We start from the raw sequence: 72,089 nt of genomic DNA, 5'->3' as shown, positions 1-72,089 counted from the left end.
TTTCCTTGACTTTTATATCTTTAGTGAACATTTGATTTATGCTTCTATAAATTCTCTTTTCATATATCACCCCTATATTAATTGGATTCAATCTTTTTTATTATATTGACAGAAATTACATTTTAAACTTTTTACTCCAACAATACACTATCAGGAATTCATTCCAAAAAAAAATGTTCTCATATATATAAAGATATATTTACAAGGAGTTCACAATAGCATAATTTTTAAAAATTAATGAAAATAAAAAGTGGCAAGATGGCAATGGAGTAGGTGGAATACCAACTTCCAGAACCAAAGTAGATTACAAATTAATTATAAGAACCATCATTTGGAAAAACCAATTTTGGACTAAACTAAGAGGACACTTTAACCAAGGAACACTGAAGGAGCCACACTGAGACTGGTAGGAAAAGTGGAAATGCGGAGAGGGCTGCCCAGCTCCCGGGCACAAACGGCAGCCCAGAAGGACTCGTGTGGCGGGAAGTGAGTTTACCAGAGAGGGGCCCTAGGACCAAAGCCCCAGCCTGCAGCTCCAGAGACTAGAAGAGGAGTATGGACAGTATTTAGCTGCAAAACAAGCCAGGATACTGTTTGTGAGAAAGATAGAGATTTCTTAGACCCAGGATTCTTCTTAAAGGGACCACATAGAAAACCTCTTTCACAACCACTCATCCAGGACTCTGAGGGACAAGGAGAGATGAGAGCACCAGAGTAGCAGGAAGAGAGTAATCTAGGAGACACAGGGAGAAACACTTCGAGGGACAGCCACCCTAACCCCTGGGTTGAGTCACTCTCCAAATATAAAGTGAATATTTCATTTGGAACCAGCAATACCAGCAAAGGGAAACAGGACAGCAGCCAAACAAGCTCTCCTGCAGCACTCAGAGCAGAGTCACTTATAAGAAGGGAGCCTTAAGGAATACAGTATTGAGTGCTGAAGTCTGAGCTGCAGCGGCCCCACCCACACTGTTGAGGGCTCAACAGAGGGCAGGTGGGCAGCAGGAGGCAGAAGTGCGGTACTGTCGGTGGGGGCAGAAGCAGGCCGGTAAAGACTGAGGCCCAGCATGAGCTCAGTCCCACCCAACAGGGGCAGAGAAGCACACAAAAGCAGAATGACCAGGATGCAGGCCAGGTGAGTAAGAGCGGTTTTGGCTGCAATCCCACCTGCAAGGGCAAGGAGAAAGCCAGGCAAAAGCTGGAGAACCAGCAAAAAGCCGCAGCTGAGCAGGGGCACGCAGACCCACCCAGAAGCAGGGGCATGTGGACCAGTGCACAAGCACAGCCCCACCATCGGGGATGGGATGAAAACTAGGGAACAGGAGGAGAGCCAGGCTGAGCGAGGGTGTGCAGCCCCACCCCTGGAGCTGGGTCTTGAGAATGTCGTGAGCACAGCCCAGTCTGCAGGGCCAGGGCAAAAGCCGGGAATGGGAAGACATCTGTGGCTGATCATAGGTGTGCAGCCGCGCCAGCGATGCTAAGGCTTATAGGCCCAGCGCAGAGTGCAACCCCACCCAATGGGTCGAGGTGAATGCCGAGGCCTGACAGGGCTTTTACTCCAGGCACGTGAACTGAGCACTGCCCATGGAGGAGAAGTGGAAACCGCAGTGCCTGCTGCAGCAGACCGGCGCCGGCAACACCCATACCTGAATACCTGAGGCAGAGGCAGAGGGGGTGGTGGGCCTGCAGACAGACCACACTTAGAGAACACAGAGGCCACACCCATTGGACTCCTGTGGGCACACCCTTCTTATACACAGAAAGAATGGGAAGGCAGAGAAATGCAACCCAAATGAATCAAGAGAAATCCCCAGAAAAGGACATAAATGAGTCAGATAAAAAAAAATTACCAGATGCACAGTTTAAAATAATGATTGTTAGGAGGCTCAAAGATCTTAGAACAGCAATGAATGGATATAATGAGCACCTAAATAAAGAGATAGCAAGAACAAAAAAAGGACATTGAAATAATAAAAAAAGAATCAGTCAGAAATGACAAATACAATATTGGAAATGAAGACCACAATGGAAGGAATTAAAAGCAGGAAGGATGAAGCTGAGGATTGAATCAGCAAGAGGACAAGATAAACAAAGGCTGGGGAGCAGAGTAGCAAAAAGAAAAGAGACTCAAAAAGTCTGAGGAAACTCTAAGACAGCTCTGAGACAACATGAAGAAAAATAACATCTGCATCATTGGGGTTCCTGAAGAAGAAGAGAAAAAACAAGGGATAGAAACCTTGTTCAATCAAATCATAGCTGAAAATTTTCTTAAATTGATGCAGGAAAAAGTTACACAAGTTCAAGAAGCACAGAGAATGGCATTAAAGAGAAACTCAAAGAAATTCACACCAAGAGACATCATAAGTAAAATACGAAAGCTAAGAGATAAAGAGAAAATATTAAAAGCTTATAGAGAAAAAAGACTATCACCTACAAAGATCCCATAAGGATGACATCAGACTTCTCAAAAGAAACACTTGAGGCCAGAAGGGAATGGCAAGAAAAATTCAAAGTAATGCAGAACAAGAGCCTACAAACAAGACTACTTTATCCAGCAAGGCCATTGTTTAAAATTGAAGGAGAAATGAAAAGCTTCCCAGACAAAAAAAAAAACAACTCAAGGAATTCATTAGAATCAAACCAATGCTGCAAGAGATGTTAAGAGGCCTGTTGTAAACAGAACAAAGGGGGGAAAATATAGTAAAAGAGGAAGATAGATTTAAAGAATAAAATGGCAATAGACAACTACATATCAATAATAACTTTAAGTGTAAATGGATTAAATGATCCAATCAAAAGACAGGGTAACTGCACAGATAAGAAAACAGAACCCATACATAAGCTGTCTACAAGAGACACACTTCAAAACAAAAGATACACATAGACTAAAGGTAAAAGAATGGAAAAAGATATTTCATGCAAATGAAAATAAAAAAAAATCTGAAGTAGCAATACTTATATCAGAAAAAATAGACTTTAAAACAAAGGCTATAGTAAGGATAAGGAAGGTCACTATGTAATGATAAAGTGAGCAAACCAACAGGAAGATATAACCATTATAAAAATCTACGCACATAATATAGGAGCACCTAAATATATAAAGCAGACTTTGATAGATATAAAGGGTGAGATGAACAGCAATACTATAATAGTAGGGGATTTCAATACCCAACTAACATCACTAGATAGATCCTCAAGAAAGAAAATTAACAAAGAAATAGCAGACTTAAAAGACACACTAGACCAATTCGATTTAATAGATATCTTCAGAACCCTTCTCCCTAAAGCAGCAGAATATACATTCTTTTCAAGTGCTCATGGTACATTCTCTAGAATAGACCACAGGTTAGGGCACAAAAGCGGTCTCAACAAATTTAAGAAAATTGAAATTATACCAACCACTTTCTCTGATCACAGTGGCATGAAATTAGAAATCAACAACAGAAAAACTAAAACATACTCAAATACTTGGAAACTAAATCACATGTTATTAAATAACAAATGGGTTAACAATAAAATCAAAGAAAAAATTAAAAAATTTCTAGAAACAAATGATAACGAGCATACAACAACTCAAAATTTATGGGACACAGCAAAAACAGTACTGAGAGGGAAGTTCATAGCATTACAGGCATATCTTAAGAAGCTAGATAAAGATCAAATAAACAACCTAACAATGCAACTAAAAGAACTACAAAAATAATAGCAAGTAAAGCACAGAGGTAGTAGAAGGGAGGAAATAATAAAGATCAGAGTGGAAATAAATGACATAGAGGTTAAAGAAATAATACAGAGAATCAATGAAACCAAGAGCTCGTTCTTTGAAAGGGTAAACAAGATTGATGAACATTTAACCAGACTCACCAAGAAAAAAAGAGAGAGGACTCAAATAAAATTAGAAATGAAAGTGGAGAAATAACAACTGACACTACAGAAATTCAAAATATTGTAAGAAAATACTATGAAGAACTGAGTGCCAAAAAATTATACAACCTAAGTGAAATGGACATATTCCTTAAAACATATAATCTTTCAAAAACCATCCTGGAAGAATCAGAAAGCCTAAACAGACCAATTACAACAAATGACCTCAAAACAGTTATCAAAAAACTCCTAACAAACAAAAGCCCTGGGCCAGATGGCTTTACTGGTGAATTCTACCAAAGAATCAAAGAACTAACTCCTATCCTTGTCAAACTATTTCAAAAAATTCAAGAGGAAGGAAGACTTCCAAGCTCCTTTTATGAGGCAGCATAATTCTGATTTCAAAACCAGGCAAAGACAACACAAAGAAAGAATGTTATTGGCCAATTTTCCTGTTAAATTTAGATGTTATAATCCTCAACAAAATATAATATTAGCAAACTGGATCCAGCAATACACGAAAAAAATCATACATCATGATCAAGTGGGATTTATTCTGGGGAGGCAAAGATGGTACAGTATTTATAAATCAATCAATGTTATTCATCACATAAACAAAAGGAAGAAAAACCACATGATAGCCTGACCAGGCAGAGGCACAGAGGATAGAGCATTGGACTGGGACACAGATGACCCAGGTTTGAGACTCTGAGGTCACCAGCTTGAGTGCAGGCTCATCTGGTTTGAGAAACACTCACCAGCTTGAGCCCAAGGTTGCTGGTTCGAGCAAGGAGTCACTCGGTCTGCTGTAGCCCCCCGATCAAGGTACATATGAGAAAATAATCCATGGACAACTAAGGTGCCACAATGAAGAATTGATGTTTCTCATCTATCTTCCTTCATGGCTGTCCCTGTCTGTCCCTATGTCTGACTCTGTCTGTCACAATAAAAAAAAGAAAACACCACATGATAATTTCAATAGATGCAGAAAAAGCATTTGAAAAATCCAGCACCCATTTATGATAAAAAATCTCAGCAATGTGGAAATAGAAGGGACAAATATCAACATGATAAAGGCCATCTATAACAAACTTACAGCAAATATCATAATCAATGGGCAAAAATTAATAGCAATCCTCCTAAGATCAGAAAAAAGGAAGGGTTGCCGCCTTTCACCACTCTTATTCAACATAGTACTGGAAGTCCTAGCTATAGCAATTAGACAAGAAGAAAAAATAAAAGGCATCCAAATTGGAAAAGAAGAAGTAAAACTATCATTATTTGCAGATGATATTGTATATAAAAAACCTTAAAGTCCCAGTCAAAAAACTACTGGATGGACCTGATAAATGAATTCAGTAAGGTGGCAGGGTATAAAATTAATACACAGAAATCAGAGGCATTTTTATACACCAACAATGAACTGTCAGAAAGAGAAATTAAGGAAACAATCCCCTTCACTACTGCAACAACAACAAAAGAATTACTTAGGAGTAAATTTAACCAAAGAGGTTAAAGACATATAATCGAAAAATTTAAAAATACTGATAGAAGAAATCAAGGAAGATACAAACAAGTGGAAGCATATACCGAGTTCATGGTTAGGAAGAATAAATATCATTAAAATGTCTATATTACCCAAAGCAATTTATAAATTCAATGCAATACCAATTAAAATACCTCTGACATACTTCAAAGATTTAGAACACATATTCCAAAAATTTATATGGAACCTAAAAGGAACACGAATAGCCTCAGCAATCTTGAAAAAGAAGAATAAAATGGGAAGTATCACACTTCCTGGTATCAAGTTATACTACAAGGCCATTGTATTCAAAACAGCTTGGTACTGGCATAAGAACAGGCATATAGATCAATGGAACAGAACCTACAACACAGAAATAAACCCACACCTTTATGGACAATTGATATTTGACAAAGGAGGTAAGAACATACAGTGTAGTAAAGACAGTCTCTTTAACAAATGGTGTTGGGAAAATTGGACAGCTACCTGCAAAAAAATGAAACTAGACCACCAACTTCCACCAGTTACAAAAATAAACTCAAAATGGATAAAAGACTTAGATGTAAGTTGTAAAACCATAAATATCTGAGAGGAAAACATAGACAGTAAGCTCTCTGACATCTCTCACAGAAATATATTTGCTGATCTATCTCCACGGGCAAGTGAAATAAAAGACAGGATAAACAAATGGGACTATATCAAACTAAAAAGCTTTTGCACAGCTAAAGACAAGATGAACAGAATATAAAGACAAACCACACAATGGGAGAACATATTCGACAATATGCCTGATAAGGGGTTAATAACCAAAATTTATAAAGAACTTGTAAAACTCAACACCAGGAAGACAAACAATTCAATCCAAAAATGGGCAAAAGAAATGAACAGATAACTCTTCTAACAGGATATAAAGATGGCCAATAGAAAAAAAAATGTTCAACATCACTAATCATTAGAGAAATGCAAATTAAAACCACAATGAGATACCACCTCACACCAGTCAGAATGGCGCTCATTAACAAAACAACACATGATAGGTGCTGGTGAGGATATGGAGAAAGGGGAACCCTCCTGCACTGCTGGTGGGAATGCAGACTGGTGCAGCCACTGTGGAAAACAGTATGGAAATTTCTTCAAAAATTAAAAATGGAACTACCTTTGACCCAGCCATCCCACTTTAGGAATATATCCCAAGAACACCGTAGCACTGATTCAAAAAAGAAATGCACCCCCATGTTTATGGCAGCATTGTTCACAATAGCAAAGATCTGGAAACAGCCCAAGGGTCTGTCAGTGAACAAGTGAATTAAAAAGCTGTGGTACATATATACAATGGAATACTATGGGGCCATGAAAAAGAAGGAACTATTATCTTTTGTAACAACATGATGGACTTGAAAACCATTATGTTAAGTGAAATAAGCCACGGAGAGAAAGAAAAACATCATATGACCTCACTCATTTTAGGAATCCAAGGAACAATATGAACTGAGGAGCAGAATAAAGCCTGAAGGGAAAGGGGAAGGGAGCTGTTGGCAGTGGGAAAAGGCATATGTTGAGGGGAATACTGGGTAGGTGGGATGCAATCGGGGCAACACTAGAATCTGTGCAAACTAACTAACTAACTAACTAACTAAATAAATAAATAAATAAATAAATCATTAATAAAAATGTCTCTGGGAGTTGAAAGTAAAAAAGTCCTATTTTTTTTTTCTTGTAACTATAAAAAGTATTCTGGTCCTAGGCAGCTGGCTCAGCGGTAGAGCGTTGGCCCAGTGTGTGGAGGTTTCAGGTTCTATCCACGGCCAGGGTACACAGAAGCGCCCATCTGCTTCTCCACCCTTCCTCATCTCCCTTCTCTCTATTTCTTCCCCTCCTGCAGCCAAGGCTCCATTTGAGCAAAGTTGACCCAGGCACTGAGGATGGCTCCATGGCCTCCATCTCAGGTGCTAGAATGGCTCCGGCTGCAACAGAGCAATGCCCAGATGGGCAGAGCATTGTCCCTTGGGGGCATGCCAGTTGGATCTTGGTCGGGCACATGTGGGAATCTGTCTGACTGCCTCCCCGTTTCTAACTTAGGAAAAATACAAAAAAAAAAAAAAAAGAATAAAAGGTATCCTTTAATATTTTTTAGACCTCAAAAGAAGAAATGTAAGATAACATACGAAATCAGAAAAAAAGCACTATTAGCAATTCCATTGTTGAATACCTTTCTATTATATAACATAAAAGTATAGTGTGAATTTTTATACTGTCATTTTGTAACAACATATAATGATAATTTTTTCAATGTTAATAAATATTCTTCTACAACACCTTTTTAATAGCAATAAAACTTTCCTTGTATCGTACATACATTTAGTTAATCCTTTCATTTTGGCATTTCTGTTTTCCACTTTTTCTTTATAATACATAATGCTTTAATCAATATTTACATTGCCATATATCTTCATGTACTTTTTTAATTCTTATTTTTACTAACCTTTATTTTCAAATGTACAGTGTGTCCGTAAAGTCATGGTGCACTTTTGACCGGTCACAGGAAAGAAACAAAAGATGATAGAAATGTGAGATCTGCAACAAATAAAAGGAAAACCCTCCCAGTTTCTGTTGGATGATGTGGCAGCATGTGCGCATGCACAGATGATGACGTAACATCGTGTATACAGTAGAGCAGCCCACGGCCATGCCAGTCGAGATGTGGATGGTACAGAGGAAAGTTTAGTGTGTTCTATGGCTCGCTAAATTTGAATCTGGGACCAAAGTGCAACGTGAATAACGGCGCGTTTATAACAAAGCGCCACCACATAGGAATAACATTACTCGGTGGGATAAGCAGTTGAAGGAAACCGGCAGTTTGGTGGAGAAACCCCGTTCTGGTAGGCCATCAGTCAGTGACCAGTCTGTAGAGTCTATACGGGATAGCTACCTAAGGAGCCCTAAAAAACCTGTGTGTGAGCCCACATCAAACTGCACTGAATAGGTATGAAACTGGGAGAGTTTTCCTTTTATTTGGTGCAGATTTCACATTTTTATCGTCTTTTGTTGCTTTCCTGTGACCGGTCAAAAGTGCACCATGACTTTATGGACACACTGTATTACTGTCAATAAAAGAATCATACTATTTATCTATACATAGTAATGGTGTCCCTAGTATTTTGTGTACAAAACTAACATCAACAGAATGATTTTGGGTTACCAGCTCGCTAAAGAAAAAGAATAACAATAAAGGAAAAAAATAATGTAAATATCCCAGGACTGTTATACAAATTATCCTAAAAAGCACCTTTCCATATTTGGCAAGTGATATTATCATTAAATAAAAGTTGAAAATAATGTTTATTTTGACTAAATTCATAACCTACCAAATTTCTCTTTTTGTGAGCTTTATGTATGTTATATATAAGAGATTAAACCATAGAAAATCGCCGTTATTTGACAATTCAAGACCTACAAGATGAGAATATATTGCTGGTCCTTGTATACACTATTATAATCTATTTTTTTCTAAAAATAAAAGTCAACTACTAAATATTTATAGTGATGGCTAGTTATCCCTATTTTTATGATATGTTTGGGTCATGAGTATGATTTATAGATTACTAAAATCTGGATAAGAAATATGATTTCCAACTCTAATATTGATTATGAGAAAATGTTTCACAGCACTATTGATTTCTAGGAATACATTCCATCAAAATGGTCATTTCTAGAAATTATTTTTAAAAAAGCCATTTTGTAGGTAGAAATAAAAAAGGTACAGTTGCTGAATCCCACGTGCACCAGGTCATTTTCCTGGTCTTGTGGAATTCTTTTTTGAAAAAATGAGAAAAAATATAGGGCAATTTGTGCTATCATTGTATAATCTTCATTCATTCAAATCTTTAGTTGTTCACTAAGAATCAGAATTAGATAGTTCTTTTGAAATGCACCTGATCGATATTTACATGTTATTTATTCATCAAAAGATTATTCATTAACAGAGGCCATGATCATAATCCAAATAACCTCTAGGAAAGCAAGGGGTTGGAAGGTCATATCATTGCTAAACTAAAATTGTTCATAAGTCAGTTTTTAATATAAAAAAATCTTTAAGAATATTTTTTTAAAAATCAATAAAACATAAAGTAGTAAAATTTCAAAGCTGCAAGAGCCTTAATGTCAGAAAAGGAAAAATGTGAAAGCACTTAGTAAACTGTAAAGTGCCATACAAATCTATAAAATGTGTATTATCCCCATCTATGTAAAGCCCCTTATTTTACAAGTAACAGAATAGAGAGATAGGGAGATTTGAAAGATTTTTCAAAAGTCTGTTCAATGCTTTCCAAAAATCATTAGGACTATCAACACCCACCCCCAGGCAAATTCCCATTAACTTCAGTCCACAATTCTAGGTCAGGCTTCAGCAGTTCTGTAGCCATTCTCATTTAACTCAACAGTTGCATGTACCACTAAACCAGCCCAGAGAATATAAGAACGCCATGTGCAATAGGCATTTCCCAAATTCCCCACAGCTGCGTATTTTCTCAAAAGAAATAGAAGAAAATACAAAGACAAAGTTCATTTTTCTTAATCTGACTGATCAAATTGTTTTAGGTTGTAATATATTATTTTCTTGTATAACTGATAGCATTTAGCTGTTTAAACATATATTAGATTAACCCTCACTCCACAAAGAAAAGAAGCTGGTCAAGGACAAAAAAGCAGCAGCAAATTTGACCATAATGGCTCAATAAAAGATGATACTTCAGTAAGGAATAAAATCATTACACTACTCTCCGGAGCAATCATTTTCAAAGAAAATAAATGAACAGAAGCTTCTCAGATTGAAATATGAGTGAGAAGTCCTAACAAAACTCTTACCAGTTGGAGTACCTGAGAGGGGCCCCAGTGAGTACAGTTTACAATTCATATGAGAGCAGCATTTTCAACCAATGTGCCACCAGAATTTTTAAAACATGCAATACCTGACTGTTTTGTCAAGGGCACTGACCTCTTTTCCCTTAGATTGTCATATAAAGATATGACAACAGCCAACACAACAATAGCCATTTGGTGTGAATGAATAAAAATTATACCTATTTTCTTTTGTCAGATTAACAAAAAAATATATTATTTTTGTGTACCACAGAATTTTAGTCATCAGTTTATGTATGCCATGAGACAAAAACTGTTGAAAATCGCTGCTCAAGCCCAGACCCCTAAAGCAATATTTTTGGCCCTCTCTAATCTAACTGCAGGCTTTATTTTCAGCCCTGAGGTTTAATAGAGTGCTCTCTAATTAGGATATGACAGCAAGCTTTACAATCTCTATGCAGGAAAATTAGCATATTAGAAACATGCAAATGCAATTGCGTGGCAACAAGGAGTGGAAGAAAGAGAACAGATTAGGGAATAAAAAACTTTGTTTCTAGTTTATTCTATGTGACCTAGAGTGAGTCAATAATTTCTAGACCTTGGGTGACCCATTTGTCAAATATAAAAATGGTATTATACTTTTATCAGAGTGCTGGGCAAAATTATTTCTTAGTCTTTCTTCATCCCCCTATAAAACAAATATTTTTGGGTGATTGACATGCTAAAGCACAAAGAGATATAAATGGTAAACAAGACAGCTGAAGTCCTTACATTCAAAGACAATAAAGTCTAATGAAAGAGACATAAGTGCTATTACTTTGTTTTGCTTTTTCCCTAACAACCGATACTTGGTAATTCATTTGTGTTAGAATTGCTCATTCTAGTAACAATCTGAAATCAGACCCCTGCTTAGTACCAGGCCTTCCCCCCCTACCTTGTAGGCCTACTTGGGAGAACCTGAATTTCCATATAGTATGTTAGTCCTGGTGCTTGACCCAGAGAACAATATCTAATCCAGAAGAACAAATATCTATGTTCTTAGATATTTAAGTAGTCACAAAGCCACCGTTGCAGTGGGAATGAATCAATTAAGGGCACTGCAATGAACCAGCCCACCAGGGAATACGGATGCTAGGCAGTCAGAGCAATGTATATAATCCACAAGCAGCTAATAAAGACTAGGAAGCTTACCTGGAAGAAGTGATTTATAAACTGAAACCTAAAGTATGAGAAGAAGGTAGCCAAATAGGGGTTGGGGGAAGCAACAGTGGGCAAGGAGAAGAGCCCTTAGACTGGAGATGAGAAACAGTCTCAGCAAAGACCCAAAAGAGAGGGGAGAGGAAGCATGTGGTAAGAGATGAGGTGAACGAAGAAAGCAGAGGCAAGATTATTCAGACTTGTGAATACCCCCTTTTTTAAAGACAGTGGAGAGATAATGAGGAGAAAGAAAAGGTTTTAAGCAGGGATGATATTCAGTACTATTTGCCTTTTTAAAATATAGTTTTGCATTTACTGCAGAGTAAGAATGAAGAAGGTATTGCAGGCGATGAAGCTCTAGCTAGGTGGCTATTGTAGTAATACAGGATTATGCAGTGGCACTGGGGTGAGAGAAAAGAGGTGAGATTCAAAAGATGTGTAGGAAGTAGTATCCATAGGACTCAGTTTTTTATGCCAGGGAGGGAGTCAGGGAGGAATTGAGAATGATGCTCAAGTGTCTAGCTTGAGCCACAAGGTGAATGTCGTACCATTTGCAAAGTTAGAGAACACCAAGGAAATAATTTTTAAATACTTTTTATATATATTTTAAATAATTTTTAAATAATTTTAATAACTTTTAAAAATGATGAAAATAATATTAACACAGTATTTACTGTGTGAAGGCACACAAATAAACTCATTCATTCTCACCTACTCTGTGAGCTAGTACTTACCTTTACCACTTTTATACATGAGGAAACAGAGACAGAGTGACCTGCCCAAGTCCTACACCAGCAAATTGCCAACTCTGGACTAGAACAATTTGGGAATAGGGGTGGAGAAAGTAGATAATAATCTCAGTGTTAGTCATGCTGAGTTTGAGTGATCTACAGGACAGCCCAGTTGGCATTTGAACATGTAAGTTTGAAGTTCTGGAGAGATATTTGCAAGATTTGGAAATAACTAAGACTGTGGTAATGGACAATACAGCTCTCTGCAAAAAGACCAAGAATAGCTTATTTCAGTTGAATAAAAAATTAAGAGTAAGCATTTTGTAGAGGTTAATGAAAGTTACATAGTAATAAAATTAATCAAATAAACCTTGAGCCCACACATAGCAGAAAATAAAACCAAGGACTTTGAAATAAGAGTTCAACCCAGAATGGCTAGAGCATAAGCCCTGGGGCAGTATCCCCATATGTTCACAGAATCAGATCTAAAGGTCATTCTCTCTGCAATACTTGGAGAGAACAAAGAGGACTAACATCCTCTCCAAGTTGGTAGAAAGCAGAAAGCTGGCAGGAAGCTTACATCAAGTCTATATATATCAGCAATACTGTGTACGAATGATAGCTTAAGTTCATTATGTTCATTATGTACTATTGTCATTTCCTCACAACTAATGCACACTCAACTAATTGTTTTTCCTGCCCCCCTAAAATTCTAATTAAAGAAATTGTGGTATCTTGATAGGGAGACTAACACAGACAAGATTCTTGTCCCCAGAATGAAAAAAATCTAGATTAGTAGTACCCATTACAGAACACTGCTTAGTGCTTCTACAATGCCGATTTTGTTTGCATATTCCATGCACTAATTAGCACTGTTCTGTGCACTAAATAACTTTTCAACAATGGCTTGGTAGCAACAGAACAACTAGTAACTGCTACTGTAGGATTAGCCAGTCAGAATGCTAAGCATTTTGCTATCTAAATTTGCAAAGATTGAGACCCTGTAAGGACAAAAAAAGAAAAATGTTTTAAAAAAATTGTAAACAGAAGGAGTCAAACTAATCAGCTATATCTGCCTTACATTTTCATATCCTTTTGTACCTCTAAAGTCTGTTAGAGTTCACTCCCCACAGAAAATGTCATTATAAATCAAAGTTAGATAAGGAATTGAAAAGGTGTCATGTGAAGAGAACATAAAAGAGAAAGAAACTTGGCTTTGCTGTGGCTACAACAACTCCTGCTGGACTTTGTCTCCCTGAACCCCCAGCTGTCAAATGAATTGATCCCTGACATTTCTGAGCAGAGGCACTGCATGGGTGATGCACATTTACAGAAAAGGATGATTCCTACCGCCCGCACACCAGCAGCGCAGAGAAAAGCAAATCGCACTTATTGAGTTCCTCCCCTGTGTGTTCATTGACAGTATCTCAGGTGATCTTCCAATTAATCAATTAATCAACACATCTTTGCAGAGGATCAGGTGGCAGACCCTTGCTCTGCACTCGGGATCCTGCAGTGAACAGAAAGACGTGCCCCCTCTGATAACAATCTGAGTTTCTCCCAGCCATTAAGGGAAGGAAGGACCAGTCAAACTCAAGTATTTGGCCCTGAAATCCCTCCCTTTCTATTATTTCGCCTTTCCTCTTGGACATTTCTATTCATGCTGGGTTCCACAGCCACAAACAGCTTAGGTCCTTAAATAGGGGTTAAGAATCAAAGAGAGAAATAAGAATAATATTATCATAGTAGTTCTTGATTACACTTTAAGGCATCTTGTTGTGAGAAAGTAAATGTATTGAAATAGGCCCCTTGTCGGGTTGCCATGGTGCAGGGAGCAATGGATAAGGAGTCTCTGAAGATAGCTCTAGGGAATAGTATGAGGTACACAGAAGGCATGTCTCCTACAGGCTGGGTGGCAGACCTGGCACTGCCGAACCAGGCAGAGAGTTCTGTGACCCATTTGCCTATGACTGCTGCACATTCCATAAATGCAAAAGACTACCTAATGCTACATCAGAAAATAAGACAGTTCCTCTTACATTCTTATTTTTTCTTTTGTTCAAAAAGTGGTCACATGAGGAGTAAGTCAGCAATGAGTTGTCACAAAATGTTGTAACAGGTCAGTCTACCCCCTTGATAAAAATTATTGTAATGTGATATGATCACAGTCCAAGTGACTAAAATGGGAAGATTGCCGAGTATAATTTGCTGAATCACTGCTTCAGAAAATTAAGGTGTTTCTTCATGTGGATAAAATCACTAGTGATCTTCCAATTTGACTAAAGAGTTTGGGAGGCTTACTCCTCTGAAAATCACATTGTGAAGTTTCACAGAGGATGACCCCCACCACCACCACCAGCCCTGGCTGTGAAGTCAGCATCCCCTCCTGAGGCTGCTACTTCCTTTAACTCTCCCCAGCGCATAACCAGCCACTTGCATACGAGATTCCTTTTTGTGCTGAACACTAACACACAATCAGCTCAATCCCACAGATAGGAATCTGACCCCCCCACAACTTTACTTATATAATATTAAAAGTGTGTTCAAGGTTTACTAATTGGCCAACCACAATTTTTATCTTTGTTACAAAATTCTTTTAAAAAAAGAAGAAAAGGAAAGGAAAGGAAAGGAGGGGAGGGGAGGGGAGGGGAGGGGAGGGGAGGGGAGGGGAGGGGAGGGGAGGGGAGGGAAGGAAACACTGCCTGTTGAGATTGTATTTATTATTTTCAAGGCAAATAGGCAAGATGGCATAATGGGCATTATTCTCTCAGTTATCAGATTAGGCCTTCTCTTTTGGGAAGGAACCATCTTCCAGAAGTGTTATCTTCTAACACTCCCCAGCTTGAAATAAATGTCCTCTCGCCTATGAGAAAGTAAGAGGAAAGAACAGGGTAGGGAAAAACAAGAATTACTTAAAAGACATAAGAATAGCATCCTTGGCCAAAAGTGCTTTATTATGGAAAGCAGCAGTTTCACTTAAGCACGGTTCCATTTGAAAGAACAGATGAAGGGCCGAGGCAACAAGGAGGTGTCTGTGTGACAGGGCTATGCCCTCAGAATGGAGAAGGCCTTCTCCAAGGTGCTGAATTTAAATAGTAGAGGAGAAATCTCATCCTGAAACTGATACTATTGTAGATTCTAATGTTGTTGGACAAGCCAGAAAGAGGGCAACCCAGAGCATGCTGCAAGGTTCAGTGCTCGGACTGAACACAAAGGTAAAGAACTCCCCTACCAGAAGAGTTTCCTCCCAACTTCCTTTATCTCTTCCTAGATTTGGGAAAGGTAGCCTGTAACAAAGACCTGCTTGCTCTCAGTTAGTTCAGATGTCACTTACAAAAGTTCTACTAATATGGCCTTAAGGACAGTCTGATCTAGGGCCATAATTTATAGCCCCTTTCAGTTATAAACTAAAACACCTTCAGTAAACTGTCTACTCCATCAGCATGTCTTGAAAGTTACTTTAATACGAGACCCATTAAATGAAATAAAGATTCATGCTTGGATTGTTCTTTAATAAAGTTTCATTATTTCTTTATATTTATGGGGACCATAGTTAGAGGGAGGGCTGACAGCTCTGGGGTTTTAACAAACTATTGCTCCATTCTTGAGGTAAATGAGGAGCTCAGAGTCCTTTTCCCAGTCTCAGAGTGAGTTATGAATCTGCTGACCTACACTGGTACAGCCTTCAATTTGAAAAAAAAAAGAAGAAGAAGAGGAAAATTAAAAAGGCAGGACAACTTGGGAATAAATCAGCTGTTCCCTGAGGACACAGGACAGAGATGAAAACTTGCTGACTTCTTTGAGTGCTCCCTGTGTAACAACTAGGATGAGGAAGCTGAAAAGGACAAAGGCTATGTGAGGTAATAAAAATGTCTGCTCAAAACTTTAGGCTGTCACGCCACAAAGCAAAGCTGAGATCTGAAAGTTCTCTGGAGTGATTTTTGTCATCCCAAAAGTTCTGAGTTGCTGGGCAAGCCCCATAGAGCAATGGCTTTTAACCAGTGGTGTGCATCCGAGTCACCTTTGGCTCTTTTTTCAAAGTAATTTCCCACCTTTGTATTGTTGTATTGTTCAGTGGCCCTGATGTGTAACTAAGCTAATTTTCCAGAGCTCCTTAGAGGACATGGAGGCAGTCCATTGGTTAAGAAACACTGTTCTGGAGGCTGATTAACTTCCAGGAGGACAGAACTTCTCAAACTCTAATGTGCTTGGGAATCATCCTACTGTCACCCCCAACCTTTGGACTTCACTAAAAGTGCAGATTCTGACACACTGGGTCTGGGAAAGGGCTGAGTACATTTCTAAAAAGCTCTTGGGTGATGTCTATGTTGTTCATTTGGAGACCTACTCCATGGGGAAAGTCAGCAGGCTTTATCACCTGAATTCTTAAGGCCGCCTTCAGCTGAGTGTGCACGAGATGGAGGCAGAGACTGGTGCTGGCTTGTGTGTTTTGTGGATTAACCCGCACAAATCACCCAAAGTACTTATTAAGATTCTAGGGTCTCCCCCCAAACACACCCAATTAGAGCCCATTAAACAAGTTCCCTTGGTAATGCTTTTATACACTAAAATCAGAGAACTTCTAAAAGTGAGAAAATCATCAGGAATAGATAATTAAAAGAATTAGGAGTCCCATAAACATGTGATGATGAATTATATATTTAAACATTATTAATTTAACACATTGTGAGCCTTCTCTATTTTTTATTTAAAATTGTGAGATGTAAGATTTTGAAGACAATATAGTTACCCTGATATATAACTTCAAAAAATAAATATAGGTTCTGGCCAGTTAGCTCAGTCACAGTATCATACTAAAACACCAAGGTTGCAGGTTCAATCCCCAGTCAGGGCACATATAGAAAGCAACCAATGAACACACAACTAAGTGGCACAACAAATAAATGTCTCTCTCTCTCTTTTTCTTTTACTCTCTCTGCATCTCTAAAATCAATAAAATTTTTAAAAGTTTAAGACAATAGAAAAATAAATACAAAGGAATGAACAAAACCTCAAACATCATTAAGCTTACTCATCACTACATTGACTAGGCTCTCACCCAAGAGGCTGTCCCCACAATTCTTTTTTTTTTTTTCATTTTTGCTTTTATTTATTTATTTATATCAGAGGCTGGAAAATGGGGGAAAAGACAGACAGATAGTCAGAAACATGTATCTATTTCAGTGTGTGCCTTGACCCAGGAGCAAACCTCTCTGTCCCCACAATTCTTAATCTTTGGGGTGACTTATTTAGTCCAGTCTGTTTTCCCAGCTGCTTTTCTTTTACCGCATACTGTTCATATACACACCGTCTTTGTCTTGGTAGAATACATTTCTTAAACTAAAGCTTTATACATTTTAAAACAGAATTTAAGTCATTTAAACTATAAATGACATGGGAATAGTTCCTAGGGGCTTATAACAGTAACAGGCTTGGTGGTGAATAATGGAAGACTTAGAAAATAGAGAATCAAACAAGACAGAAGCTGCTCTCTCAAGTAAAAGCTGTCCACATCTGGGTAGACCAGAGCTGGTGCTTTGGTTCCTCACTGCTATCAGGACCCTGGCTCTTACCTTTCTGCCTCATCTGGATGGTCCCCATATCTCCAGCAATCAGGTCTAAGATCCAGCCAGTGGGCAGAAGAAAGGGAGCAAAGACAAAGAGGGCACCCCTCTCCTTTATAAAGGGTATTTCTGGAGAACTCATCCAATACTTTTGCTTAAATCTCTGTGGCCAGACCTTAGATATGTGCCTACAATCTAAGTACTAGACATACTGGGAAATGTGGCCATCTGGCTGCACACATCACCACCAACATATCAGAATTCCACTCATTAGGGAGTTAGGAGAGAACAAAGGTTGGGGTAGGCAACTGGCAGTCTCTGCTTGAGAGTCCAATTCAAAACATCTGACTTGTAAAAGAACCTATATTTACAAGTGACCTGTTCTATAATCTGCGTAGGCACTGTAAAATCTAATGCTTTGAAGAAATCTATGGGGTACGCTGTGAAAAAAAGCAAGAGAATGTATAATAGAGTTACCTTAGTCAGAACCACTGGGTGGCTCAGATCCAGGGGCACCTTCTACATGGTGGTACTATCTATAAAACAAAGAGCATATCTTGCATCCTTTGCAGTGGTCCTAACCCAAAAACCCACTTATTAGCTCATCTGTGCCAAATACATCCCTGAGATTGCTTCTTTTTTCCTTTTTTTTTTTTTTTGCAACAGTGTTTAAAATTCTCCAGTTAGCAATTCAAGCATCCTCTTTTAAAAATATTAATAGTTGTAGAATGGTTACAGGTCATCAGTCATTCACTAGTGTAAATTGGTTTAATTATATTGATTTTCTAATGGCTGACAAAGATCAGCCGCTTTATGGAAAGGAAATTGTACTTTGGGGCCAGGGGAGGTCAGTAAATCACTTTAGAAGACCAAACCTTTGTTCTGCCCCTCAGTTGAAATGCGACAAAGGTATAACCTGAAGAGGCCAGAGGAGAGAGGCATGAGGGGGTTAGAGAGAAGTGTAGAAAGAAAGGCTGATAGACAGAAAATTAAAACTTAACTATTTCCAGAGTTTTCCTGAAAGTAGAGTACCAGAAATTGGTAAAATAAAAACTTTCTCTTCTCTCTTTGGCAGCACATTACTCTTTGCCACCAGGACAGACAGCATGCACTGCTCAAGTTAGTATTATAATCATGTAATGCGGATCTATTGTTGGTTTGGTGTATTTTGAAGCTTTGCATAAAGATGAGCTAACATGTATTGTGTTTGACACAGATGCACTGAGGGAAAATAAAATTTTGCTTCAAAGCATGTGCTGAAATTAAGGATTGCCAAATACAGGATATTTCTAAGCCACTTTTTCATAGTTGTTATGGTGGAACCCTTTTAAATATACAACCATCTGTAGAAGAACAAATATAAAACACAAAGATGGAAGCAGTGCTGGTTGAGTAAGAATACAGCAGGCCTGACCGCCAGCCCCCCCTCTTCTGGACCACAAAACACAGGGCAGATTTTTGGAACCACCATCTGGACCAAAAGAAAACAGTATCTCAGAATAACGGAAGAGCTCAGCTTTCCTTAGCAGGGGACGTAAGTTCTGCCCTGACCCCTGCAATGTTCCTACAGCACGTTGAATGTGGATCAAAGGCATGGCTACTGCTGCTGTCGGTGCTGACTGAAGAATGAACTGCTAATATACAGGCAGTACTGAATTTCACATTTTCAAAGAATTTTCACATACATGAATTTTGCATAATTCATCAGGTCTATGAGCAAGACTATGCAGATATTATTCTGATCATTTCTTCGATAACTAGATTGAGGTTCAAATTATTTAAGTAACTTTAAAATGTGACAATGCCAGAAAGTGATGGAAGTAGAACAAGGATCAGAGCTCCTAACTTCTCAACCCTGGCTGTACTTGGTAATCACCAGAGTAACTTGGTAATAAGAAATATCAAGAATTTGGGGAGAATGGTAACAGGATACTTATTTTGTTTGTTTTGTTTTTGAGAGGTAGATAGACAAGAATAGATAGACGGGAAGAGAGAGAGAGAGAGATGAGAAGCATCAACTCATAGTTGTGGCACTTTAGTTGCTCATTGATTGCTTTCTCATACATGTCTTGACAGGGAGGGATGAAGCCAATGACCCCTTGCTCAAACCAGAAACATTGGGCTCAAGCTGGTGACCCCACCCTCAAGCTAACGGAGTTAGGGTTTTGAACCTGGGTCCTCAGTACCCCAGGCCAACACTCTATCGACTGTGCCACCACCTGGTGAGGAGAAACTTGATTTTTAAATAGCGAGAAACACTCTTCTTCCAATCAAATCCGATAGAACAAGTTCAAACACCCACAAGCAACAATTATAACAAACCTAGTAGCTTACATGAACCCCAAAATATGAACAGGAAGGTAGGGAAACCAGCAGCAGCACATACACACATACACCCACCCCCGTGAGGGAGAAAGAGCAAGAAAGCCAGGCATCTTCAAGCACTCTGAGAAGCAGCAAGCCCCAAAGGACCAAAACACTCACTGCAAAGTGCGACACCCATCTGGAAACTGCAGAAACTAGAGGGTTTTACTGGCATCGTACAAATGAGGGGGGTGGGGCCATTATAAGATCAGATATGTTATGGGACACCTGAGCCCTGTGAACTTATAAAATGAATAAAAGCAAAGCCCCCACACAAGACAATGCTGCACCCTGAGGAGAACAGCAACAGAGCAGGACAGGAGCAACAGAGCAGAGGGAAAAGAGCACTCAGACGAAAGTGGGGAATGGTGCAGAGGAGTTGGACTTCAGAAACCACTTTGCAGGGAGCCAAGATGGCCATGGAGTAGGCAGACGCATCAACTCCCACTTCCCAGAGCCAAGGTGGACTGCAACTTAAATCTGAGAACACTCATTGTGAAAGACAAATTTTGGACTGAACTAGGAGGATTCTACAACCAAGGACCACCAGAGAACCCACGCTGAATCTGGTAGGAGGGGTGGAGACACGGAGAAGGCCCCAGAAGAATTTACACAAAGGGGAGGGCTGTCCAGCAAGTTGCAGGTCCTTATCCCCAAAACTGGAATCCCAACGTAGAGCTCTGGAGCCGGGAAGGGGCTGACGACTATATTAGGCTGAGAAAAAAAGCCTGGATACGGTCTGAGAGAAAGAGGCAGGAGGCCCTGGCCAGTTGGCTCAGCAGTAGAGCGTAGGCCTGGCGTGCGGGGGACCCGGGTTCAATTCCCGGCCAGGGCACATAGGAGAGGTGCCCATTTGCTTCTCCACACCACCCCCCCTCCTTCCTCTCTGTCTCTCTCTTCCCCTCCCGCAGGCAAGGCTCCATTGGAGCGGAGATGGCCCGGGCGCTGGGAATGACTCCTTGGCCTCTGCCCGGGGCGCTGGGGTGGCTCTGGTCACAGCAGAGCAACGCCCCGGAGGGGCAGAGCATCGCCCCTGGTGGGCGTGCCAGGTGGATCCCGGTCAGGCACATGCGGGAGTCTGTCTGACTGTCTCTCCCCGTTTCCAGCTTCAGAAAAATACAAAAAAAAAAAAAAAAAGAAAAGAAAGAGGCAGGACTCTTAGACCCAGGCTCCATATTAAAGTCACTGCACAGAGAGCCTCGCTCACAGCCACTTTTCCAGAGCCCCAGGAGGACACCCTAACCCAGGGGTCCTCAAACTTTTTACACAGGGGGCCAGTTCACTGTCCCTCAGACAATTGGAGGGCCGGACCATAAAAAAAACTATAAACAAATCCCTATGCATACTGCACATCTTATTTTAAAGTAAAAAAACAAAACGGGAACAAATACAATATTTAAAATAAAGAACAAGTAAATTTAAATCAACAAACTGACCAGTATTTCTATGAGAACTATGCTCCTCTCACTGACAACCAATGAAAGAGGTGCCCCTTCCAGAAGTGCAGTGGGCGGGATAAATGGCCTCAGGGGGCCGCATGCGCCCATGGGCCATAGTTTGGGGACCCTTGCCCTAACCCCTGGGCTGAGTCACTCCCCCAAATTTAAAGTGAACCAATATCACCAGCAAAGGGGAGAAAGTGCCCCATCCACCAGAGGCTCCCCTACCCTAGTTAAACAAAGGCACTTAGAGTCAGGCGCCATATTAGAGACACAAATAGGGAGTACAGAGGTCTAAGCTAAGCCACCCACACACTGCTGAGTGCACCCCTGGGCAGACAGGCCCAAGGCGGCAGGACATGGCTGCGGTTTAGCAAGCAAACGCAAGCCAGCCCACGGAGTTCCAGACTGCCACAGCTATTGGGGAAGCCTGGGCTTGCACACATTCCTGCGCCTTGAGTGGCCCGCCTTGCGTGGCCTGCCCCAGACGGACATGGAGGCCGGAGAATCAATGGAGGGGTGGTGCACGGGCATGCGCGAGCCCACCAGCAAGGGCGGAGCTCGCCTGGAGCTGCAAGGAGCCGGGTGGACAGGCAGGCAAGCCGGCCCTGGGCTGGGTGCACCCTTGGCCGTGATCCCAGCAGAGGCGGAGCCTCAGTGACAACTGAGTGGGGAAGCGTGAGTGCTGGAGCAAGTCCACCAGCGATGGCGGAAGTTGCGCCAGCTACTGCAGGAATCCGGGTGGCGTGCTAACCTGCTTAGGGTACTGACACGCCCTTAGCAGTAACGTCAGCATGGGTGACCTCGGCAGAGATCCGAGAGGATGTGCGCAATCCCCTAAACGGCAGCTGAGAGATGAGCCAACCGAGGCAGTTTTGGAGACAGTCCAGGCCGACACGTGGGCACGTGCGGGCCGACCAGAGCAGTGGCGGTCACAGAGATGGGCAGGAGCCAGCAGCAACAGCAGTGGTGGATGGGTAGAGAGACCACAAAACAGGAACTAACATGTCTGGATAGAAAAACACCTGAGGCGAAGAAGTAGGCCACATCTAATACCGTACCTAATCACTGAATTACAGTAATGAGCCCAACAAGTAGCCAGCAATAAAAGACAACAGAAAGCTGAGTTTAGGAAATGATTTTTTATTTTTTTTGTATTTTTCTGAAGTTGGAAACGGGGAGGCAGTCAGACAGACTCCTGCATGCGCTCGACCAGGATCTACCCGGCATGCCCACAAGGGGGTGATATTCTGCCCATCTGGGGCGTTGCTCTGTTGCAACCAGGGCATTCTAGTGCCTGAGGCAGAGGCCATGGAGCCATCCCCAGCGCCTGGGCCAACTTTGCTCTAATGGAGCCTCAGCTGCAGGAGAGGAAGAGAGAGACAGAGAAGAAAGAGAGGGGGAGAGGTGGAGAAGCAGATGGGCACTTCTCCTGTGTGCCCGGAAATCGAACCCAGGACTCCTGCATGCCAGGCCGATGCTCTACCACTGAGCCAACTGGCCGCGGAAACTTGAACTTTTAAAGTAACTTCTCCCAGGCCAAGAGTAGATAAAAGCAAGCCTAGGAGTGCAGCTGATATTTACAATGGCACATGGACCCAGCAGAGATAGCCACAAGATCTGGATAACCTGCAGCTCCCAAATAGTGATAAGAATCAGTCACAGGCAGTAACCCTCACCATCTCCCCAGGCCCCAGGCAGAGAAGTCCAGGGCAACACAGACAAAGAAGTGCAATCCAAATGACTCAACAAGAGAAACCCTCAGAAAAAGAGCTAAGTGAGACAGATATAAGCAAACTACCAGAGGCAGAGTTTACAATAATGATTATTAGAATGCTGAAAGATCTTAGAACAACAATGGAAGGTCACAGTGAGCACATAAATAAAGAAATAACAAGTATTAAAAGGTCATTGAAATAATAAAAAAGAACCAATCAGAAATGACACATACAATATCTGAAATGAAGACAAAACTAGAAGCAATTAAAAGCAGGCTGGATGAAGCAGAGGATCAAATCAGCGATTTAGAAAACAAGATAATTGGAAACACAGAAGTGAAGCAACAAAAAGAAAAAAGAATGAAAATCTGAGGAAACTCTCAGAGAACTGTGTGACAATATAAAGAGAGACAACATCTGCATCATAGGAGTTCCTGAAGAACGGAAAGAACAAGGATTAGAAAACTTGTTCACTCAAATCATAGAAGAAAACATCCCTAAGTTGAGGCAGGAAAATGTCACACAAATTCAAGAAGCACAGAGAACTATATTAAAGAGAAACACAAAGAAATCCACACCAAGACACATCACAATTAAAATAGCAAAGCTAAGAGATAAAAAGAAAATATTAAAAGCTTCTAGAGAAAAAAAAGATATCACCTACAAAGGAGCTGCCATAAGAATGACATCCAACTTCTCAACAGAAACACCTGAAGCCAGAAGGGAATGGCAGAAAATATTCAAAGCAATGCAGAAGAAGAACCTACAAACAAGACTACTTTATCCAACAAAACTATCGCTTAAAATTGAAGGAGAAATAAAAAGCTTCCCAGACAAAAAAAGAACTCAAGGAATTTATTACAAGCAAACCAAGGCTGCAAGAAATGTTAAGGGACCTGTTGTAAATAGAACAAAGGTAGGAAAGAACACAGCAAAAGAGGAAGATAGCTTTAAAGAACAAAATGGCAATAAACAACTACATATCAATAATAACCTTAAATATAAATGGATTAAATGATCCAATCCAAAGACATAAGGTAGCTACATGGATAAGAAAACAGGACCCATACATATGCTGTCTACAAGAGACACATCTCAAAACAAAAGATACAGATAGACTAAAGTTTGTAAAAGGATGAAAAAAAAATATTTAATGCAAATGGAAATGAAAAGAAAGCTGGGGTACCAATACTTATATCAGACAAAATGGACTTTAAAACAAAGGCTATACTAGGGGATAAAGAAGGTCACTACATAATGATAAAGGGAGCTATCCAACAGGATGATATAACCATCATAAACATCTATGCACCTAATATAGGAGCTCCTAATAATATAAAGCAGACTTTGATGGATATAAAGGGAGAGATCAACAGCAATATTATAATAGTAAGAGATTTCAATATCCCACTAACATCACTAGATAGATCCTCAAGAAAGAAAATTAACAAAGAAAAGCAAATTTAAAGGACACATTAGATCAACTCAATTTAATAGATATCTTCAGAATCTTTCATCCTTAAGCAGCAGAATATACATTCTTTTCTAGTACTCATGGAACATGCTCTAAGATAGATCATATGTTGGGGCACAAAAGTGGGCTCAATATATTTAAGAAGATTGAAATCATATCGAGCATTTTCTCTGACCACAATAGCATGAAACTAGAAATAAACCACAACAGAAAAACTGAAAAACACTCAAACACATGGAAACTAAATAGCATGTTATTAAATAGCGAATGGGTTAACAATGAAATCTAAGAAGAAATAAAAAAATTCCTAGAAATGAATGTAATGAACATACAACAACTCAAAATTTATGGGACACAGCAAAAGTAGTCCTGAGAGGGAAGTTCGTAGCACTACAGGCATTCCTTAAGAAGCTAGAAAAAGCTCAAATAAAGAACCTAACACTACATCTAAGAGAATTAGAAAAAGAAAAGCAAGTAAGGCCCAGAGGTAGTAGAAGGAAGGAAATAATAAAGATCAGAGTGTAAATAAATGACATAGAGGCTAAAGAAATAATACAGAAGATCAATGAAACCAAGAGCTGGTTCTTTAAAAAGGTAAACAAGATCGATGAACCTTTACCAAGACTCACCAAGAAGAGAGGACTCAAATAAATAAAATTAAAAATGAAAGTGGAGAAATAAAAACTGACACAACAGAAATACAAAATATTGTAAGAAAATACTATGAAGAACTGTACACCAAAAAATTAAATAACCTAGGTGAAATGGACAAATTCCTTGAAACATATAATCTTCCAAAAATCAATCTCGAAGAATCAGAAAACCTAAACAGACCAATTACAACAAATGAGATTGAAACAGTTATCAAAAAGCTCCCAAAAAACAGAACCCTGGGACCCAATGGCTTCACTGGTGAATTCTACCAAATATTCAAAGAAGAACTAACTCCTATCCTTCTCAAGCTATTTCATGAAATTCAAGAGGAAAAACACTTCCAAATTCCTCTTATGAGGCGAGCATAATTCTGATTCCAAAACCAGGCAAAGACAACACAAAGAAAGAAAATTATAGGCCAATATCCCTGATGAATTTAGATGCTAAAATCCTCAACAAAATATTAGCAAACTGAAAACAGCAATACATGAAAAAAATCATACATCATGATCAAGTGGGATTTATTCAGGGGAGGCAAGGATAGTACAATATTCATAAATCAATCAATGTATTTCACCACATAAAAAAAAGGAAGGAGAAAAACCACATGATAATTTCAATAGATGCAGAAAAAGCATTTGATAAGATCTAGCACTCATTTATGATCAAAACTCTTAGCAAAGTGGGAATACAGGGAACATACCTCAACATGATAAAGGCCATCTATGACAAACCCACAGCCAACATCATAATTAATAAACAAAAATTAAAAGCAATTCCCCTAAAATCAGGAACAAGGCAGGGGTGCCCCCTTTCAGTACTCTTACTCAACATAGTACTAGAAGTCCTAGCTACAGCAATCAGACAAGAAGAAAAAATAAAAGGCTTCCAAATTGGAAAAGAAGAAGTGAAACTATCATTATTTGCAGATAATATAATACTGTATATAGAAAACCCTAAAGCCTGACCTGTGGTGGCGCAGTGGATAAAGCATCGACCTGGAAATGCTGAGGTCGCCGGTTCGAAACCCTGGGCTTGCCTGGTCAAGGCACATATGGGAGTTGATGCTTCCAGCTCCTCCCCCTTCTCTCTCTCTGTCTCTCCTCTCTCTCTCTCTCTCTCTCTCTCTCTCTCCTCTCTAAAATGAATAAATAAAAAAAAAAATTAAAAAAAAAAAAAAAGAAAACCCTAAAGTCTCAGTCAAAAAACTACTGGAATTGATAAACAAATGTAGCAAGGTGGCAGGATATAAAATTAATGCACAGAAATTAGAGGCATTTTTATACACGAACAATAAAATGTCAGAAAGAGAAATCAAGGAAACACTCCCCTTCACTATTGCAAGAAAAAAAGTAAATTTAACCAAGGAGCTTAAAGACTTGTACTCAGAAAATTATAAAACAGTGATTAAAAAAAATCAAGGAAGACACAAACAAGTGGAAGCATACACCATGTTCATGGTTAGAAAGTAGAAACATCATTAAGATGTCTACATTACCCAAAGCAATTAATAAATTCAATGCAATACCAATTAAAATATCAATGACATTCTTCAAAGATATAGAACACATATTCCAAAAATTTATATAAAACCAAAAAAGAACATGAAGAGCCTCAACAATCTTGAAAAAGAAGAATAAGGTGGGAGGTATCACACTTCCTGACATAAAGTTATACTACAAGGCCATTGTACTCAAAACAGCCTGGTACTGGCATAAGAACAGGCATATAGATCAATGGAACAGAACAGAGAACCCAGAAATAAACCCACACCTTTATGGACAATGATATTTGACAAAGCAGGTAAGAGCATACAATAGAGTAAAGATAGCCTCTTTAACAAATGGTGTTGGGAAAATTGGACAGCTATCTGCAAAAGAATAAAACTAGAACATCAACTTATACCATTCACAAAAATAAACTCAAAATGGATAAAGGACTTAAATGTAAGTCGTGATACCATAAACATCTTAGAAGAAAACATAAGCAGTAAGCTCACCAACATCTATCGCAGCAATATATTAGCTGATTAATCTCCACCGGCAAATGAAATAAAAGACAGGATAAACAAATGGGACTGTATCAAACTAAAAAGATTTTGCACAGCTAAAGACAATAAGAACAGAATAAAAAAACAAACTGCACAACGGAAGAACATATTCGACATACATCTGATAAGGGGTTAATAACTAAAATTTATAAAGAACTTGTAAAACTCAACACCAGGAAGACAAACAATCCAATCAAAAAGTGGGCAAAAGAAATGAATAGACACTTCTCCAAAGAGGACATATAGATAGCCAATAGAGAGATGAAAAAATGTTCAATATCACTAATCATTAGAGAAATGCAAATTAAAACCACAATGAAATACCACCTCACACTAGTCAGAATGGTGCTCATTTACAAAATAACACACAATAGGTGCTGGCGAAGATGTGGAGAAAAGAGAACCCTCCTGCACTGCTGGTGGAAATGTAGACTGGTACAGCCACTGTGGAAAACAGTATGGAGATTTCTCAAAAAATTAGAAATGGATCTGCCTTTTGACCCAGCCATCCCACTTTTAGGAATATATCCCAAGGATACCATATCACCGACTGAAAAAAAGAAATTCACCCCCATGTTTATGGCAGCATTTTTTACAAGTGTCCGTCAGTGGATGAGTGGATTAAAAAGCTGTGGTTCATATATACGATGGGATACTATGAGGCTATGCGGAGGAAAAAAGTATTACCTTTTGCAGCAAGATGGATGGACCTGGAAACTATTATGTTGAGTGAAATGATCCAAGCAGAGAAAGAAATATCATATGACCTCACTCATTTGAGGAATCCAAGGAACAATGTGAACTGAGGAATGGAATTAAACCTGAACAGGAGGGGGGAGAAAGCTGTTGAAAGGGGGTAGAGGAGATGTTTGGGGGAATATGGGGGTGGGAGGATGCTTTTGGGAAGACACTAGAATCTATGTAAACACAATAAATTAATTAATTAAAAAAGAAAAGAAACCACTTTGCATTTTTTCAAAATCATTTTATGGAAACAACAGAAAGAGTCATTCTAAAGCCCTGAATCTAGAAGAGCTATCCTGGCTGACACTTCTTATCTAAAATATAGGGTAAATTATTTCTCTTAAACATTTGCAAAACAGGAGTATGAGTTAATTCTATATAAAGTTATTGTTAAAAATAAATAAGAAGCAGAATATAATGGAGGCTCTCTAAAAATATATATCCACAGAACTCTGCTCTGATAAATTCAGGAGGGAGAAAATATTTATAAGAAAATGATAAAAGCTCTGAAAGAAAAGCATAAAACAGAATTAGAAACACATAGAAATGGGGTTATTGAAAAATGAAACTATATATGAAATGACAGGGGACAAAACTCAGGAATAAACATGAATAGAAGAGAAAATCATTTTAGAAATGAAGTCTAAACTAGAAATCAATCAAAAGCAAATGGGCAGAACAGATAATGTCTTAAGAATATCATCAAAAGGAGGAAAGGGTTAAAATAAAAAAGAACAATAGGAAGGGGAGGTTCCACAATAGCCACAGAGTCGGCAGACACTCCAACTCCCACTTCCCAGAACCAAGGTGGATTACAAATTAAATCTGAGAACACATCATGAAAGACAAACTTTGGACTAAACTAAGATAATTGTACAGCCAAGGACCACCAAAGAACCCACATTGAGACTGGCAAAAAAGGTGGAGATGTGGAAAAGACTGCCTCATTCCTGGGAGCGAGTGGCCGGGAGGGACTTTCACAATGGGGAGGGCTATCCAGCAAGTTATAAGTCCTTATCCCCAAAACTGGAATCCTATCCTAGAGCCCTGGAGCCTGGAAGGGGCTTATGGACTATATTTGGTTGAGTAAAAAGCCTGGACATGATTTGAGAGAAGAAGGCAAGACTCTCAGACCCAGGCTCTGTATTAAAGAAACTGTACAGAGAGCCTTGCTCACAGCCACTTTCCTAGAGCTCCAGGAGGACACCCTAACCCCTGGGATGTGTCACTCTGCAAATTTAAAGTGAACTTTGTTCCTGGAAACAGCATCAATAGCAAAGGAAAAAAAGTGCCTCATCCACCAAATGCTTCCCTACCCTATCTAGAACAAAGGCACTTAGAGCCAGGCACCATATTAGGGACACAAATAGGGAGTGCAGATGTCTTAGCTACACCACCCCTCCCGCACTGCTGAGTGCTTGCCCAAGGCAGGCAGGCCAGAGGCAGCATGGCGTGGCTGTGGAAGTTCAAGCAAGCATGCACAAGCCGGCCTGCAAAGCTGGGAACCGCTGCTGCTGCTGTGGAAGTCTGGGCTCACACACAGTCCTGCTTGCTGAGTGGCCTGCCCTTGGCAGGGGTGGAGGTCCAAAGGTCAGTGGAGGGGGAATGCATGGGCATGTGCGAGCCCACCAGCGAGGGCAGAAGTCACACCAACAGCTGAGGATTCTGGCCAGCATGCAAACCTGCTTGGGGCGCAAGCATGCCCTCAGTGGCAGCAAAAGCACGAGGGACCCCAGGCAGCAATAGTGGTGGTGACCTGGTAGACAGACCACACAATGGGAGCACAAAAGCCACACCCACTGGAACCCTATGACTACACCCTACTGAGTGCTGAAAAAGAACAAAAAACAAGATAAAAGAAAATAAAATAAGTAAATAAAATGTCTGGATAGAATGATACCTGAGGCTAAGGAGTAGGCTACATCTAATACTGTACTGAATCACTAAATTACAGTACTGAGCCCAACAAGTGGCCAGCAATAACAGACAAAAGGAAGTGGAATTTAGGGAAACTTGAACTTTTAAAGGAACTTCTCCAAGGCCAAGAATAGATAAAAGCAAGCTGGGGAGTGTAGCTTATATATACAATGGAAACTGGACCCAGCAAAAGCAGCCACAAGATCTGGATAACCTGTAGCTCCCAAAAGGTGGATAAGAACCAGTCATAGGAAGTGACCCCCACTGATCTGTGCCAGGCCCCAGCCAGGGAAGTCCAGGGCAACACAGACAAAATGGGAAGACAGAGAAGTGCAATCCAAATGAATCAACAAAAGAAACCCCCAGAAAATGAACTGAGTGAGATGGAAATAAGCAAACAATCAGATGCAGAGTTTTAAATAATAATTATTAGAATGTTGAAAGTTCTTAGAACAACAATGGATGGACATAATGAGCACATGAATAAAGAGATAGCAAGCATCAAAAAGGACATTGAAATAATAAAGAAGAACCAATCAGAAATGACAAATACAATATCAGAAATGAAGACTGAACTAGAAGCAATTAATAGTGGCTAAATGAAGCAGAGGATCAAATCAGTGATTTAGAAGACAAGATAAAAGAAAACACAAATGCAGAACAGCAAAAAGAAGAGACTGAAAAAATCTACAGAAACTCTAAAAGAGCTCTGTGACAACCTAAAGAGAAACAACATCCAAATCATAGGAGTTCCTGAAGAAGAAGAGAAAGAACAAAGGATAGAGACCTTGTTCAATGAAACCATAGCTCAGCGGTTCTCAACCTGTGGGTAGCAACCTGGAGGGGGTCGAACGACCAAAACACAGGGGTCGCCTAAAGCCATCAGAAAATACATATTTATTATACAATACATTTTTAAATAAAATATGTATTTCCGATGGCTTTAGGAGACCCCTGTGTTTTGGTCATTCGACCTCCACCAGGGTCGCAACCCACAGGTTGAGAACCACTGCCATAGCTGAAAACTTCCCTAAATTAATGCAAAAAAAGTCACACAAGTTCAAGAAGCATAGCCTGACCAGGCGGTGGCGCAGTGTATAAAGTGTCAGACTGGGATGCGGAAGGACCCAGGTTCGAGACCCTGGGGTTGCCAGCTTGAGCGCGGGCTCATCTGGCTTGAGCAAAAAGCTCACTAGCATGGACCCAAGGTCACTGGCTCGAGCGGGGGGGTTACTCGGTCTGCTGAAGGCCTGCAGTCATGGCACATATGAGAAAGCAATCAGTGAACAACTATGGTGTCGCAATGAAAAACTGATGATTGATGCTTCTCATCTCTCTCTGTTCCTATCTTGTCTGTCCCTATCTATCTGACTCTCTCTCTGTCCCTTTAAAAAAAAAAAAAAAGAAGAAGCACAGAGAATTCCATTAAAGAAAAAACACAAAAAAATCCACACCAAGAAACATCATAATTAAGATACCAAAGCTAAGAGATAAAGAGAAAATATTAAATTCCACTAGAGAAATAAGGTTATCATCTACAAAGGAGCCCCCATAAGGATAACATCCTACTTCTCAACAGAAACACTTGAGGCTAGAAGGAAATGGCAAGAAATATTCAAAGTAATGCAGAACAAGAGCCTACAACCTATACGAATTTATCCAGCAAGGCTACCATTTAAAATTGAAGGAGAAATAAAAAGCTTCCCAGACAAAAAAAACTCAAGGAATTTATTACAACCAAACCAATGCTGCAATAAATGTTAATGGGTCTGTTGTAAACAGAACAAAGGGGAAAAAAATATAGTAAAAGAGGACTATAGCTTTAAAGAAAAAAATTGGCAATAAACAATTACATATCAATAATAACCTTAAATGTAAATGGATTAAATAATTCAATCCAAAGACATAGGTAGCTGCACGGATAAGAAAACAGGACTCATACATATGCTGTCTACAAGAGACACACCTCAAAACAAAAGATACACATAGACTAAAGGTAAAAGGATGGAAAAAATATTTCATGCAAATGAAAATGAAAAAAGAAGCTGGGGTAGCAATACTTAAATCAGACAAAATTCACTTTAAAACAAAGGCTATAGTAAGAGATAAAGAAGGTCATTACATAATGATAAAGTGAGCAATCCAACAGGAAGATATAACCATTATAAATATCTATGCACCTAATATAGGAGCTCCTAAATATATAAAGCAGACTTTGATGAATATAAAGGGCGAGATCAACAGCTATACTATAATAGCAGAAGATTTCAATACCCCACTAACATCACTAGGTAGATCCTCAAGAAAGAAAATTAACTAAGAATCAGCAGACTTAAAGGACACAATAGATAAACTGGATTTAATAAATATCTTCAGAACCTTTCACCCTAAAGCAACAGAATATACATTCTTTTCAAGTGCTCATGGTACATTCTCTAGGATAGACCACATGTTAGGGCACAAGAGTGGTCTCGACAAATATAAGAAGATTAAAATCATATCAAGCATTTTCTCTGACCACATTGGCATGAAAGTCAACCACTACAGAAAAACTGAAAAATACTCAAACATATGAAAACTAAATAGCACGTTATATAAATAACAAATGGGTTAACAATGAGATCTAAGAAGAAATAAAAAAGTTCCTAAAAAGGAATAATAATGAGCATACAACAAATAAAAATTTATGAGAAACAGCAAAAGTAGTACAGAGAGGGAAGTTCATAGCATTACAGGCAAACCTTAAGAAGCTAGAAAAAGCTCAAATAAACAACTTAACCCTATATCTAAAAGAACTAGAAAAAGAACAAGTAAAACACAGAGGTAGTAAAAGGAAGGAAATAATAAAGATCAGAGTGTAAATAAATGACATAGAGGCTAAAGAAACAATAAAGAGATGAATGAAACCAAGAGCTGGTTCTTTGAAAGGGTAACAAGATCGATGAACTTTTAACAGACTTACCAAGAAAAACAGAAGACTCAAATAAATAAAATTAGAAATGAAAGTGGAGAAATAACAACTGACACAACAGAAATACAAAATATTGTACGAAAATACTATGAAGAACTGTACACCAAAAAATTAAACAACCTAGCTGAAATGAAAAAATTCCTTGAAACTATAATCTTTCAAAAATCACTCTGGAAGAATCAGAAAACCTAAACAGACCGACTACACCAAATGAGATCAAAACAGTTATCAAGAAACTCCCAACAAACAAAAGCCCTGGGCCAGATGGCTTTACTGGTGAATTCTACCAAAGATTCAAAGAAGAACTAACTCCTATCCTTATCAAGCTAATTCAAAATTTTCAAGAGGAAGGAAGATTTCCAAGCTCCTTTAATGAGGCAAGCATAATTCTTATTCCATACCAGGCAAAGACAACACAAAGAAAGAAAATTATAGGCCAATTTCCCTGATGAATTTGATGCTAAAATCCTCAACAAAATATTAGCAAACTGAAAACAGCAATACATGAAAAAAATCGTACTTCATGATCAAGAGGAATTTATTCTGGAGAGGCAAGGATGGCACAATATTCCTAAATTAATCAATGTGATTCATTACATAAACAAAAGGAAGGAGAAAAACCACATAATAATTTCAATAGATGCAGAAAAAGCATTTGATAAATTCAAGCACTTATTTATGATCAAAACTCTCAGCAAAATGGGATTACAAGAAACATATCTCAACATAATAAAGGCCATCTATGACAAACCCACAGCCAACATCATAATTAATGAACAAAAATTAAAAGCAATCCCCTTAAGATCAGGAACAAAGCAGGGGTGCCCCCTTTCACCTCTCTTACTCAACATAGTACTGGAAGTCCTCGCTACAGCAATCAGACAAGAAGAAAAAATAAAAGGCATCCAAATTGGAAAAGAAGTAAAACTGTCATTATTTGCAGATGATATGATACTGTATATAGAAAACCCTAAAGTCCCAGTCAAAAAACTACTGGACCTGATAAATAAATTCAGCAAGGTGGCAGGGTATAAAATTTATACACATAAATCAGAGGCATTTTTATATACGAACAATGAACTATCAGAAAGAGAAATTAGGAAACAATCTCCTTCACTACTGCAATAAAAAATAAATAAATTACATAGGAATAAATTTAGCCAAGGAGTTTAAAGACCTGTACTTGGAAATTATAAAACATTGATAAAAGAAATCAAGGAAGACACAAACAAGTGGAAGCATATACTATGTTCATGGTAAGGAAGAATAAACATCATTAAAATGTCTATTTTATCCAAAGCAATTTATAAATTCAATGCAATACCAATTAAAATACCAATGACATACTTCAAAGATATAGAATGCATATTCCAAAAATTTATATGGAACCAAAAAGAACATGAATAACCTCAGCAATCTTGAAAAAGAAGAATAAAATGGGAGGTATCACAGTTCTGGATATCAAGTTATATTAGTAGGCCATTGTACTCGAAACAGCGTGGTACTGGCATAAGAACAGGCATATAGATCAATGGAATTGAACAGAGAACCCAAAAATAAACCCATACCCTATGGGCAACTGATATTTAACAAAGGCGGTAAGAGCATACAATGAAGTAAAGACAGCCTCTTCAACAAATGGTGTTGCGAAAATTGGACAGCTACCTGCGTAAAAATGAAACTAGACCACCAACTTACACCATTCATAAAAATAAACTCAAAATGGATAAGAGACTTAAATGTAAGTCGTGAAACCATAAGAAAACATAGGCAGTAAGCTCACCTACATCTCTCGCAGCAATATATTTGTTGATTTATCTCCATGTGCAAGTGAAATAAAAGACAGGATAAACAAATGGGACTATATCAAACTAAAAAGCTTTTGTACAACTAAAGGTAAGATGACAAGAATAAAAAGACAAACCACACAATGGGAGAACATATTCGACAATATGCCTGATAAGGGGTTAATAACCAAAATTTATAAAGAACTTGTAAAACTCAACACCAGGAAGACAAACAATCCAATCAAAAAATGGGCAAAAGAAATGAATAGACAGTTCTCAAAAGAGGACATACAGATGGCCAATAGGTAGATTTAAAAATATTTAACATCACTAATCATTAGAGAAATGCAAATTAAAACCACAATGAGATACCACCTCACATCAATCAGAATGGTGCTCATTAAAAAAACAACATGTGATAGGTGCTGGCTAGGATGTGGAGAATGAGGAACCCTCCTGCACTGCTGGTGGGAATGCAGACTGGTACAGCCACTGTGGAAAACAGTATGGAGATTTGTCAAAAAATTAAAAATGAAACTGCCTTTTGATCCAGCCATCCCACTTTTAGGAATATATCCCAAGAACACCATAGCACTGATTCAAAAAAAAAAGAAATTCATCCTTATGTTTATGTCAGCATTGTTCACAATAACAAAGATCTGGAAACACCCAAGTGTCCATCACTGGACAAGAGGATTAAAAAGCAGTTGTATATATATATAGATATAGATATATATATAGATATATATATATATATATATAGATAGATATAGATAGATATAGATAGATAGATAGATAGATAGATAGATAGATAGATAGATAGATAGATATAATGAAATACTATGGGGCCATGAAAAAGGAAATCTTACCTTTTGCAACAACATGAATGGACCTGGAAACTATTATGTTAAGTGAAATAATCCAGACAGAGAAAGAAAAACGTCATATGACATCACTCATTTGAGGAATCCAAGGAACAATGTGAACTGAGGAATGGAACTAAACCTGAAAGAAAGTGGGGAGGGAGCTGTTGGGAGGGTGGAAAGGCAGATTTTGAGAGGAATACAGGGGAGGGAGTATGCATTCGAGGGAACACTATAATCTATGTAAACACAATAAATTAAATTTAAAAAAGGAATTATAGGATAAAGTTTAAAATATTTTTGATAAGGAGATAGCTAGGAAAGCAATGAAAATTTAACTTACTGTTATAGGAGTCCATGGAGAAAACCAAAGCAAAGACAGACAGCAAATAATGGTAGTGACTATCAAGCAAGAAAATTTGCCTAAAACTTAAAATAAAAAGACTTGAAAATTCATATTGAAAGTGTATGTTGCATAAATGTAAAAATCACCAAAAAGAAGTGATGTCATAGTCTAGTAAAATAATTGAACTTTAAAGAAAAATAATTTTCTATAGCTATCAATCAGCACCCCCTTTCCCAAAGTCTCTTGTAAATAAAAGAAAATCAAATCGTCATCAGATGTTATGACTCTACGGCATAAGAAAATGATGCAACATGTGTGAGATACTTGAGGAAAAGGAAATGTGAGCCACCCTGTATTATCCAACCAAACATAACTCAAAGTTAAAAGGGTACAACTCTTATTAATCTGCCAAACAAGCAAACAACAGCTACAACAACCCTCAAAAAACCTGAGAATATCCTTTCTTTACTAAAGAAAGCTTCAGACAACCAAATGACTAGAGAAACATCAGAGTAAAATATAGCAGTGAATATTAAATGTTTTCATCTAAGAAAAATGATTGTCATAGAAAAAGTACAGTATGTGATGGTTCGAGTCTCTGATTGAAATTAAATTGAGAACGAGCTCACTGATTGCTTTTTGCTACTATCTAGGAATAAACAAGATATTTTAAATAGATGCTGGAGAAGAGGAATGAGAAAGGCAAGAAATTGCTGGTAAATTTCACAATTTCTGGTAGTAGGGAACAAGTAGAAAGTAGTCAGTGAGAATGGAATAAGAAGAAATAAATTATTGGTAGATATTACAATATGGATGAATCTCAAAATAATATTGAGGGAAAGAAATCAGAAAAAAGAATACAGAATGTGCAACTCAATTAAAAAAATTCAATTGCTGTATAGTAACAGGTAGCCAATCAGAGATTGCCTGGAGACAGAGGGGGTTGGGGGCTAGAAGGAGCATTTGGTAAGGATTATATAGATCACAAAATAACAGGAGGAAAGTGTTTGAATGATAGATCCATTCTATTGATTATGCTGATGGGTTCACATCATATTAAATGGCATATGTCAAAACATACTGAGTTGAACACTTTAAATTATACAATTTATATGTCAATTATACCTCCATCAAGCTATTTTAAAAAGGTAAGATAAAGGATTGTACTTAAAAGTAATAACAACAAAATGACCTTTATTTTGCTCCTGAATTGAACATTGGGACAGCTTTAGATGAGAAAAACTTATCTCTGCTCCAATCCATATCACTTGGGGAAATGGAACAGTCTGCTGGCTCCTTCATTCACAGGACTGGTGGGGGATACTGTCTATCAACTGAGACCATAGCTGATGCTATTGGCCAGACACCTACAGGTGACCTCTCTCTTGAATCTGATTCTTTACAATTTGGTGGCTGATCCCAAAGGTGAGCATCCTGAAATAAAGTTCAGCAGAAGCTTTTAGGATTCCTTAGGACCTGCCTTCCAGAAGGCATGCAATGTCATTTCAGTCTCATTCTATTCATTGAGGTGGACACAAAATCCTGCCCAATTTTGGTGGAAGGAACAGACTCTTCAGGATGAAAAGCAGCAATGTTCTGGATGCACACTTGGGATTAGAAACATTTTTGAGGCCTTGTGGCCATATTTGAAAAATGCAATGTGCCATATGTGATAAATAAAGGGCTACTTACATTACCGTAATTAGAACTGAGATTTTTGGCAAGGAAGAAAGAAAATTCGGCTGCAAAAGCTTGAAATTAAAGAAAAGCACTGTACTTCTGAATATTAAAATATAGATGTATTTCCCAGCTCTATCTATTGGAAAGGCCTAGGAAATGAGCAATTCAGTAACAATGAGCAAGCCTGGCAATCAGATGTGTGTCTCTATGTGCATTACTCTGTAAAGAAACTAGGACTCTGGAGAAATAGCTGTTCCCAAGAATGTTCATGATGAGCTTTTATAACAAAAAGTAAGAATGCTATCAGAGAATGACAGGACTGTGTTCAAGGGTCTCTGAATGCAAAATGAAGAGGCTGCTCTGGCCATTATCAAGACAATTAAAAAAATGATTTCAAGGTATTAAAATACATCAAAAATGTTTAAATTCATGCATTCATAGTAATGCCATAAATATGCACCTCATTATAATAAATCAGGGAACCACATCATTATCTGAAAACATAAATAAAGGGAAATAATCAAACATTTTTCTTCATGGTACAAACTGTATTTCAGTATAATCAAATAGCTGATGATGAAAAGCTTCTCATTATAAAACTTATTTCAGCTAGGAAGTAAGAAAGAATAATTAAATTCAAATATCACCATTTTGAAAACAATGTTAAAAAAATGAATCTAAACATCAATCATCAAAGACTCTTAATATCACAAAAATAAAAACAAAAAGTGTTTTGCCTAATGATGGATATGCTCAACAACATCAACATATTAGTCTTTCCAAAGTGAGCCAATCTAAGTTCTATCAGTCTCAAAGCTTTAACTACTAATGTAAAGGAAATACAGGGAACAGAGTAATGTGTTAAATAATGTCACAGAAATTCAATCACTCATAACCATTTGGAAACTCCACAATGCAAATGCGTGAGTCTCTCTTTTAAATTGTAAGAAAGAAAAAGAAATAAAGGCGATATTTATATTGAAAGCAGTAGTAAGAGATATATTAATGAATCTCAATGAATATCCCTTATTTGAATCTTGATGTGAGCCAAAAACTACAAAAAATATGAGACAATTGGGGAACTGTGATCACTGACAGGATATGTGATTATTTAACGCAAGTGAAGTTTTTAGTGTTCTAAGGGTATTATAATTGCTCTTTTAATGTCTTCCTTTAGTCACACATATAGACATACTAAAATATGTACAATTAAAATTATAAGATATCGGGACTTGTGTGCAAATAACCCAAGAGAAAGAGGCAGTGAACTTGAGGTTGACTGGGGTACAGATAAAAGAACTTAGAAATTAGCTGGTAGCTGGGTAATGGCTCATTATCTTTTGAGTTCATTATATTCAGCAAATTCAGAAAAATTGAAATTATACCAAGCATATTTTCTGACCATAAAGCCTTGAAACTAGAATTCAACGGCAAAAAAGAGGGAAAAAACCCACAAAAATATGGAAACTAAACAACATACTTTTAAAAAATGAATGGGTCAAAGAATAAATAAGCACAGAGATCAAAAGATATATACAGACAAATGAAAATGACAATATGACTTACCAGAATCTCTGGGATGCAGCAAAAGCAGTAATAAGAGGGAAGTTCATATCACTCTCTTGTTTGTTCGTGAACAAACAAGAGAGAGCCTAAGTAAACCACTCAACTTCACACCTTAAGGAACTAGAAAAAGAAAAAGAAAGACAACCTAAAATCAGCTAAAGAAAAAAAATAATAAAATCAGAGCAGAAATAAATGAAATAGAGAACAGAAAAATTATAAAAAAATTTAATAAAACAAGGAGCTGGTTCTTTGAAAAGGTCAACAAAATTGACAAACCCTTGGCAAGAGTCACCAAGGAAAAAAGAGAAAGGACTTATATAAACAAAATCCAAAATAAAAGAAGAGAAATCACCACAGACATCATAGATATACAAAGAATTGTTGTAAAATACTATGAAACACTATATGCCACCAATTTTAACAATCTAGAAGAAATGGATAAATTCCTAGAACAATACAACCTTCCTAGACTGAGTCATGAAGAAGCAGAAAGCCTAAACAGACCAATTAGCAGGGAGGAAATAGAAACAACTATTAAAAACCTTCCCAAAAATAAAAGTCCAGGCCCAGATGGTTATACTAGTGAATTCTATCAAACATTCAAAGAAGACTTGGTTCCTATTCTACTCAAAGTCTTCCAAAAAATTGAAGAAGAAGCAATACTTCCAAACACATTTTATGAGGCCAACATAACCCTCATACCGAAACCTGGCAAGGACGGCACAGAAAAAGAAAACTACAGACCAATATCTCTAATGAATACAGATGCTAAAATACTAAACAAAATACTGGCAAATCAAATACAATAACATATTAAAAAATAGTACATCATGATCAAGTGGGATTCATCCCAGAATCTCAAGGATGGTTCAACATACGTAAAACAGTTAATGCAATACACCATATCAACAAAACAAAGAACAAAAACCACATGATCTTATCAATAGATGCAGAAAAGGCACAACTTTATGTTTAAGACACTCAACAAAATGGGTATAGAAGAAAAATATCTCAACATGATAAAGGCCATATATGATAAACCATCAGCCAACATCATATTAAATGGCATAAAACTGAGGACTTTCCACCTTAAATCAGGAACAAGACAGAGTTGTCCACTCTCTCCACTCTTATTTAACGTGGTGCTAGAAGTTCTGGCCAGAGCAATCAGACAAGAGAAAGAAATAAAAGGCATCCATATCGGAAAAGAAGAAGTAAAGGTATCACTTTTTGCAGATGATATGATCCTATACATCGAAAACCCCAAAGACTCCACAAAAAGATTACTAGAAACAATAAACCAATACAGTAAGGTCGCAGGATACAAAATTAATATACAAAAGTCCATAGCCTTTCTATATACCAACAATGAAACATTAGAAAATGAACTCAAAAAAATAATCCCCTTCATGATTGCAACAAAAAAATAAAATACCTAGAAATAAACATAACAAGAATGTAAAGGACCTATATAATGAAAACTACAAAGCATTGCTAAGGGAAATCGAAAAAGATACAATGAAATGGAAAAATATTCCTTGTTCTTGGATAGGAAGAATAAATATAATCAAAATGGCCATATTACCCAAAGCAATATACAAATTTAATGCAATTCCCATCAAAATACCAATGACATTTTTTAAAGAAATGGAACAAAAAATCATCAGATTTATATGGAACTATAAAAAACCCTGAATAGTCAAAGCAATCCTAAGGAAAAAGAACAAAGCTGGGGCATAACAATACCTGACTTCAAACTATATTATAGGGCCACAACAATCAAAACAGCATGGTATTGGCAGAAAAATAGACACTCAGACCAATGGAACAGAATAGAAAGTCCAGAAATAAAACCACATATATATGGTCAAATAATTTTTGATAAAGGGGCCAACAATACACAATGGAGAAAATAAAGCCTCTTCAACAAATGGTCCTGGGAAAGCTACACGCAAAAGAATGAAACTTGACTACAGTTTGTCCCTTTGCACTAAAATTAATTCAAAAAGGATCCAAGACCTAAATATAAGACCTGAAACAATAAAGTACATACAAGAAAACATAGGTACTAAACTCATGGACCTTGGGTTTTTTTGTTGTTTTGGGGGGAGTTTTTTGGGGTTTGTTTTTTTTTTTTGTATTTTTCTGAAGCTGGAAATGGGGAGAGACAGTCAGACAGACTCCCACATGCGCCCGACCGGGATCCACCCGGCACGCCCACCAGGGGCAACGCTGCCCACCAGGGGGCGATGCTCTGCCCCTCCAGGGCGTCGCTCTGCCGCGACCAGAGCCACTCTAGCGCCTGGGGCAGAGGCGGACCTTGGTTTTAAAGAGCATTTTATGAATTTGACTCCAAAGGCAAGGGAAGTGAAGGCAAAGATAAATGAACGGGACTACATCAGACTAAGAAGTTTTTGCTCAGCAAGAGAAACTGACAACAAAATAAACAGACAGCCAACTAAATGGGAAATGATATTTTCAAACAACAGCTTAGATAAGGGCCTAATATCCAAAATATACAAAGAACTCATAAAACTCAACAACAAATAAACAATCCAATAAAAAAATGGGAAGAGGACATGAACAGACACTTCTCCCAGGAAGAAATACAAATGGCCAACAGATATATGAAAAGATGCTCATCTTTATTAGTTATTAGAGAAATGCAAATCAAAAGTACAATGCGATTCCACCTCACACCTGTTCGATTAGCTATTATCAATAAGACAGGTAATAGCAAGTGTTGGGGAGGCTGTGGAGAAGAAGGAACCCTCATTCACTGTTGGTGGGAATGTAAAGTAGTACAACCATTATGGAAGAAAGTATGGTGGTTCCTCAAAAAACTGAAAATAGAACTACTTTATGACCCAGCAATCCCTCTACTAGGTATATACCCTCAAAACTCAGAAACATTGATATGTAAAGACACATGTAGCCCCATGTTCATTGCAGCATTGTTCACAGTGGCCAAGACATGGAAACAATCAAAAAACCCTTCAATAGATGACTGGATAAAGAAGATGTGGCACATATACACTATGGAATACTACTCAGCCATAAGAAATAATGATATCAGATCATTTACAACAAAATGGTGGGACCTTGATAACATTATAGAGAGTGAAATACGTAAATCAGAAAAAACTAAGAACTGCATGATTCCATAAATAGGTGTAACATAAAAACAAGACTAAGAGACATGGATAAGAGTGTAGTGGTGGTGGGAGGGGCACAAAGAAAACTAGATAGAATGTGACGAAAATCAATCTGACTTTGGGTGATGGGTATGCAACATAATTGAATGACAAGATAACCTGGACATGTTTTCTTTGAACATATGTACCCTGATTTATTGATGTCACCCCATCAAAATTGATAATAAAAAAAGAATTTAGAAATGAGTTGGTAGCTGGGTAATGGCTCATTATATTTTGAGTTCATTATATTATTTTCCACTATTCATATATGTAAAAATTTTTTCCATAATAAAAATTTAAAAATAAATAGAGAAGTAAATAACTACACTCTCACCCCACCTCCACTCCAGACATTCTGACTTAACTGTTCCGTTAATACCAGGATTCTTTTTTTTTTTTCACATTCCCTGATAATTTTAATGAGCGGTCATAAATGTAAACCACTTCACTGAACCATACACATAGATATACTCATACCTCATCATAACCTGGATGAAGACCATATAGTCTGTCACCTAGGTGACCAACTGACTTCAGAAGCCACAAATATTTTTTTTAATTTTTTATTAATTTTAATTTATTGTGTTAACATGAATTCTAGTGGTCCACTTAATATAACTCCCTCATCCCCACCCTTTTGTCCCCCCTTCCCTCTAGGATTTGCTGTCCTGTTATCTGTATCTGTGTTCTGTATATATAATTTCACTAATCCCTGCCCCTTCTCTGATCCCACCCCCTCATCCCCCTTCCCTCTGACAGCTGTCCCTCTGGTCCCTGTGACCCCACCTCTGCCTCTATTCCATTCCTCAGTTCACTTTGTTCATTAGATCCACCTATAAGTGAGATCATATGATATTTGTCTTTCTCTGCTGGCTTATTTCACTTAGCATAATAGTCTCCAGGTCCATCCATGCCACAAATCTTAATAAAAACTAATTAGCCTTGCCTGACCAGGCAGTGGCGCAGTGGATAGAGCGTCAGACTGGAATGCGGAAGGACACAGGTTCGAGACCCCGGGTTTGCCAGCTTGAGCACAGGCTCATCTGGCTTGAGCAAAAAGCTCACTAGCATGGACCCAAGGTCACTGGCTCGAGCAGGGGGTTGCTCAGTCTGCTGAAGGCCCACGGTCATGGCACATATGAGAAAGCAATCAATGAACAACTACGGTGTCGCAACGAAAAGCTGATGATTGATGCTTCTCATCTCTCTCCGTTCCTGTCTGTCTGTCCCTATCTATCCCTCTATCTGACTCTCTCTCTGTCCCTGTAAAAAAACAACAACAACTAATTAGCCTTTATGGATATGATTACAGTATATACACAAATGTAAATATCCTAAAATAGTATGCATACCTGCTTGATGGAAAGAATGACCAGAGTGCAACAAAGTGTTTTCTGTGGGATTTTCACTTCTGTGATTGGCTGTTCACAGAGCTGGCTGTAGCAGGATGGACTAGTGTGGAGTTAAGGTGCAAAGTCATTCTATGACAAGGTAACTGAGGCATTTGCCTAAAGAAAGTGGGCAGGAAGCTTGTATCTGGGGCATTTTTGATTACAAATAATTCAGCTAAAGTACTCTTCATCACTTTCTATGGTAATAATATTTTTTTAATGCCAGCATATGACTTTAAAGTTCATCTTGAAATGTCTTGCATGGTGGTTGAAACTGAACAATACTTGAGGTGACAGCCAACTCAATACATCACATTCATGGAAAACATAAACATACCCTGATTTTCTTCCTGTGCGATTTTTACACATATTAATATTGCTCTCCTTATTCATCAAAATGAATAAAATCCTGTCTCTCAACAAGCCACCTTTTATTAACACCATTATTCAAAATCGTTCCAGCAGGTTATAATACCAGAACAATTTTTCCAAAAAAGGTCTAAGATACAGAACTGAGAAGACAGTCCTCAAAATCTAGACTACCATTACACATGGGAGTCTTCAGTCAGCTGGCTATAAGGGTTTTCCCCCTAAACACTTGTTTTTATGAATTGTTCTATGTACAGTACACTTCAGGGAAATAAAATCCTTAAAGTATTTATTATCTATTGCTGATGCATGTGGCAAAGACTGATTACTTACTTTTCCTTTATAGTGAAAATTCAAGTTGGCACAAATTCAATCAAAATGTTACAAGAAGGCACATATTCAGCCAAGATTTAAGTGATAGAGTCTGAGCACTGACAACACCTGAGACCTATTTCTTTTCAGAAACTTAAAGTGGTCATCTCATCCCAGGAGGCTGAGGGTACTCAGGTCTGACATCTGCTTCAAATGGTGCTCTTCAACCCGACCTCGGTGTCCCTGGCTAATAAAAACTTTTATGTGTCTCTGCCCACATAAGATATTTAAAATCTCATAAACAGACTTAATTTTCTAACAAGAACCTCTCCAGTACCCTTTTAAGGAAGTTTTACTTTTTAAATAAAAAATACAAACGTGTTGTATGTGGCTCTGCTTTTCAGGGTTTTGTACAGGAGGGTGCATATTAATGCTTTCACAGACCCCAGGTCTGACAGGCTAGTAGGTGTCTGTGAATATTACTTCCTTGAACTCCAAATTTCACCATCTGTATAACAGCTGTCAGATTACCTGTTTTATAGGAGTAATTAAAGATTAAAGAGAGATGTTATACAGTGTTTATTCCCCAATTTACCCACTCCAGTTAGAAGGACTGTGTCTAGAGGAAGTGAATACAACTCTTGCTATCAAGTGCATTGTTGATCTAAATAGATAGCATTCCCTCAAGTGCATTCCAGGAACACTATTTTCTTGGATACTCATAGGTGATTCATAGCATCACTGAGGGAAAAAAAATAGTGTATCTGGTCAAATAAGTTCAGAAAAGGTTGGATTAAGTGCCTGGCTTCATGAATATTTAGAGTGTTTCAACTGCTAATGTAAACTGTGATTCTTCCAAGGGAAGGCAAAATGTGTTCATTTCCCAGTTTGGGGCAGTAGAAACCTTTTAGTCAGGAACAGTCATTAACCAGAAAGAATAGTCTGTGAAACACAGCATAGTAAACATGGGTCCTGGGATGTGAGCTGAAAGAGTAGTGAGCAATCGTTGTAGTTTCAAAGGATAACGCATGAGATTACTCATATGCACCATAAGAATTAAACACCCTCAATAATTCACTGCAGAGCTACTAAATGATTGGGGGGGAGGGGTTGGCAGGGGGTCCCTGGATGACTAAAAGCTCACCTTTGTGAATTATATAGTGAATAATTGTAGGATTTGCTTCTTAACAGGACCATACATGATTTCCAACGGTGCAGGGGTCATTTTAGTCAAAATATAATTAGTGGGCAAAAAGGAACGTGATGTTTTCATATTTTTAATAAACTGTTTAAAAGCAGGTTTGGGAAAACTCAAGGTCATGGAAATTCAAATTTTGTATTTTTCAGAGACAATAAATAACCATTTTGAAAATTTAATGAATATTTGCTGCATACCTGCCATATATATATATACACACACAAAAAATTATATATATAAAGAATTATATATATACAAAGAATTATATATATATAATTATATAATTCTTTGTATATATATATAATGTGTGTGTATATGTGTGTGTGTGTGTGTGTGTGTGTATATATATATATATATATATATATATATATATAAAGAATTGATTAGTAACCAGTAATGGTGATTGAAGGGATGCATACCTTTGAACAATAAATTACAATGAGTCTATACTGTGAATTTACATTTAGTACAAAGACTTGTGCTAGCTCTTCAGATAATCACTGGTTCTGGGCTTCTGCCATGTCTGGGATTTTGACATGCTGCACATTTTTGTTTCAACTCTACTTAGCAATACCATTGCAAAAACCACTTTGACCACTGCTCAAATGGGACAGAATATGTGTTGGTTGCCAAAGCAACTGCTCAGTGTGTGGTCTTATAGTTCAGTTCCAGAGCAGCTGTGGTCTACTTTGGAGGAAGGTGAAGAGAAGGTCATTTGGATTGGTATAGCTTTAATCTAAATATCAAATAAGAGACATTCAAATTAACTGTGCCCAGGTGATCCCATCCCAAGTACACTCAGAGGCTGAAGCTATCCCAGCTCAGTAAGTAACTCCTGTCTTAGGGCAGGCAGAATTCTAAGTCATTGCCCAAGATTCCCACCCTTTTATACTCCCTCGATAATAATCTCCTTCCCTCGAATATTGGCTGTGAATATGATCAATTTGACTCCCATGATTAAGTTACATTATATAACAAAGATGAAAGGATTTTGCAGATGTAATTACAGTCCTAAATAAGTAGACACTGAATTCATCAAAAGAGATTTTTCTGGGTAGGGTGACCTAACCAGGTGAGCCCATAAAAGTGTCTCAATCTTTTCTGCAGGAAGAGATTGGAAGTGCGAGAAATTTTCCTGTCATGAAAGAACCAATTAGTCATGTTGTGGAGAGGGTCATGGTGGATGGCTTCTTGGATCTGAGAATGACAGTCAGCCTGAAAGTGGGACCTTAGTCCAAGAGCTGCAAGGAATTGGATGCTGCCAACAACCGGTGTGAGCTTGGAAGAGGACTTTGAGTGTCAGAAGAGACACTAATAGCAGTTGACACCTTGACTGTGACCTGGAGTGTTCCTGACCAAACCAGAGGGCACAGCCAACCATGCCTGGACTCCTGACCCAAGAAACTGAGCAGTCATAAATAGGAATTGTTTTTATGATGGTTTGTTACACAGCAATGGAAAACTAATACAGTCTCATCAACAACTATCTTCTCAAACATACTTCTTAAATACTTTCTGCAAATACTGAGAAATAAATCATACAATGTTAGACCTGTAGGAAACCATCAAAGTTTTCTTCTCACACCTTTTACACCAGGGGTAGTCAACTTTTATATACCTACCACCCACTTTTGTATCTCTGTTAGTAAAATTTTCTAACCGCCCACCAGTTCCACAGTAATGGTGATTTATAAAGTAGGGAAGTAACTTTACTTTATAAAATTTATAAAGCAGAGTTACAGCAAGTTAAAGCATATAATAATAATTACTTATGGATTTTCGCTAAGTTTGGCAGAATAAATCTTTATAAAACAACTTAACTATAGTTAAACCTATCTTTCTATTTATACTTTGGTTGCTCTGCTACCACCCACCATGAAAGCTGAAACGCCCACTAGTGGGCGGTAGGGACCAGGTTGACTACCATTGTTTTACACCAATGAAAAGGAATCTGAGATGTAAAAACTTAACAGAAACTGTTAAGGTTCACATGTCTAGCTAACAGAACCAAGACTAAAACAAAAGTCACCTGGCTTTCAGTCTACTGTTTTGTAAGCAGATGTCACCTAAGAAGTACAAAGCAGCACAAAGAGAAAAACATGTATAAACATCTCTTTTAAATAGTTTTTATTGTCTATATTTTCAGGTGGAAAATAATCCCTCCAATGGGTTTGCTCAGGACAGGAAGCTTGATTCTGTGGTGCACAGATTAATACAGGTGTGTTGGATATATCAAACAGGAAGTGAAATATGGGTTTACAACAATGGTATTCCTGAAATTGCATACACAGCATTTCTGGCAGTTCCTCCCTGCCCTTGAGTTTCACATGTTCTTGTAAACAAACATCAGGGTCCAGGTATCTGAACAGGGGGATTTAATGCAATGACATGTTAACAAGATAAATAGCTATTAGCTAGGCAACAGACAGGACAAGAAAAGATTTCTATAGGATAATAGGGGTACTACTTGTGATAGGTAACTATCGTTACAACAGTCAGGGAACAAAGACAAAGTTAAAACTTACCAAGGAGTACTGTGAAGGTGAAATTCAGACATCTGAGGAAGGACTGCTAAGAAGGAGGGCAGAGGGAGCAGAGCTAAGCTTGGAAAAAGTCCCATAAAACTAAAACAGAACCCAGAGTTTAAGGCATGGGCTTTGGCTCAATGGGACAAAGAAGCTTATTCCCCAAGGGCTAGAAAATTTTGAACTGGATCCAGCTGCTGCTATAGGAAGGTCCTGCTGTTGCTGAGATGAAAAGTAAGCCTGGGGCAGTACCTCCAAGAACAGCAAGCAGACAGGGAATTTGCAGGAAACACACATAAAGCAACAAGTTTCTACTCTCCATACACTTTGCAGTCTCCCTCTAGCATCTCTTATCAGCAGAACATAACATGGTGCCAGCCAGAAGCGAACATGTGGTTTGAGTGCTTCCATCTATAGCATCACAGTATAGAAGGATAAATTTGGAAACAAACAAAAAAAATAATAATTTAATCACTTATGCACATGGTTTATATATAATTTTCCCTCTTACTTCCATTTCCCAGATAATTTACCAATCCTGAAAATCCATAAAGTTTCCACCCAAATGACATAAAGCTGATACAGAGTCCATGAAGCTGCTACAAAGCATATGCTGCCATCACAAAAGGAACTGTCTCCATGACCTGATACCTTGGAATTTACAACCCATCCAAAATCTGAAAGCCTTCTCCTCTGCCCTGGCCACTGTGCCTGAATGCTCAGACCGGAAACCACGCTGCTGACTCACCAGAAATGAGGAGAAATGGTCCTCTGTATGACACTTGGTCACACGTGTTCTTAAAACCATGTTGCCTTATGTTCCCGCTGTCTGGAGGAAAATCATGGAGAAACTGGTCCTTTTTTGTTTGAGTCCCCCCTCTGTCTATCATTGGGACTGGAATCTTGAATACTGGTCATAAAACTTTCAGAAGAACAAACAATGCTGCGAGACTCCTCCTTTTGATCACACTTGTGCATTTTGACTTTTCCCTATCTGGTAAATTATATCTTATTCCTCAATACAAACAGTGCCAAGATAGATTTATAGGTAAGTTATGAGCACCTTAGAACTCAGCCTGAATCCATAACATTTTCCAATTAGGGTAATACACTATTTGTAAAGAGAATTTGGGGGGTGAAATAGCATCACAGTTATGTGCAGGCTCTAGACTTTGCTTAACTTTGTGTTCGTATGTAACCTTGGACAGGTCTGTGATCTTCTCTGAGTTACAAGTTTCTCAAGTATAAAATAGGAAAATAATGTTAGTGCCTGCCACATAAGATTGTTATGAGAAGTAAGTATGTGATGTCGGCAGAGCCCCTATTACAAATGGCTGTCACACAGTAAGTGTTTTACAGATGAAAACTGTTCTTATTTTGTATTCTTAAATGTCATTGTAAAATGTAACCAGATATTATGTCATTATACCAGAGGAATTCTCATCTCAGCCCCAAGATCTTTTTCATCCACCTGAAATCTAAATTTTGGAGTTCCTCAAGATTCTGTAAAGGGTTTGCTTTCTTTTTTTCCTGGTTATTTTCTTCTCTAAGTGATCTCATCCTTTTCTAAGACTATATATATCATCTATGTGTCATCAACTCCAAAATTTGTTTCTGATACACAGATCATTGCTTTCATCTTTAAACATACGCATATCCCATTACCTACCTGAAATATTCATTTTGATGGCTCATCAGCAGCTCCAACATAGCATGCCCAAAATTGAATACTTAGAGCCCAACCCTCCTCCAATCTATTTTGGTCAAGTCTTTTCCTTCTAGGTAAATGGCACCATACATAGTCCATCCATATGCTCAATCCAGAAATCTGGGAGTCATCCAGGATTCATTTCTTTCCATAACATTCCATACTCAATTCACTAATATTTTCTCTAAAATATAACTTAATACATTAATTTCTCTAATCACTATGCCATTATTATTTTTCATATAAACTAATCCTTCTCTTTGCTATACCATAATTATTCTTCATAAGTCTGGATCAGGTCATGAGCTTCCACCTCTTAAACTCTCTGGTGGTTTCCCATGGCACTGAAAGCAAAATTCACCTTTCTCTTTCCATGTGGCTGTTAATGGATCCCTATGACACAACTTCTTTCCTCTGCAGTCTTCCTGGATACCTTGCACCCACTTAGTTCTTTCCTGCTTTAGGAACTTTGTGCCTGCTGTTCCCTCTGCTTGGAATGCTCTTTCACCTTCTTCTTTCTGGCTCGCACTTATCCCAAGGTCTGCTATCAGTGTCAATTCCCTGGACAGATCTTTTTTGTCTAAAGTGGTTTCCTTCCATTTTATTCCTTTTCTGTTATTTTCTGCCATGACATCTCTTTCTTTTTAAAGTATTTATAAAAATATGTAAGCATTAATTACTACTTTATGTAACATTGTCTGACTTCCCTTACAGGGCTACTCTGGATCCTTCTTTTCTACCACTGACACTCTGGTACTAGCATAGTGCCAGTTCCACAGTAGATAATTTTAAAATATTATTTGAATGAATGAACATCTAAATTTTTCAAAAAAAAATGTGTTTTGGTAGTAAAATGGGATTAGCCACCCATAATGAAAGTGGAAGTAGCAAAATCCCTTCTAATGAAATGGTACAGCAACACATGTTAGTGTCATAAAATGTTTAAAAATTCATATTTTCCTAATTCCAGGTATAAGCACATCACTGATATGCTAAACCATAATGCATCATCTCTGAGGCCATTTCCTATTGCATCATCAGTAGCTATCATGTCTTGAATTCTTCTCTTTTTGGAAATAGCAAGGTGTACATACTACTTCTAACTATAGCATGTAAATTTCCAATACTTACAATAAAGACACAAATTCTAGTTCTGAATCAATTAATAGTCACATTTTGGGTGTTATTTTGAGAAACCATTCTAGATCCTAAAATAATTTTCCCCAATGTTCTGTGCCAAACTAATTTCACTATATCTCATGCTTAGCATATGACCCAGGTTTCAAAGTTTGACATTCATTACTCCAGTTTGCTGAGATAGGTCTCTGAGTAAATATCATCAAAAAAGTTGGAAGTGCAATCTTTAAGTAAAGAGTTTAAAGTTTTAAGTCTATGTGTACCATACTTATTAACACCAAATCAAGGAACAAGGCAGCTCTGATACGTCTATTGTTTTTACGGTAAGAGGTTTGTGTCTCTGATAAAACACGCTACCCAGAATCATCTCCCTCAACAATATCCCATAAAGTTTCTCCTTCTCACCAGGACTCTGCCTAAACTCCTTCCATCAAAAATAAAATGCTGGGCCTGACCTGTGGTGGCGCAGTGGATAAAGCGTCAACCTGGAAACGCTGAGGTTGCCGGTTCAAAACCCTGGGCTTGCCTGGTCAAGGCACATATGGGAGTTGATGCTTCCTGCTCCTCCCCCCTTCTCTCTCTCTCTCTCTCTCTCTCTCTCTCTCTCTCTCTCTCCCCTCTCTATAATGAATAAATAAAATCTTAAAAAAATAAATAAATAAAATGCTCATTGCAGCCCTCATTGTCCTGCCACTACCATTCTATCTCCCTCTTTCTTACTTCAGCCAAATATTTAGGAAAAAGGAAAAAGTTGTATACATTTTCACACATTGTACTCTATCTTCATAACACTTCCCAATGACTGATTGATATGAGATATGAAGACCCAGCCGCTCATCCCAACTTAGGACAAGTCTGAGGGTCATCCTAGCTTCAGGGTTCTCTGCATGTCAGCTGAAGCCTTTGACGACCTTCTGTCAGAACCCAGCTTCTCCCTCTGACCTATCCTGCTCCCATTCCTTCCTTTCCTTCTGCCCTCTGTGAACCTGCCTGTGACTGAGCCCTCAATATTATAGCTATCTTTTAATTCTCTCCCATATCTCTCTTAACATTTGGATTTTTACATTTAATTAGACAATGTGTTTAATTACATTTAAATTCTATGCTCCATGAAAGCAAAAACTGTGGCACTTTTTGCTCACTATTAGTTCTCCAGTACTTAGCGGAATGTATTTGACACATAGTATAGGCTTGGTGAATTAGTTCTTGCATTAGCAGAAAAATGAGTGAATGCCTGATAATTCATCATTAGGAATTTATTTCTTTGGATTAAGTTATTGGGTTTCCTAGTTAAAATGCCATGGACCCCTATATTTAACCAGTGCATCATATGCTGAGCACATAGACATTCCTGGGGAGAATAGCTTTTAAGAATGAATTTAGGCAGGATGTTGAGTTGAAGAAAATAGCTAAGTGTTAATGAAAGACCAAGAATCAACATAATGTAGCTGAAAGGTTGAAAAAGCATGTCTTTTAGACTTGGCCAAACATAGATTTGAGGTCAGACTTTGACACCACCCATATGATCTGTCACAAGACAGAATTTTAAAAATTCAGTTGGAAACCACCTGGCATAAAGTCAACTCATAATAAATATTGATATCTTCTCCTTATACTTCCTTATTCTCCTTCATCTACTTTGCAACTTTTTCTCAGAAGAGAGCTGCCCATAAAATTGCCTTATCTGAATACCCATATAGATAGAAAGCCAAAATGGAGATGTATGTAGTTTGGCCCCTTCAATTCTTTTGCTCTTTCTTTTTAAAACATTCCAGTTTTCTGCTTATTTCAGTGAGCTAGACATCACAAAATCCTTGAGATGGTAGCAATTGGATCTGGTTAAAAGTAATGAACTGAAACAAAGTATCATGGCAAAACTATGCAAATCAACCAACACCTAAATCAAACTAATAGGCAGACTTCTCACTCACTGCCAGCTAATTTACTTCTTGCTACTGGATATTGATTCTACTTAGAGTGGTGGGAAATCTGTCATGCTTAGAATGCCATCTGTTCCAACTGCCAATGGAAGTTACTTCTCTCTTCCAAGGTCTGTTGGACCAGACCTCATCCCTTATTTTTTGGCAGGCTTTTGAAAGCTTTATTAGGTTTCTAGACCATATTGGATAAGGAATCTAATCTATTTCGTTTCATTACTTCTAAAAATTGACTAATTTTATTCTCTTAGTCAGGAGTCTCCCCTTGACCAAAAATACAAAAATCAATGGAGGAAGGAAGAGTTGTTGCAAAAGGACACAAGTTTTGTTGAAAGATATCAGAATTGTAGACAACTCATCAAGAGTCAAATATATAAGATTCCATTAGGCTATGGAGGAAGGGAGGAAGGATTACACAGTAGATATCAGTTTGTTAGAAGAAATGCTCACGAAACTTTCAAAGACAAGTATGTGCCTGAGAAATTTAGACCAAGAAGGAGTCTTCCTCCCCTCACCAAATTATGGAAATGCATTTCCTGGAAAACTAGAGACATGTCAAATGCTGTGGCTGGTACTGTAGTAGATAAATGCTACTTTTACTGATACAGATATGAGTGGGTGATGTACTTTGCAGACTAAATCTTATGGCACCAATTAAGTGAAAGGGCTCAACTAAGAATGAAACAAATCTGACTCTAATCAGTAAAGTCTAATGAACATTTTAATTATTAGGGAGGTTTAAAATTATGTAAACCCATTTCTTTCTTCTAAAGGCAGAGTCCTTTGACGTAAACTCAGTTGGTTTAAACGAATTTTGAATCCATAGATTGTTAGACTGTTCAACCTTTCTGTAGCATCTGTAAAACAAAAGTTGAAAATAAAAGTAGCTGAAAACAACTAACAACTCTTTGGTTAATTTTTTTTTCAATTAGATATATTTAGAAGTAAAAACAATTTACCTGTTGCTTAGGCTTTTGAGTTTTTGTTTTTATTTGAGACCTGGTAAAATTAGGAGGAAGCAAATTTGAAGCATGAGTAACATATTCAAAGTTCAGACATTACTGTACAAAGAGCATAACCATATATTTAAACAAGTTGGTAATCTTGTAAAAGGCAAGTTAATGAGGAATGGGTGAATTGTGAGATTTGAAAGGCCCTAAGTTATTAAAATGTCATCGCTCTAAAAAAGGTATGAATTGATCGAGTTTTAGTGATACGCTGAAAAGGAGGAGCCAATTGTACATACATGGCACCTCAGCTTATATTTGAGCCCCTTGGAATAAGCACATAATGGGCAATGTAAGCTCCAGAATGGCTTCCCTGGACACGTGTCCACTATGCCAAGTCCCTGAACTCGGGCCCTATAATGTCCCTGTGTTTCAGATATATGATCTTTTCTAGTTGATTCATTTGTATTTTAGTAATATATTTCTCCCTTTACAATGTAATAAATATTAACTGTAGAAAGTTAAAAGTACTTAAAACCACTCATTCTTCCTCATAGAAATAAGATCTTGGTAAATTCATATAAATTTTTTTCTGTACATGCAGATATAAATACATAATACTTACAAAATTGAGAATATACATGGTAATGGTATTATAATACGCATTTTTCTTAACTAATTAATCTTGAGAGTTTTCCTCTGACATTAAATGATTTTCTTAAGATTTTGTATATCTTTGTATATTCATCAACAAATATTTATTGTCAGATGGTGATAAGTACTAAAAAGAATACATAGTCTTCACCCATTTAGGGCAAAATGGGTGAAGGTGGTCTAAAGGCACAAACTTCCAGTTAGAAAATAAATATGCCTAAGCTGTTCTCCATGGTCTCTTTGTTAGAGTCTCACTTCTCTGCCAGAGATATTTTGCAAACTGAGTATATGACTGGACTATTTTTGGTTGCTGACTTTCTAATTTTCTGTATTATTTTATCTCATGGCTACGTTTTTCTCTCCATTCAAAGCAAGTGTTGAGAGATGGCAACTCTCTTTGTTCTGATTATATGTCTGTCAGGATTTCAGGAACCCTCTGGTGACTTGGAATTTTTAACAACCATGTTACAGGGGTTTCAGTAAAAACATCATAGGCCAGTCTTAACTATACAATTAAGAAAGTTGTCCTATGTCTTATGTTATACCACTGATGTTACTATACTTTGACCGATGAGGAAGTTCTCAAATTATCTTGTGTTGACTGTATCTGCCTTTTTGTGCATTTGTAAAAGTAATTAATTATGTTATACTGTTATCTTTTTTTCTACCTTTCTAAGTTAAATAGATAAGCAAAATGTGACATACTCATATAGTGGAATATTATTTGGACATAAAAAGCAATAAAATACTGATACATACTACAACATCGATGAATCTTGAAAACATAGTAAGGGAAAGAAACTAGTTACAAAAACTACCTTTTATAGGATTCCATGTATATAAAATATCTAGAATAGGAAAATCTATTGAGACAGAAAGTTTATTAGCAGTTGTTCAAGGCTTGGGTAAATGGAAGAGTTAGGGTATGATGGCCAAGGGAAGGGTTTTTAGGGGTAATGAAAGTGTTCTAAAATTGATTGTGGTGATAGTTGTATAACTTGTTGAATACACTACAAACTATTAAATTGTACACTTTAAATGGGTGAATTGTACAATGTGTGAATTGTATGTCAATAAAGCTATTACCAAAAAAAAAAAAAAGGCACAGTACCAGAAATACTCTGGCTTTTAACTGAAGAACCCATACTGTACAAGAATGGAAATGTACTAATATCCTTGCTGATCTTTCCACTGTCCTTACAATTCCCTTATAGAGAACAAACCACTGTTCTGATAACCATAGGAAAATCAAGCATTACCTGGATCCTTGCCCTTGGTTTACAAGTTAGCTTGCTGAGTGGAAAGATTGGCCAGTTAGAGAACAATGAAGCTACTTGCAAAATTTGCATGTGTCCAATATCTTATGCACTAGAGCCACGTGTTTCCACCCCATTATGAAATCAAAGTAATAATGCTGAATGGGAAAATCACAAAGTAAATTTATTTATTTGAATCTGCACTTCTTAAGGAAAGATTGACTAAAAGAACAAACTTAGGCCTGACCTGTGGTAGCGCAGTGAATAAAGCGTTGACCTGGAATGCTGAGGTCACCGGTTCGAAACCTGCACTTGTCTGGTCAAGGCACATATGGGAGTTTATGCTTCCTGCTCCTCCCCCTTTCTCTCTCTCTCTCTCTCTCTCTCCTTTCTAAAATGAATAAATAAATTTTTTTAAAAAAAAGAATGAACTTAAAGGGGAAAAAAATTTAATTTCCCATATATTTCCTTGGTTGGAAAAAGTTCTGTAATTCTCAATTAAAGAGATTGCTTCCCAAGATGAGTAGAAGACCTTCCTAATACCAGCTATGAATTGCAAGACATCTAAAAGAACAGATGCCTCTGTAATTGGATGACAGGGGAATCTCAAAAATACTGGGAATTATTTGCTATTATTTTATCTGCCATAAAACCAATTAGGTTATGCAGAGAGAATTTAATAAGGATTTACTGAACTGGAAAGAAAAGAGATTGTGAAACCAATTAAAAATAGGAGGTATTTTTTGTTTATTAAAACTTATTGGTTTCTTTCAAATCTGGATCAAACACAATGCGTTTGGAATTGGAACTGCCATGTAATAATCTGAACTCTAAATACCATGGATTGTGACTCTTTCATGGGCTTCTTCCTTTTAAAAGTGTGGCCCCTTCCCTGCAAGTAAAAGTTCCTTATTTTTCCCCCCAAAAGTGTGCAGGAGTTTCTTTTAAGTATAGACAAATATCAACTTCTCATCACATTTAAATATATAATAACTCAATAATTGTGTTATTTTTGAACATTTTTCTTTTATATAGTCAACCTGATGAGAAAATGATTGGGAAAAATCAGAAGAGGAGAAGATGAAACTAGAAAGAGAAAAGGGTTATAGAAGATAAGTTCAATTTAAAATTTCATTTTCAAAAAGATCCTTTAAAATTGAAAACGTTGAAGGAAATAAAGTTTGAATTTGGTCAATAATTACTTGCCTAAACTCTTTTCTTGACGTTACTGATGTTGTTGCACTCTTTTCCTTCTCTTTTTTTCTTTCAGATTTGTCCTTTATGTGTTAATACAATATAGCTCTGTCTTGACAACCATACATGATTAGTCTCCAGTTTCTAATGATGTCTCCAAGATGGGGGCCTTCTACTTCAGCCTCACTCTTACCACCGTGGGTCAGGCTCTCAGGACTGGTTTCCATCACCCTGTACATGTATGGATATATGGGTTTCATTTCACCAACTACTTCTATAAATCCAAGATTTTCCTATTATTTTATCAACTGTATACCCAAATAGACTGCTATACACATAGTAAATGCTCAATAAGTATTTGTTGAGGTGGAAGAGACTGAAATCAAACTAAATTTGAAGGTGAAAATACTAAGACTGTAGAAAAGCCACTGTATGTTCATCAAGAACACTGCTCAAGTCCATATTTTTCAATTATATGTTTGCATTATTTAATGCCTGAGTATACACTTAGCTATAGATATGATACATTAAATTGCTTGGCATGGCAGAGGCTTCTTTAATTTAAAAAGACTCCAAAATGTTTGTGGTAGGCCAAGTTGTTATTTTAGAGTCAGGCAATTAAAAATGTCAGCTGGAAAATGAATAACATGGACATTTTTGTCTTCATTGATCCAGCTGCCTTTCCCCCAAGCAATCAAGCAGTCATGTCATTAAAAATTAAGCACTTATGTTTTGCTCAATTAATAACTAGAGAAAATATTAATCACACTAATGATAGAATACATACTTCAAGAGTTTACTGAAACTGGCATAAGTGATTAGGTAAGCATTTGTTTGTTTAATTTACTTCAGTAATGGTTATTCATGACCATACCCTATGGGCTTTGGAGTCAAAATCCTTATATTTAATTGCCTGCTCCACCACCTATCAGCTGTGTGATCTTGAGCAAGCATTGTTTTTTAACTCCAGTAAACTTCAGCTATTTCATCTGAGAATCACTGACCAAAAAAATCACATGTCGTTGTTATAAGGATTAATTAAGTTATAAATACAAATTATTTAGAGTATCTGGACCAAAGAAGTTTTCAGTAAATGGTAACAATTTTTATGAAAACCTGTTCTTATTTGTTTTGGTGTTTGTTTTTCAGCTTTACTTCTTCCTTGGCTATCATTTGGCCTTTTCTCAAATTGCCAGTCCAACTGTGAGACAACTAGACTACAAAGACCCCAGTGACATGGAAAAACAAGACACAGGAGTCCATGACACGGACCAGTGAAACCAGAAAATTCTACATTTCTGGGAAAATACAGAGACTAATGTCATTGTCAAGGACTTAAAGATGTAGGGAAAGTTATTCTTAACATATACCAAATCAGCTCACCTATTTGGACTATGCAGAATCTAAATGACTCTTGGAGAATTACTGGATTATTATAAAGTAATAAAGTGGTAACTCCAACAGCAGCTGCTATTCCAGCAAATCAACACAACCCCAAGTACTTGGTGTATAGATACTAATATGGTGATATTTTTTCTCTCTCCCTATTCCTTTAATAAACAAAGGGCTAATAGTACACTTCATCATCTGCCTTCTTTAGGACTCTACAAACTTTCCAGCCCACTACTTTAATCTACACTGTAAGGAAGTTGATCATCTGGCCATTCCACTGATCATGATAACAGTTCACTACATTAAATGCTAACTGACCTGGTGAGCTAAAGTAACAAAGACCCTAGATCAGTATAATTCAAAGTATCGTCTGTGTACCAGTAAAGATTTGTACATTGGTGCCAATTTGCAATGAATTAAGTACAGAAATTTAGACTAAAAATTTAGAAATGTATAGTGATTTGACAGCATAAATTTATCCATTAAACTTAATATTAAAAAAATTAAAGCTGTATGCTCTATGTCTTTATAATTTTATTTTTTACCTATCCATTTTTTACTGTATATTGCATAAGTAACAGTCTAAAATGGGTTGGAAACTTAAAAATTTAAAAAAAAAATACATACCACAGAAAGTTGAAGAAACAGTGCCCAAAAGCTGGGATCAACAAACTACCAGAAGTTCATTTTTGCATGGCACGTAAGTTAAGAATGACTTTCAACATTTTTAAAGAATTGTAAAAGTGCAAAACAGACAGAAAAAGAAGATGATGGAGAGTGTTATATATTTTGCAAAGCCTAAAATATTTTATTATCTGGTCCTTTACAAAAAAATGTTTCCAACCCCTACCTAGACATCTTGGTGAGCCAATGTGGGACAAAGCATAAGAAATACACCCCTCCATAATTCAAGGTTCTGTAACTTCAGCAAAGTTTCCAGAGTTCCACTGCAGGTCAATATATCAACTCTGAGAGGGAGGACATGCTGGTATATCTGGAAACTACTGCCATCTAGAAAGCAGTATGATGCCTATTTGGCAGTGGTCCCCAACCTTTTATGGGCCACAGACTGGTTTAATGTCAGAAAATATTTTCACAGACTGGCCTTTAGGGTGGGACGGATAAATGTATCACATGACTGAGACAAGCATCAAGAGTGAGTCTTAGATGGATGTAACAGAGGGAATCTGGTCATTTTTTAAAAATAAAACATCATTCAGACTTAAATATAAATAAAACGGAAATAATGTAAGTTATTTATTCTTTCTCTGCAGACTGGTACCAAATGACCCATGGACCGGTACCAGTCTGCGGTCTGGGGGTTGGGGACCACTGCTATTTGGCCTCTTGGAGTTTTGAAGGCCACATATGCCAGATTTGGGCCTGAAAGTTGCTTGGACACACTCACCAAGTAACTTGTAGAATTTTTTATTTCCATTTGAGTCCAAAGAGCAGGCCCTGCCAAAGATCCACATGATTGTACAAGCCTCTCTGCCACTTGTGCCATATGATGTAGCAGCCTCAGTGGTCCATGAGGTGTCTGTGATAGGGATGGGATATGGAGCCATGGGCAGGAAACTGGCAATGGAGCCTCATGCAGACCCTTGGGATTTTAGACTGAATTATGCCTCCTCTGCACAGAAACACTTTGGACCCTGAATAACTAACCACGATCATAGAGTCACTATGTTTATCATAAGCCAAGTGCTGTCTGAACCACCAAGCCATAAAGATTGATGTGGTGGCAGCAGTCTGTCATCAAATGGAAGTGGCATATGAGACACTGGGGTCTGGACGGTCCTGAAGGCACACCTGAGCTGCAGGAAGAAGTGGTTTAGACTCCCTTGGTGCCTACTCCTGGCATTGTCAACTTCTCCCTCATGTCACATACGGCCTCATGGTCACTTCCCTGTGACCAGCTTACTGAGAAAATAGTTGGGCGTGGCATATAAATGCTTCCAGAAAATAATCTAAAACCACCCAGAAATGGAGGTCAGTAGTGGTCCTGAAGGAGAGTCCTTTAAGGGATATCCTCCCTGTTGGTAGAATTTGGGGCAGTTATTCGGTTTGCCTAAAAGATGAGATTGCCTGAAAGATGAATGTATAAGTCTGTATTTATTTGTGTGCCATTGCTAACGATTTAGCTAAAAGGCCAGGAATTTTAAAAGGATAAGATTAACAATTAGATAATCTGCTCAGGAGAAGAAGTATGTGGATGGATCTTTCACATACCACAAAGTATAGAATATTTGTGTTAAATAACTATAACCATGTAAACAAAGAAGCTTTAACCATTAGGTGGACAAAATGTTCCAGATTGAATCTGAATAGTAACCATGCAGTAGTCATCAAAATTACTTAAAGGCTCAAACTGTTTCATTTACTACAGCTAACATGGCTATGCCCATTGCTAAGGGAGCAATTTACCAGCAACACAGACTAATTATGTATTCCCACTAGGCAGAAAAATATGTATTCTTGCTTAAGCCAAAGGAATTATGGTGAAAGACTAGTAATTATCTACATTTTATTTATTTTTTGATAATGTATATCTGCATAGATTAACCTTCCCCTCCAACCTCCACTATGAAATATAAAATATGTTCATATTGGTCAACATTGTTTTTTAACATTCAAGTCAGGGAATACCAGAAGTGCATCAAGTGGCATATAAATCACTGTGCCTTTCTTTTTGAAGAAACTACATCTGAACTTAAATCAAAGTTAGTCTCATCATATTAGATGTAAGCAAGACATATTTGTCTTTATTCCGAAACTAAATACAGGAGAAGTATTGTATATGGATACGGAGTTGACAAAGGGGTGAATTTGGCTGAATTACCTGTTGTCAACTCAGCATTACCCCTGCTCCCCTCCTTTATAGTGTGAGGTGGAGCCACAAACTACATTTTTTCAGGATTCCTTACTTTAATGGTTCCAGTTAGACTTTGACAATGAGAGAAACTTTTGAGATTTTTGCAGATGGAAGGAGAAAAGATCGTTATTTGTGGAAGATCACTGTTTGTGGATAGACTGAGGGTTCTCGTTGATGTCGCAGCAACTCCAGATGCACCTCCATTTCTGTGTAGTCTGACAGTTGGTAGGAACCTTCCCAGAGACACTGGGATTGCAGCAGTTTTCCTGGCAGCCTTTTGAGAATCACATGCTTTAGTGCTTTAGGCTGAGGTCATTAAATTATGATTTCCCTGGCCTTAAAGCTTCAGACTTCCCAACATCCACTTTCTCAGCAATTGCCACAACCATGTACACCCTAATTCCTTTAATTGACATTTTTCCCATAATACCTGTTTTACTGACTGAACCCAGATTGATACAAATTATTTGCCTTTTCTTGTATCTGTGTGTTTTTGCCACTCAAATTCTATCTGATTTCCAAAGCACAGTCCATCTGTGACATTGGCAGCGGTATGACTCAAACTTTTATAGCATTTGGAGCTGGTTACTTTTTGTTGTGAAAATACAAGGCAAGATGTGGAGAAGTACTTCTCTGGGGACTGAACAGTGTTGGTCATGGGGCTGGATGTTCATGGTTTCAGAGTGACCTGTGCCAGTACTGAGTCCTGGATCCCAAATGATAGAAATAACCACATGCTCTTAAATAAATATAGTGTGTGTGTGTGTGTGTGTGTGTGAGAGAGAGAGAGAGAGAGAGAGAGAGAGAGAGAGAGAGAGAGAAAGAGAGAGATACACAAGGCCCACTAAAATGCAGGGCCTAGAACAGGTGTCTCTCTTGCCCCAACCTAAAAACAGTCCTAAGAGCACGAGTCATTTGTACAGAAAGACAATGAAGAGAAACTATACAGATGCTATATCTTCTGGTCTATATGTTACCATTACTTAAAAGCTATCAGTCAGAAACTGGAATGTATTGCTTCCATATTTCTATAACATCAATGTAATACATGGAGTGATTCATTTATGTTATTCCACAAATACAAGCAGCAGACATGAAATTAGTCACAAGAGCACTAAGTCACACTCTCCCTTTATGCATATCAAAACCCCAGAGGAACAAGCTATTATGCCCTCAGGATGATCCACCGGACATAGAGTGAGGTTCACAAATTGTTGGAAGCCTTTTAGAATTCTACATCAGAAATTCTTACCATAAATATCCTCAAGGTTGCCAAATGAGAAACCAATGAAGTGACATGTACGCTGCAGAGTATTTATGGGACACTTCCCACCAAATCAGTGTTATCTAAGCCCATACAGATGACATCAATTGCTGTCCTAGAAGTAAAAATGATTTTAGGTTTTTTTACCCTATAATGTAAAAGATAAAAAAGATGCTAAGAGATTTTCAAGTTCATCGAGATTAGACTTAAATTGCTCTGAGGAGAACAGAATCCAATCCCTTCAGACTCTAGGGGAGGGATATTCAATATCCTCCGCTACCATTCTTGCTGTTAGGTACCATTTGAATTCTTAGATGTGACTCTAATCTAAATCAATTCTGTTGCTATTCCTGTCCTTTGTTCCACAATAGATAAGGACAGTTTACATCCTCTTTGTCAATAAATGTGTTAAGATTGATTTAGTTATATGTACATAGAATACATATGTGACACGGAAGCCTATGTTCATTTCTTCAACGATCGGTTTATGAGCACCTCCTATGTTAGTGTTGGTGCGCTAGACATTGAAAAAACAAAGAAACAAAAAAAAGTTCATAATCTAAATTGTAAACTGAAACACCACCTTTAACCTTTATAACTCATTACTGTTTACATACTACTTTAATTCTCTTAATAACATTTGAACTTCATAAAAAATCTAATTATTATTTTCCAGGATTACTCTATCACCAATATAAACCAAGATATAACAAAAAGGAGAAGAGTCTTGGATGTTATCACACATTTTTCAGTTCTTTGTCCAAGACTCTTTCTGTTGTCTGGCTTATGACACTTTTTATCAGTAAAACCTTTTTTTCAAATGAAAACTGAAACAATAGCAGCATATTGGAGATACAAGTCTGGGCCCATTGCTGCATTTAGTCAAATCAAGTACCAATCTGCTATCCAATTCGTCCTGCACAGTCATTATAAAAAAGACATATGTACCCAAAGATTAGTGACGATGATAGATTTCTGAACATTTTATAGGAAAATGAAGGAGAGGGTGCAGATCTCTCCTGTGACTTACTTAACACTGCATGCATGAAACCATTTTCCTAAGTTTTTGATGGCCACTCAGCCAGTCAGTGGTCCTTTCTCTTACCTGTCCACCATTTCCTCTTGCTTTCCTTTGGCTTCCTCTCCTTTGATGAGCAGTATGCACATGGCCAGGTCACCCACAGGTGACCCTCACTATCCCATGCAACTTTGCTGGCAGGGAGAGTCCAGTGCCCATTTTGACCCAGGTGCTTTACTTAGGGATTATTTGATTATGAGTAACAAAAAAAGAGCCTCAAACTTCTTGAAGTAAAAGTCAGAGTTATGACCACTTTATTCCCATACAGGATGAATCAAGACATAAAAAGCCAGGTCACAAATTTCCTTTGCATTTTTCCAAGCCCTGAATCAGTGGCTGCCCCATTCCTATCATCCTCAGCAGAAAACGTTTCTCTGCTTCTCTCAGCAGGGTCAAAATGCCCCCACAGTTAGCCAGGCAACAACTTTAAGTACCCACCAGAGACTGACACCAATCCTTACATCCTGTGAGAGGAGATCTGGTTGACTCAGCACATGCCAGTCAGGTCAGACATCTAGTAATGTGGCCAAAGTCATGTACCAACCCCTACCCAGCAGAGGTGGTACAGATACACTATCAGGAAGGGGTTTTAGATACAAATGGTGAATTGGTTAAACATACACGTAAGGCATCATTTAAAGCCTATATTTCTGAATTTGAGAGGTGAACATTTACCTATCCAGCCAATCAGTTAGCAGTTCAGTAAATAAATACAAGTTTCAGCTTTGGAGAAGGCTCGGCAGGGAGGAAACAAAGACCCAAGCATGTTGCCCATGCAAAAACAATCTATCTAGTAGAGAACAAAGCATATATACAATTAAGATGGAATGCAGCACTCCTCTAATGAGAATGTATTGGTGTATTCATATGACCCCATAAAGCTTTATTTGACAGTTTTTAAATACAGTTTTTGTATTTTTCTGAGAGTCTAAAAATACAACCCTATTCTGGATTATCTAGGTAAATATGTAATTAATAAACCTGTTTCACCACAGACGTTCATCGCTTAAGGCTGACTACTGTTACGCATGAGGTGTGAAATGACCGCCTCAAGTAACCACTTTTACTTTGAACTGTTTTAATGTTTCTTACATTAGAATCCACAGATATATTTGGGAGACTTTGAGGTTTCTCAAGTTAAAAAACACTGATGTAAGGAGAAAGTTGACAAGACGTCATTTATTGAAGCCCTCCGATGGACTACAATTTTTTTTAATTTTGCTAAATTTCACTTAACCTTAAAATAATTACTTGAAGTTGGTATTACTATCCTCATTGTGTAGATAAGAAAACTGAAGCCTATAAAAAGCTAAGCAATTTATCCAAAGGCCACATAGATGGTCCAGTTGGAGCCAGAATGATCATCAAAGTCTATCTCACACTATCTCACATACAGCCTTTCTTCTATGTCACGTTGACAGAGAAGAGGGTGCATTTAGGCACTACATTCCATACTTTTATTAATGGCCTCTAGGTAGTTCGGAGGTCATTCTGGCAAAATCAGGAAAGCCAAAAAGCATGAGGTATGTGTAGGAGACAAAAATTATTTGACTCTTATCAATGGAGTAAGCATGAAGTTAGAGTGGCCAGAGTTAGCAAATAAAAATACAAAACAATTTAAACTTCAGATAAACAATGAATCATTTTTATAATGAGTATTTTCCATGTGGTGTTAATGCTATATTCATACTAAAAAAAATTACTCATTTATCTGAAATTCAAATGAAGTGGGTATCCCGTACAGTATCTGGCAACCCTCTGCGAAGGGAGGCATCAGGTCCAATTGGGAAGGGAGGAAATGGTGGAGATAAATGGAGCCCAAGGCTATCAGATTAGACTTCATTCTTGAGGCAAAGGGAAATCATTTGGGGTTCTGAGAAAAATAGTGACATTATCAGATTTGTGTTTCTGGAAGATTAATCTGGCTGAGAAAGGTAAAACAAATTAGAGACATGAAGTGTTAGAAATAGCAATTCAGAGGACACGTATGAGGGCCTGAATTATCCTAGTGGCACAATGTAGAAGTAAGTGATGGGGAATTTTGAGTGACATAACAGAAGGAGAATCATCAAGTTAGGTCATCTCCAATTGGCTAGTGAAATCTACCTCTCTGGATCTGTAGACCTAGGAAACACCTTTGAAAAAAAAATACCATTGTCAATATTTCTATTTTAAAACAAACACTTAAAATGCCTTTTGATTTGTTTCCCCTACATTTCAGTGACATTTTCCCCAAAATCTATGTAAACATCTCAGACTCAATCCTGAGTTCCTCCACTAAGTACACAGAGTAGTTTTTCTATCATCGACAGGGAACCCAAAGCAGACACTCGAGAGGCGAATGATGGATGAAGGACCACTTGGAGCAGCCAGTGGGAATGGAACGCAGAAGAAGACTGAATTCTGCAGCATTCTTGAGAGAAACCTTACCTTCGGTTGCTTTTTATCAAGCCTGGAGTTTATCGTTTGCCCCAGGACAGCAACGCTTCCCACATGGGCACGGTGCTTTATGGCCACAATGTAGGTACCCTCCAGAGGTTATCTGACTCATCCATCATGCCCTGTTCCAGTTGTCACAGGAGTATCATATAGATACCACACACACTGGGGCAACGGGGGTGGGGAGACAGAATGTGCTGGCAATTTTAGAATTTTTTAAATCCATTTTTAAAAATTTATTTAGCTAATATTTATTACACATCCACTATGCTCTAAAGCAGGGGTCAGCCAACTAAATAAAGCTCAGAGGCCAAATCTGGCCTGTTGCCTGTTTTTATAAATAGTTTTATTGGAACACAGCCACATCTATCTGTTTAGTCACTTTCAAGCCTCCGTGACAAGAGAGATCTTACGTCCACAGGGTAGGCAAACTTTCATAAAGAGAAAGATAGTAAATATTGGAGGCTTTGTGGGGTCATTCAGTCTCAGTCACAATTTTTCTATTCTGCATCATAGAGCAAAAGCAGCCTTATGCAATATGGAAATGAATGATCATGGCTATATTTCAATACAATAGTATTTATAAAAGCAGGAGGTGAACCAATGTTATAATTTGTCACTCTCGCATCTAGACCTTAAAATATCTTTGATTTTGTCTCTAAAAAAAGGAATCACAACTTCCCTGAAACTAACCCAAACTGGCTCAGTGTTTTTATTTCTCTCCACTAGCGTAGACACAGAGGTTGACAAAACATATTTTATTTGTTTGTTTTTGGTTTTTCCATTTGATGATATTTATCTTGGATACTACAGTTTCAGCAGATCACAATTAAATATCAAGTTCATTTTATTCTCATCAAATATTTACTTTGTTAGTATGTTTGTTGCAAAGAGGAAACATTTTTTATACACTTCTCAAATTCATTTGACTAGAGACATTTTATGCTATTTTGTTTTGCTTTTATTTCAAGATATGCTTGGGTAAAATGGAATGTTTAACAAAGTTTGGATGTAGACTCTGCTACATGATAACCAATTTCTGGTAGTTGAAAAGGAAAATATACTACATTTAGAAGGTACATTCTGAAATTACCTATTGCCACACCTGGTGATATCCATTATACGTGAAACAATAATTTACCAGTAAGAATCCAATCAGGTACACAAACCACACCAGTGATTTTATCAGGAAAATTTCAATATCAAGAATTACTAGCTTCACCTGTGGTGGCGCAGTGGCTAAAGCATCAACCTGGAATGCTGATGACACCAGTTCAAATACCTGAGCTTGCCTAGTCAGGGCACATATGGCAAGCAACCAATGAACAACTAAAGTGAAGCAACGATGAGTTGTTATTTTCCACCCTCCACCCCTCTGTAAAATCAATAAATAAAATCTAATTAAAAAAAGACATTAATAAAAAGAATTACTAACTGCTACAAAGGCATTGAACATTTTAACTAGTAAAAGATAAAAGAACATTAGAGAATATAGGAAAAGCAATCACTACCAATAGGGCTGAAAAAAAATGTACCCAAGGAAGAAACAAACTCCTCAGAGGGATGAACCAGGGCTGAAATTCAGGCTTCATTGCAGGGTCTGGCTATGGTCCATCAGTTGGCCAAGTTTGCTGAGTACCTACAGGCTGAAGATGGAAAGCAAAGAAACAAACACTCCCTATAAGATCTACATGAAAGCCAGCCACTGGGGTACAAACAGGACTTGCTAGGAATTCACATGTGAACCGCACACTGGGATCCTGGTGAAACTACCTAGGAAGACACTGTGTACAAACTAGAAGAGATGTCCCTCCAGCACCCTCTACTGACAAGGCCTAGCATTTGTAAACTGGCTTAAATAACAACTGTGTTTTGCAAGTCCGGCTTTCAAAAGCATCACTGAGTTAATACACTGACTACTAGAATCCATTTACATATCTTATATCACCAATATGCCAGGGAAATAACCTAATCCCTGAATGTATACTCAGCTCTGGATTTGGAGATGCGTGTTACGGACGGCATGTTTGTGTCTCTTCAAAATGATCACTCTAATAGAAAATCATGCCATAATGTATTTCACCTTAAAACACAGGAAGCACCCACCTTTGTTCAAGAAATCATCCTATTTGCTCCCTTGTACAGCAAAACAAACAAACAAACAAAAAAACTTGTCTATAAGTCTTTTCCTCACCTATCATTCTCTCTCTCTCTTTTTTTTTTTTTCCATTTTTCTGAGGCTGGAAACAGGGAGAGACAGTCACACAGACTCCAGCATGCGCCCGACCGGGATCCACCCGGCACGCCCACCAGGGGCGACGCTCTGCCCACCGGGGGGGGGGGGGTGCTCTGCCCATCCCGGGCGTTGCCATGTTGCGACCAGAGCCACTCTAGCGCCTGAGGCAGAGGCCACAGAGCCATCCCCAGCGCCCGGGCCATCTTTGCTCCAATGGAGCCTTGGCTGCGGGAGGGGAAGAGAGAGACAGAGAGGAAAGTGCAGCGGAGGGGTGGAGAAGCAAATGGGCGCTTCTCCTGTGTGCCCTGGCCGGGAATCGAACCCGGGTCCTCAGCACGCTAGGCCGACGCTCTACCGCTGAGCCAACCGGCCAGGGCTATCATTCTCTCTTTGATTCACTCCAATTAGGCTTTTGTTTTCACTGTTCTGCTAAAATAACTCCTATAAAGAATACTTCCATTTTGCCAGCCTCAATCGTGTTTTTAGTTTTTACTTATTGTATTTCTTAGTAACATGTGGCATTCATGGTTATTCCTTCTATCTCAAAACACTTCTTCACTGTCTTCTGAGATCCTACTACCCTAGTTTGTTTGTTTTTTCCCTGCCTCTTTCATCGTTGTTTCATCCAAAGAATCTCTGCATTTTTTCTTGTTCACCTGTATTCCCAGCATGTAAAACAGAACCTGGAACATGATATCATGGGCCCCAGAATAGACAGAATAGTTTCAGATGGAAAAGTAAGACAATAAAGGTAGTGCCTTTAAAACAGACCTAAAAAAAATGGGTAGAAGTTCATCAACCATTTTATTTTGAAGGGTTCTGTAAATTTTGTTAGACTCAAATTAATAAGAGTAGCCCTCTCAGGAAAAATTGATCTCTTCACTGACTGGGTGATGGCATGATGTGCTGCTGGTAACCCCCATATCCTGACACTGTGTGTCACAGACTGGGAGCCTAAATTTCTGCTCCAGGTACTGAGCCTATTTGGTGTACCCACACATTCCACAGAGGGCTAGAATTTGCTGTTTGTTGATTTTCTGCTTGCAGTATATGGCCTAGAGGAGAGCAGGATTCAAGAAGAAAAGCCACGTAAATATGTTCATGAGGGAAGGCTTTTGCCAGTTCTGGTTTCTTTTCCCTATTGGAAATAATAGTAGTAGTAGTAGTAGTAGCAGCAGCAGCAGTAGTAGCTTTGAGATCCTGAGTTTTAAGTCATTGTGGTCTTTTCCCTCTCTAACACCACCACATCCAACTGGTTGCCAAGACCCATATGCATTTTATCTAGTATGATCACCCCCTAATTGAGCTCAGCACTTCCAGTCTCTTTTGACATGTTAAGAACTCCTTGGATTTTTACTTGAAGACCTCATAAAGCTAATTTCCTTTTGCAGGATTAGCTCTATGCTTTATTGCATAGGTAAGTTTAAGCACATACTTTCTTTCTTCTGAAATGTTTCCACCCCACCTGTCAAATTCTCTCATTTCTTTGGAACCAGTCTCCAATACTGTCTTTCCCATGAAGACTTTCCAGTTGCTCCATTAATTAAACACACTCATTCCCTACTCTGATCTCCTCCAACATTTCATATTTCCCTCATGTCAATTCCTTTGTATGCTATCTTTTTATTTTTATTTTTTAATAAATTTTTATTAATGGTAATGGGATGACATTAATAAATCAGGGTACATATATTCAAAGAAAACATGTCTAGGTTATTTTGTCATTATCTTGACAAAATACCAGATAATAAGCAACTTATAAACTAAGACTGTATTAATGGGGGATGATGTATTAGTTCTGATGGTTAGTTATGAGGCCCAGCTGCTGTATCACTCAAGTTTCTCTTCAGGCCTTAATTTCTGATTCAGTGAAAGAGAGATAATATTAACAGCTTCCAACACAAATTCAGTAACAGAGTGTTTAGCACATTGTAAGTGCCAAATAAATATGTTCTTTTCTTTGCATTTTTAGAGCCTCCTGGCCTCTAACACAAAGAAAGTTCAGAATGAATTTTAAATTTATTTTCATGGAAATGTAGGTCATCATAAAGGTTTTCATACTGGGAACTCAGAATTATCAACTGAACAATCCTATTTGAACCTCTAGTATAACAAAATCTTTAAAGAACTAAATTTCTAACTCTGTTTCTCCAATATGGAAAACAAAATATAAATAAAATATGAATCTGCCGCTTCCAACTGGCATGCCTGTGTGTGTGTATGTTTGTCTGTCTGTGCCTATGTGTGTGGAGAGAGAGAGAGACAGAGTCAGAAAGAGAGAAATAAGAGAGAAAATGAGAAAGAAAAAGATGTATGGGAGAAGGGTTGCTTTTTTAATCCTTAAATTCCAAAATCAGACCATTATTTGAATTTTGTATGTTTTTTAGTTCATTTGGTATTTTTTCTTAGTCTGTTCAGTTCAGTCCAACTCTTAGATGGAAACATTTGTTCTTTTATTTCTTTATACTAACTGTGTAGCTTTCTTTTGTTTTAGTTTTCCCCTTATTTTGTGTTGTCTCCAAATCCAATACAACTACTACTATCAAATAAAAATATTTTTCTGTTTTTACTTAAAAATCACAGGTTGCTTAAACTACATGTTGACCTAATTGAATAAAAAAAAGAAATAAAAAACTGGGCATAAATTGTTTAATGGAATGGATGCATAAAATTTTTTTAAATGAAACATTCTTTAATATAATCCTTGAGGAATAAATAGATATATATAAATAATTATATAGGCAAGGTAAATAATTTCATGTTGATACAGCTTTTTGAAATGTGGATTTTCATATATCAGATTTGTTTCATGTGAGATAAATCTGTGATCACATTCCTACCTACTTGATATTTCCATGATGAAAAAATATATATTGGCTTCTGAGAAAATAAAAACCATGTTTAATAAAATAAATAAAGGAAGTAAGTCATAGGCTACATTAATAAATTTAGCCCGCAGTTTAGAAAGGGCAGCCAAATCAAGCGCCACATCTCATATCCATTTGGGAAAACCTTCTCTGAACACAGAAAAGAAATATAACTCTATTAAAACCTCAGATATGGTTGGATATAATTTTATAGATTTTTTTTACACTTGAATATGAAAAGGCTTTTGACTATTATTTCTTCAATACGACTGATTTATATAAATGAGGGATGACCGATTCCCTTGTGCTATACAAATATATTGCTCAACCTGCTACTTTAACAGTTCGCTATGATGATGAAAAACTTACAATGGCATTTTCCTTGACATAAATGCAGATCTATAAAATAGAGATTACATCTTCAGAATCACAGAATCTTTAAGCTAACAGGATCACAAGAGAAGACTGAATGTAGCTTTTTCCTTTTATAGTTCAGTAGATTGAGACCCAAAGAGATCTTGAAATCATCCTGGCTGTTGGTGTCTATACCACAGGACCTTTAGGACCGTTTTTTCCTTTATCCTACAGCTGAAAACAGAAAAGAGAATTCCAGTGCATTCAAAATTCAAATTTTATAGCTTAACCTCTTCCTTACTTGTGGAGACCCTGAGCTGCTCTAAAACTCTAGCACTTCTTTCTTCTGCTTAAAGCCCTGCCTCTGGTTGATTAGCACTGATACCGCTTGCCTGTCTGCTTTCTTGTTTTCCAAAGTGTTCTTATTCTATTCACTCTGTTCCTCAGC

This window comes from Saccopteryx bilineata, chromosome 3 (genome assembly GCF_036850765.1).
Source record: "Saccopteryx bilineata isolate mSacBil1 chromosome 3, mSacBil1_pri_phased_curated, whole genome shotgun sequence".
Classification (NCBI taxonomy): Eukaryota; Metazoa; Chordata; class Mammalia; order Chiroptera; family Emballonuridae; genus Saccopteryx; species Saccopteryx bilineata.
The sequence above is the reverse complement of the archived record's forward strand: the minus strand, read 5'-3'. Positions refer to the sequence as shown.